Raw genomic sequence first — 54682 nt, forward strand, 5'->3', positions numbered from 1 at the left:
CGGTTTTGGTGAGGACCGAAACACATTCCAAAACCAAAATTTGAAACCATGGATACAACACAAAAGATAAACCAAACCTAATTTCTTGGCATGATTAGCCCTAATAAAAGGTTCATATCTCCGTCCTTTTTACAGAATGAGCTTAAATGAAATTAGTAAAGAGAGGAATGCTAGATTCACAGGCGCCCTTGCAAAAAATGCAAGTAATTGTGCTAAAGGATAAAGCAGAAATGAAAGAAGCCACTCCTCTTGGTTTCTTTGATTTTCTCTAACCCTCAACCTCCAAGATTCCCATTGGATCTAGGAGGAATTTTTGAAAATAAAAGGTTATTTTGGGAAAATAATGGGATTTAAGAGTATTTTTGAAAGATGCTCATCGTTCTTGCAGAAAAATGTAGCAGAAAAAACATCACAACATTCTTTTATTCGTCTCTAGTGAAAAAGGGAAAAAAACACAATCTACTCGAAATATGATCGACTTTTTCCTGATTTCTTGCCATTTCTCACCCTCATCAAGTCGTGACCTCTCAAATCTCTCTCTACTCCCACCCACCCTACTCCTCACTCACCACTTCCCTTCTTCATTCTTTGTGTGAAAAACCTTTGCTTCTGCTATAATTTTTCCTTGGTTGTTAAATTTAAAAGAGGAAAAACCCAACAGAAAAAAGCTCTTCTTAATCAAGCTCTTCCTATATGTTAAAAGTATAAAAGATAAATAACGCCTTTCTCCAACAGCTTAAGCTTTTGGAGAAGTTGGTAAGTTAACATGGTATTAGAGCCAAAGGTCTCAAGTTCAAACCTCCCAGATAGCAAAAATCCACATGCGATGGTCGGCCCAAAGTGGGACCACATGTGCCACGTGTTTGCCAAGTGGGCCACACGTGCGGGGGAGTGTTAAAGTATAAAAGATAAATAACGCCTTTCTCCAACAGCTTAAGCTTTTGGAGAAGTTAGTAAGTTAACACTATCAACTATGTAAAAGAACATACCAAAAGAGACCCAAGCAAAACCCAAAATTGTCAAAAGAAACAACATACAAGGCCACCTTCTTTACCTTCTCAACACCAAAGACCAACTCAGAGAGCAAACTCAAAATCCCCACCCCCCCCACGCCCCCAAAAAAAAAAAAAAAAAAAAAAACAGACTCAAGAGCTGATGTGGATTAAAATAAGTATGGATACAGCAAAAAACTACACAAAATTGAAGATAATGAATTTAACAACATTCCCTGATGTTTAGGAGCCGGTGGTATGTTACAGGTAATGGAACATAGGAGAGGTTGGCCATCCACAATTGTATTCAAGAACCAGAACCAGCAAGAGTCTGAATCACAGTTGTACGCCATGGATTGGAAAGCTATGATATGAGGTTGTCGATATGACCGACGTGAGTCTCATGAACTTGGACAAAGATTCCAAGCATTGCTACCATCATAGATCCCACTCAAATACCATACAAAATATTTCAGTATTTCTATATCATTGTTGAAGACGAGAGATCAACAAGAAGAGATCAAACCAAACCATTCTTAATTTCTGTGTTTCCAGACACGGGCATTGTTGATGTCTTTCGCCAAACTGAGAGGCTTGAGCAACGGTCCGCCGGGGTAGCTATTGATACAGACCTTTAGTTTCCCATAAGAGCAAGTGCTAAACTATCATTTTGCAATTTCGCAAGTGAAGGATATGAATAAGTTTTAAATTAGGATAATTACCCAGGTTCAAGGCCTTCTAATGAAGTGTCCAGCCCTAAGAAGGAACCTTCTTAGGCTTGAGATCCAGGATTAGTGAAATCCATGTACCTTTTTGGTTTTTTCAAAACTGCAAAGTCGCAAGGAAATACAAACAATATATAACAAGTATTGGAAATGCCAAAGGATTAGCAGCTGATACAGCCTTCTATGAGTTAGAACAATGTAAGATTATAGCATATAACCGCTAGGATGAACTAATAAAAGAACTGGGTGGACCACTCAATCTGTTATGTGCACTGTAGCCTGATTGAGTAACCCGAAGGTAGAGTCCAAGTTGACTTGGATGTTATCACGAGCTATATATGATAGCTCGCGATTCACCCCCTAGTTCTTACTCTTACATAAGTACGTGAAACTAATCACTCAGAGCATTCTCTTTACGCTTAGCTCCTTCTGTTGCCTCAAACTGACTTGGGTGTCAAAGGGTTTCCCCGGAGTTCCAACTCTAGGTATTCTTGACCACTGTTTGTGAGTGCAGGCCATCCCAGATCACCCAGCCAACCATCTCTCTGCCGAAGCTAGACCAAGAGGGACCTGCTCGTGCACTCAGCCAGATTTGAGCCGCAACAGGAACAGAATACAATAATGCTTTAATTAGAGAAAAACTCTAGTAAATAAGCATAATCTTTAGCAAGAATCTGATCACACAAACATGCAGTCAATTCCCTAACTACACTCAAAGCTGTTTTCTTCTACAGACCATTCACAACACTGTTCTTCCTGATCATTTCGCTTTGGTTTCACATAAACCTAACAAACATGCATTAATCCATCATAAGTTGCACATAGAAATATTTGTATGATTTTTCTTGTGTAGTAAAACCCTGATACAAAAAAATTACATAACAAAAATTAGTATATAAATCAGTGTGATTCCTCTCCATAATTGGTTTCTCTTATACATCAAAATAGTCAGGGGAATGTATTTCAAAGCATCTTACCTTACAACATAGGCTGTAAAGATCACAATATTGAGGTCAGAAATCTGATCCAATACCCACCAGATGCATCAGATGAACAATAGGACATCAAGAGAAATTCTGGGCATTCAAGTTTTGGACCTCACTTTTGGATTGATTGGTTTATTAGCAATTTAACACAGTGGTCAGTCTGTTGAGTTGTGAAACCATGGATTGAGGCTCTCAAGCACCGGGGCATTGGCTTTTTCTTCACTCGTCCACTCTTTTGCAGGGGAAAACATTCAATTTAAGTATCCATTGTCCTTAGGGGGTTTGAGCGCATTAGCCCGCATGTTCATTAATGTACCATTAAGAGTGATGAGTTGTAAATTTGTTTCTCACTGGTTCCAGTCTGCTCTAACAATGCCATACCAGTCAAGGATGAAAAGAATCTTAAATTACCAACAAGTTTCCCCAGAACACACTTCCCATTACCAGTAGTCTCCACAAGAACAAGAGCCTCCTCTGAAATGGTGAAATCGAATAGGATCTCTGAGAACAATCTCTCTAGTTTCAATTTTTGAAAAGAACTTCATTGTTGTATGACAATCTCCACACACCCTCAAGTTCTTCATCACTCTAATTGGAGCCAATTCTGGCAAACTGATCATCCCAAGAGCCACTGCTAACTTCTCGCTGTGGTAATTCACCGAAATCTCCTTGTGTTCTTGATCACATTCATAAAATAATGAATCCTTAGCATTAACATAACCCATCTCCTTAATCTTCTCAAGCATTTCTTCCAGTTTTGTGTAAATTATCTGACTATTTGGGTGAGACGTATCACCCACGACGAAAGAATGAACAGTCGATCCTATCTCGATCCAACTGAGACCAGGTTCCTTCTTAACACCTCGTTCTTTCATCAGATCTCTAATTTTCATCGCAGACAATTGCTTCCCAGCATCCAAGTATAAGTTGTAGAGAAGAACATATGATGCAGCAGCTCGAGGTTCAAGCTCAATGACTCGCTCTGCAATGGATTTTCCAAGGTTGGTGTCCCCATGGATTCGGCAAGCACCCAATAAGGCTCGCCACATCACAGGGTCATCCTCAAAACCAGAGCTTATAATAAAGCGCTCAGCATCAACCAATTTCCCAGCACGACCAAGGAGGTCAACGACACATGAGCAGTGTTTTACATTTGGATCAATGTCATAGTCTCTTTTCATGCTTGCAAAGTACCTGTACATCAAAAAAGAAAATGAGGTAGTTCATTAGTAGTAGCCATAATCACTTTTAGAGAAAAGGCACATTGGTAGAAGTTAATCCAATCATGGACACTTTTGAATGTCTAAATATCAATTTGGATTTAAGAGCCCATAGTTTTACCTCTGGCCTTCATCTACCAACCCTCCATGGCTACAGGCTGTAAGAATGCCAAGGAATGTGATGTGGTTCGGGGCAACTCCAGAGCCCCCCATCTTCTCAAACAGCCTCAAAGCCTCCATTGCGCAACCATGTTGGGCATGGCTTGAAATCATGACTGACCATGACACGACATCACGGGTTTCCATTACCTTGAATGTCCACTCTGCAGCATTGACATCTCCCGCTTTCGCATACATACAAATTTGTGAGTTTCCAACAACTGTGAAACAAGAAAATCCTGTTTTTGTCGCATATCCTTGAATTTGCTCTCCAGATCTTGCCGCCGCCAAACCTGCACAAGCACTCAACACGCTAGATATTGTGAATTGGTCTGGCCTTTTTGCTGCAACAAGTGATTTGTTGAACAAATCCAACGCCTGTTCAAATTGCTCGTTTCGAACACACCCCGCAATCATGGATGTCCAAGTGACAATGTCTTGTTTAGGCGTTGAATAAAAACATCTCAATCCATCATCGGTAAAACCTGATTTTGAGTACATGTCAATGAGTGCACTTCCAAGGAACTCATCGCGTTGGAGATTGTTCTTGAAGATTTGGGCATGAATTTGCTTCCCGTGTTCGAAAGCTTCAACAGTATTACAAGCTCGGAGTATGCTTGAGAATGTATACTTTGAGGGTTTCATTCCTCTTCTTCGTATTTCGGAGAAGAGACTCATAGCCTCATTGGCAAATTCATCACAAGTTTCAATCTCCGATCGGAAAAATCCAGCAATCATGGCATTATACACAACAATGTTTCGATCAGGCATGTGTTTGAAAATCTTGATTGCTTCATCTAATCTCCCAATCTTTGCATACATGTCAAGCATTGCACTACCAATGAAAAAATCTAAATCCAATCCGACTTTAGTCACACACCCATGAATTATTTTACCAGAGTCTTTTAAGTCATCAAAACTTGAGCAAGCCTTAAGGACACTACCCAGAGCAAAACTATTCATCTTCACTCCAAATTGATGCATTCTAACGAGAATCATCAATGTGTCCTCACTAGAACCAATCCGAACATAGCCTGCGATCATGGAATTCCATGAAACACCATCTAATTCATCTGAATTATCAAATACAACCCGTGCTCGGTCGATCCTACCGCACTTTGAGTACATGTCAATGAGTGAATTAGTCAAGAAAACATGTGAACCAAATCCACAAACAATAACTAATCCATGAATTAGCTCACCCATTTTCAAATCCCCAGTTTTAGCACAAACACTCAATGCACCCGAATAAGTGAACCTATCAAACTCAATTTTGCTTATCCTCCCTTCATTAAACACATCCATAGCTTTATTATAAAAACCCATCTGAGAGTAGCCAGAAATTAAGGAATTCCAAGAAATAACGTCTCGTTTAGAAATTTTATCAAACACTTGGCGTGCATTATCCATGTCCCCGCATTTGCAGTACATATTTAGGAGATTGTTTTGGAGAAAGAGACATGGTTTGAAGGAGACTTTGATCAAGTGGGCATGAATAAGCTTGCCTTGAATCAAAGACTTAGATTTTGTGGAAGATTGAAGGAGATTTTTGTAAGTTACAGAATCTAGTGAAGAACCCAGATAGATTTGTTGAGGGGTTTGGATTGTTTGAAGTGATGTGGTGAAACTTCTGGGGTATTTGAAGAAGAAGAAACTGAGGCGCTCTGAAAGACCAATCAGGTATTTGCAAGAACATTGCATTATCGGGTTTGATTTTGCGGATTTGGTTAATAATTAAGCAAGGAGAAGGAATACAGAACAGGTGAGAAAAATAAATAAATAAATAACGGAATTGAAATTATGGGTGCGTTGCTCCTCGTGATTTTCCTTCCTACATAGTATGATTTTGATCTCATTTCCCTATAAATATATAGAGGTATATCTAAGGCTCTGTTCATTTAAGATTATGCCAGCTGATTGTGATTGGACTAAAAAATAAACATAAATTTGAGTCCAATAATTGGTTTTGGGATCATAATCAGTTGCAATAATCTCAAACGAACAGAGCCTAACAAAAATAAAAAACGGGAATTGCCAGCGTCCATCGCAAAAGGTATTTCGAGGCTGGTCTTTTGCATGTCGGGCACCTCGTGCTCTGCCGTGCGACAGACCAGCCGAGAAATGCCTTCTGCAATGGGCCCTACCAAATCCCATAAAAAACATATTGATCAGATGAATTTTGCAGTATATAAATTTATAGGGATTTGCTAGCATCCATCGCAGAAGGCATTTCGCGGGGAGTCTGTTGCATGTGAGAGTAGCCACACAGTGAATGAAGACAAAATCTGCTGAAAAGTGAGCATGAGTGGCTGCTCTAACATGAGACAGACCATCCGCGAAATGCCTTCTGCGATTGACGCTAGCAAATCCTAAATTTATAATAAATAAAGTTTGGGAATGATAGAATGAAGGGTGCCCTTACAAAAATCAGCTTCAAGGGTGCCCCTATTGTTTGATTTCTGCAAAGTCAACATGGTTTCCACTTCTTAAGGCGCCATCCACTTTTTCCAGCGCCACTACAAATGCACTTTGCAAAAAATCAACCAATAGGGGTGCCCTTGAAGGTGGTTCTTTCGAGGGCGCCCTTTATTCTATCATTGCTCTGTATAAGGATATACATGTAATAATTGTAAGAAAAGTAAGAATAAAAGGTGAAACTATGTGTTGTCCAGCCCTTTTTCTCTAGAGACGGGGGGTAAGAAAATGTATAGATCATGACACAATATTGTAGGATTAGGATTGTCCGGTGAAGGAGATTTTTTGTATGGACGGTTCGGATCAACAAATTGGTCAGCCCTACCGTTGTGGAGACTAGTGGACCTGTTTGTTTTGTTTTGGATTTTGAGAACTGAGTGCGAGACCAATAATCAGTCTCAAAATCGGTTATCAAAATCCAAAACAAACCGGGCATAAACTTAAATATTAGTCCAATAATCAGTTTTAGACTCCAATTGGCTCTAAAAATCCAAAACAAATGAGGCCCTAATTTTGAGACCACTAACAAGTTTTGGACCCACACTCAGATATAAAAATCCAAAACAAACACGGCCTAAACGTAAATTTGAGTTAAATAAAAGTTTTGGACTCACAATTGGTTGTCAAAATCCAAAACAAACAGGGCCTATACAATTTCCTTACAAAAACAAATTACAAACAGCTGATATGAAGAATACAGTTCATCTCTCTAAAAATGATAAAAGAAAAGAAAACAACTCAACTCAACTCAACTAGTAAGCCTTTGTCCCAAACTAGTTGGGTCGGCTAATGAATCCTTTAAAAAAATTTCATGAATAAAAGAAAAGATAACAATCTGACAAATTTAAAAAAGCAACATAAGGACTCCTATATGTAAGCATTGTTGGTGTATATCTCCCCTGACTTAAATAATCCTCACAAGAAACCCATCAAATGACAACTTTCTCAAATCAAAATTACAAAACCCCTTCTCCTTCAGGACAAGTACCAATCTTTTCAGTTTGTTTCTAAAATAACTGGAAGTTTTGGAGATTTTGCTTCATAAATAAGGCAATATAAACCTACAATATGCTTCTCTAATTTAAACAAAACATAAGCTCTTACACATTATTTTCCCATCAAATGTACATCCATCAGCACCGAACGGAGCTTACGAGTCTCCCCAGAAACTGATTCACGGTCAAACAGCGCAGAAACAACTGCAACACCGCTCAAATTTGGAACACCAAGTTCCATAACAGAACCTGCATTTCCAATACCAATACCACCAATTGCAACTACTGGTAACTTGGAAGCCATACAAACAGCCTTCAACCCATCCAAACCAATAGTAAGATTGTTTTCCTTGGTGTTCGTTGGGAAGACGCCACCACTGCCAATGTAATCAGCACTGTCGGCCCAGGCTTGTAGAGCTTGCGATGGTGTCTTGCACGAGACCCCGATTATCTTTTCGGGCCCAAGAAGTGTGCGAGCAACACATACCGGCATGTCAGATTGGCCAACGTGCACGCCGTCAGCGTCACAAGCAAGGGCAATATCTACTCTGTCATTTATTAGTAGTGGCACTTCATGCAATCGGCAAATTTTCATACATGCCATGGCCGCCTCCAAAAATTCCCCTGTTTCAGCATCCTTTTCTCTGCCAAAAACCCAAAAAAAATAACTATGATTAATAAACTATGTGATTTAGCTCCTGACTCACTCGAGTTGACCCAAAATCACCCAGAATTTAGTATATCAAATTCTGAACTATAAATATGATTAACAGTTCAGGAGAATGAGCAACCCCATAGTAGAGGATGAGCAATTGGAAAAGTCACATAATAGCGAGTCGATTTGGGAAAGTCAATAGTTGGATGATTGACTTCACGTAATTTTAAGCCAGAATTATAAATTTAAAAAACAACAATAGGATAGCATGAAAAAATAAATAGCAAACTGGATGCACATGGACATGTGTCATTATGAGATTATATTTTAGGCATTGTAGTCCTAAATTCTTCATAGAATACTTTGCTTTTTACAAATTATGAAGACTTGGCATTTTACAAATTCAGTGGGTTAGAAAAATTGCATTGTGGAGGAGATATGTAGGCATACATATATATAATAACATAACTAATACCTTTAAAAATAATAATAATAACATAACTAACCTCAACTGAATGATGGTGGCACCTCCTTCTATGGCAGCTGTAACAGCATCTGTGATAGAACGTCCCCACTTTTTATTCATCTGAGAGTCAGTAACCGCATATAAGAACAGGTCATTTGGACTGAACTGCCGCCGTCGACATGAGCTGTAGACATGACTCTTTAACTTGAATAGGTGATCAAAGGGACCTTGAGACCCATGCCCAATGACAATGTCTTTGCTGTAGTGAAGAGCATTCTCGACAAAGCGCTTAGCAACCTGCAGAAACTCAGAAGAGAAAAAATAGTTTATTGGTGACTTGGCAAGGCAATCAAAATAACAATTTCAAAGTATTGAAAAATAACAAACACAGAATAGTTAAATGTATGTGAGTCATGATTTTAGAAGTGTTAGAAAGTACCATGTAGGGCTATTTTAGTCATGTTATGCATTCACATATATAAGACAAACACCATTCTCTAAATTAAAATAAAGAATCTCCCCACGTGTGGTTAGGGGTGCAACTTGGGTCGGGTTCAGCCTGAACCTGTTGGGTTGAACCCGAATTTTTCCCGGGTTGGGTTGGAATTTTGCAACCCGAGAAAAATTCGGATTGGTTTCGGGTTGAGGGTCATGCAACCCAACCCGACGTGTAACCCAAAATTCCTTTATTTTTAGAATTTTTTAACACTACAATATTTACTTTAAAATAAAGAGGTCTAGAAGAAAATGCCCAGTTTTCTTTTCTTTGAATATTTCCAATGCAAAGCGTCTCGTCTCTCTCTTCCCCATGTGAGAGCAGCCTACTCTCTCTCCCTCTCTCTCTCTCTCTCTCTCTCTCTCTCTCTCTCTCTCTCTCTCTCTCTCTCTCTCTCTCTCTCAAAGATTCAAAGTTTTTCTACTGGTTAACTTGTTTTGGGTCATTTTGGAAAGGGAGAGATGGAAAAGCTCCATTAATGGAACATGCTGTTCACGGTGAAGCCTAGTATGTTTTCTCTGCCTCAAAATCTCTAGTTGCTATTTTTTCCATTAATGGAGCTTTTCTGTTGCTTTTTTTTTTCTACAACTCGGTTCGTATTGAGGTAATTAAAATCCGGGTTGGGTCAGGTTGACCATCCTCGGTTTGAGAGTCTGATCGGGTTAGCGTTGGAGAATCGGTTCTTCAGGTTGGGTTTGGGTTGGCCTCAATCCGACCCAACCCGACCCGAGTTGCACCCCTACCTGTGGCTGTCTCTCCACATTCTTTTAAATTAAGACATTGTATACATCTTTTTATATATTCCTTTTTAATCATTACAAATCTTAGTTTCTCTTTCTTTCAATCCAACCTTTTCTGAGCACTCCAGCCTCCATCTTCATCACCGTGAATTTCTTTTAAGGGTTTCATCTTTTTCTTCTTCCAATACTTTTTTCTCTTGTAAATGTGCAACTTACTTAAGAGTTAAGACTCGCATAAGCATTGAAAGTGATATTTAACAGAAAAATAGACCCTACCTTACTTTAGTAAATGTTAGCACCGAACTTAAGTTAAAGGTGCATGTTAGCGCTCTCGACATGAAATTGGGCCAAAACCCCCCACAAAAATCAGTCGCATTCCTCTTCTTCCTACATTCAAACTTCAAACACACATCCTCGTCCCTCTCCTCACTTAAATTAGGTGCTTATTCGCACCTAACTTAAGTAAAAGGTGCGTATTAGTCTTATCTCCATGAAAAATTTGCCCAAAACTCCATAAAAGTCAGTCACATTCCTCCTGTTCTTCCATTAAAATTTTAAAAACTCCATGTTAGCACTCTCTCCAATCCTTCTTTAATTTCCAACCCTTCTTTAATTTCCAACCTTCAAAAAAATTCCAAATCCAATATGCTCAGATCTTATTTGATTCACTTCATTTCCTTAAAGTGCATCACCATTGAGAAAAAATATTTAGCTGGAACGTGCTAGATCTAGCTTCTGATTTTAACATCTATTTGTCCCACGCCACTAGATAAAGGCAAATCAATGTCAGGATATTGTATTTTTCTTAATGATCGTCTAATCTCTTTGAGCATCAAAAGGCAAAGGATTATAGCCAAGCCAAGTGCAGAGGTAGAATACATGTTCTTGGCATCCACAACAGCCAAGCTTACATGCTTGAGACACCTTTTAAAGGAGCTACGCTTGATTAGGACTACATGTTATTTATTGCGATCATAGTTTTAAAACTCCCCCGAGCCATCATGGACTCCCCCGAGTGGACTCCCTTTTACCTAGGTCGCGTTCCGTGTTTTGCCACCGAATTCCACATTTTGCCCTACAGAGTCGATAAGAACTCCTTTGTCTCTCCCAAATTATAACCGTGTCAACCTGGTACTCGGCCGCGTTGCACCAAGTCGACTAGGATTTTCTTTGCCCGCATTCCGCGCCCTATCCGCATTTTTAAACACTGAAACGATAATCAGAGTGCCATCAAAATATCTCAAAACTCAGTCTTTCATGCCAAGACAAAATACGTTGAGATATACTACCATTACGAGCATGAAAATGTAGAATAGGATGAGATTTATCCCAGTTATGTTTCTAGTAAAGAATAAGTAACTGACGTATTCACAAAGGACCCCATAGTATATCATCATCACTATCTGATTGACAAGATGAACATGTTATAGAGAACACATCAAACTGAGGGTGTGTGTGTATAATATAGTCAAATTGGATAAGCAGTGAATGAAATCGTAGAGAAATCATAGAGCTGTTTCAGACTCTATATTCCTCCTCTTCACTATATTCTACATGTTATATGTGTTCAACTTAAAGAAAATTTTACAGTTTTGGGCCCTCTTTTGCCTCTATAGGCTATTAAGGGGAAAACAGATTTTCATTGTTTTATTCCATGACCATCTCGGTCATGTTACCATTCAATTAAAGGTCAGCAAAAGAAACATTTACCTGAACAGCTGGCAGTACTGGTAATCCTTTTGCCAACTCAGCTGCTATACATGATGCTAGAGTGCAACCGGTTCCATGTGTATTACGAGTCATTATGCGAGGTGCACGAAGCTCATGGAACTCTTTTCCTAGATAGGCCACCAAAAAATCAAGGTAAGTTTTCCAAACAATCTGATTCCTTAGTGTTGCAGATCAGAACATGTGGAGCATGCAAATACTTGGCATGATGATGCTTGAGGCTTTTGAAGAATATAAATAGCATACCATCAAAGAATATATCAATAGCATCCAATGAATCTGGGAGATCCCCGCCCTTTACTAGCACATTTCTGCAAAACACGTTTCATAGCAGGATAACTATTGTCATTTTCTTTTTTCCAATCCCCCAGTAATAAAAGGAATCAATAAAATCAAAATAAATATCTGATAGGGGGCTTCATAGTAGGATAAATATCATTCATACTTTTCTTTTTTTCCCTTTTCCCAGTAATAAAGGGCATCAATAAAATCAAAATAATATCTTGATGGCGGGAAGCTGAACTCAAAAGTCAGAGATTGCATTGTCAGAATACCATCACTAAGCAAACAATGAAAGACCATTTTTATAAGCACAATCTGGACAAGACAAATAACAAGAATGTTGAAAATTAAATTGGAAAAAACATTATACATCGAGTAAATTTGCTGTAAATCTGATGAGAATACAGATCCCAGTCTCAGTTCACTCTCAAATTTTCAGCATTCTGGTTGTATAACCCATGGTCACGTCTTCTGCTTTAAATATTTTACTAGAGCTTCCAAGTAATATATGTGTTAAAGCATAAAAGATAAATACTGCCTTTCTCCAACGGCTTAAGCTTTTGGAGAAGTTGGTAAGTTAACATGGTATCAGAGCCAAAGGTCTCGAGTTCAAACCTTCCAGATAGCAAAAATCCACATGCGATGGTCAGCCCAAAGTGGGACCAAATGTGCCGCGTGTTTGCCAAGTGGGCCACACGTGGGGGGGAGTGTTAAAGTATAAAAGATAAATACTGCCTTTCTCCAACAGCTTAAGCTTTTGGTGAAGTTGGTAAGTTAACAATATGAAAAATAGAATTCGAGCAAAAAATTTGATGTTTGTGATGCTATTTTGTGTACCAGAGATAAAAGGAACATGGGGAAAGGAATATACAAGGAATCCAGGAAATAGCGAAGGAAGAGCCTGACGAGAATTCACATCCTTTTTGTGTAGAAGGTGAAGTCAATGGGTGTAGGTGCTGGAGCAGCTACAATCGCTTCAACTGACTGATTCATTTTTGTGTTATTTGTGATATGGCGATATAAGTGAAGGAGCTTTTAGATGATTCCACAACAGGATCTAGGCATTTGAACTATTAGCATAGGTTTCTTCATGAGGACCTACTTTTTAGTTTTTATTTTTTTGAAAAAAGAAGAAGAAAGAAACCAGTTGTGAAGAGAGGAGCAAAAAAAAACTGAAGACACAGTTTAAATAAATTAGAAAGGCCATGCACGACAGCCCTCTTCAGTTATATCCAGAACACTTTAGAATCATAATTCCATTTATTGTTAGGTTCATGGTTTTAAATCTCGGTTTCGGACTCAGCCGAAACCGAAATTTGGTAAAACAACGAAATTTCATTTTTTTTTTGTAACGAAATTTAGGACGGAATTTCTGAAATTTTGATCAAAATTTGGTAAATTTCGGAAATTTCAGTTTCGGTTTTGACTGAAATCCGAAATATTTCTGTTGAAATTTAAAACCATGGTTCGGTTATCACCAATAAAAATCAACACTTTAAAAAAAATCACCAATAAAAATCAAAATAAAAGAATCTGAAACGGAGAAAAAGAAAGCTGCCTACATGCTGTTATTAACTAGATAAAATCCTCTGATGGCAAGTTAAACCTCAAAATAATTATTCCCTAAGGAGAATACAGTAATGGAAGAATCAAGATCTTGAAAGGATCTTTCAAACACAGACCTGGGGCCCAAATTGTGTATTGATTTCGCTGCAGAACACATGTCAGCCACGTTTACCAGCGGTGGCCCGCCAAGCAAAGCTGTCGCTTCTTTCAAATTAGGGGTCACTATATCAGCCATTGGAAGAAGGTCTTCCCTGCGGTACAGAACCCACAGAAATAAGAGCTTCATCATTCTGTATACAGTTAACAAGATATGAGCAGAAAGAAATAAATGTAAATTTACATAAAATGCATCATAAAGAAAAAAATTAATCGTTAAATCACTTCAATAAGTACCATGCTTTTTCTTTCGTCAGTGTTCTTTTACTAGTTAGGTCTCAAATGTCACGCAAGCTCCAAGAGTAAAAAAGGATCCAGGTGTCCATGATCACTCCTAATTCACTTCAATGAGAAGCATGCTATTTTCTTTTATCATCGCTTTTTTAATCGTAAAGCTACTACAATCAAGCAAGAATGGGGAAGGATTCAACTGTCCAAGACCACTTGAACTCAAAACCATGGTTTTACATTTCGACCGAGTAAGCAAACAAACTTCAATAATTCCTACCCCATTTTCAGAAGAGCTCATGAATTTTCATGTACTAATGGAGTTTCAACTTTCAACAGATGGTTGTTTGATTTAATTAAGACACTAAAGCCATGTTTGGCCACCATGAAAAAAATATTCCATGGAATATTTGTGGGGCCAGTTGTAAGAGATGGGCGGGATATAGAGAGACTTGAGAGAGTGGCGTGAGAGAAGCATAAACAGCTCCTAAAAACCGGGAAAACAAAAAACCAACTCTAAACTGGTATTTTCCTTTAACTAGTTTTTAGGAATTTTTGATGCTATATCCACTCCCGCCCACTCAATTCTCTCCCTCTCCCTGCTTCTCAGCCCCTCTCACACAGTTGGGCCCACGAATATTCCATGGAATAATTTTCATGGTTGCCAAAGACGGCCTAAGCCTCTTTTTGGTGCATAGGTGTTAGTAAAAAGCAAAGAAAGTATGCAAACCTATAGACAGCAAATTTTGCCTAAGATGTCCTAATATGAGTGTAAAATTCTGAAGGGTATACAAAAGCATATATGATCCTCTGAATAAAGTATTTGTCAATCAGTAACCAAATAGGATTATAATTATCTAGCCATAACTAAAGTTCCATATAAAGAAGTTCATCATACCGAAATGCATCAAGGATAGAAGGTCCAGCAAGCACATCCCCACTTGTAGATACCATGACTGGATCAACCACTAAAGCTGCCTTTATAGGTATAAGTATGTCAATTTCAAAGCCAAAACAATTACAACAATAATTGTAACCCATTGTGCTATCAGTGCACCTCGAACTGGGAACTCCTTGAGACTCTGACATAGAACTTTGACTACATCAATCGAAGGAAGCATGCCTGTCTTTACCTGAGATATTCCCAAAAGAAAACTATTATTTACCATTTCAAAAAAAAACTATTATTTATTGCATTAGCAAGTGGCATATTTCAGCAGAACCTTCGACTAACAAAGTTATGGCAATGCATGGATTAGAAGATAGTGCTTTACATGCGACTTTTAATTTTTTAAGTGAATGCAAGTGCAGAAAAAAGGTAAAATATGCAATAGAAAGAAGAGAAAAATTGCTTTATGAAGTCACCCCACTTGGAGTCCATGTAGAGTGAAAAGGTTGCTTAGGAATCCAAAATTAAAATAAATACATAAGCATCAGTTGAATGAATCAAATAATACATTAGAGAGGTAAAGGAAATGAACCGATCAATCCGTGTCAATAGATGAGAAAATGTCAAAATAAGAGTGAAATTCATCCAAGATAAATAATCAGTCCATAAAGTCCCAAACTACAATTGAAGAGAATGAACTTGACATAACTCTGTCCAAAAATAGCCAATCTTTCTTTTTTTATGATAGAACTCCAAAACCAGCCACAAACACTTCTTATTGTCTAGCTTGTTCCATTCTCTTAGTTACCAAATCTTACTGAAAAAAGAATCTCTCAGAAATCTAGGAACCTTCCTATACAACATGATACCAAATTCTGCCCCAAAAATACTAGACAAATTTTCCATTATAGGACCCTTATAAAATACCTAATCAAAAATCACATAAATTCAACTAACTAAAGAGTGGCTCTCATCGCATTAATTGTCAGCCTCAAACCAACATATGTTGGGAAGCTCTATTCATGCTGACATATATCATGGTGAAGTCACCAGTACAGCTCTTCTAGGGCCCACTTTTTGGTCTTGTTTCAACTTTCATGTTTTCTCCGCTTTAATAGCATGCTGATTTCTAGAGCTACCCATGTACTTTTCTTGCATCATTGCTTTGGAAATATTGAGCATGTTTTTCTTTGCAATATGGAAATAATTAACTAGTACATGAAACTAATAAAATATTCAAATGAAAAAAGCACATGAAACTAATATAACAAATTAAATAAATAAATGCTAAATAGTACATGAAACTAGTATAAATCAGGGTTTAAAACACCAAAGTTGAAGGGCAGATTCTGATCTCATCATTGTTAAAAATAGCCAGTCAAATGATTCTCCATGATTATTTTGACTTGGATGAATTATGAATATTTTCTGAAAGTGATTAAAATTTTCTCAGTACTAGGATCATCTCTTTCATATGAAATTTTTAATTACTTAGAAATTTTTAAGTAACTGATATACAACAGGTTAGTTGTCAAACTACCTTTTCCCTAGTTTTCCGTGTTTTATAATTTTCCCGAACTATTCTTTTTTTTTTATTTAGGGGACCAAATATTCAAAATTGAAGATCTTCCCAAGTTAGTGGATCAATCCAATACACAATGCTAATTTCAGCATCAGAATTTGAACTAAAGAAATAGACACCAATCCCGTCAGGAAGAATCAAACAATAGATCTGAAAATAATATCTGAGCCTCCTTCCAGCTAGCCTATCTAGTGGAAAGAAAGTGAGAAACCAGGTGCAAGTCTTTGTGCTGCCACCAAACTACACTAACAGGAAAATATACTTATTCCTCTCACTAGGGCTAGTCCAAGGTCACTTCTTCAATATTCACATGAAACTCTGTTTCTCAGCCAGCCTGAATTCCCAATCTCTCAACCCCATCCGTGTGACCCCAACTTTGAGAACCCAAAGGTTGCCATCTGTTATTTGTAGCTTACAACTGTTAGCAGTAGCCAAGAAGTAACTCCAACTGTTATTTGGAGCTTACAACATATAGCGGTAGCCAAGACCTTATTTAAAGCATGAATCTCATAAACATTTACAATTACTGAAAGGATGTCAAAATATAGATTTGTTGTCAACATGCAAAGTATGATGATGTCTTTTACTTAATTCAACAGTTTAGAGCATTCTTTAGAATAATTTAGCTGAACTTGAGACTTTAGAGTATTCTTTTGGTAAATTACGTCTCGGGGTGGGGGGGGGGGGGGGGGGGCTATAAACCACTTCTAATATAATTGTTTTTTACTATTTGATGAATGAAAGTAGCCTATATCTTCTTCTTTGAATGTGAAGCAAGAAGCCTGGAGTGATTCTAATTCTACTAGGTCTGTGTGGTCTGATGAACTGGATCGTAAGATGATCCCTTTTACTTAATCTATTCATTAGTTTCTCTATTTTGGAACTCTGAAGTAAGTTAATCTTGAGAGTTTGTTGTAAGAGTGATTCATATAGTTGATTGAAAGATTTTATGGGAGCTTTCGTTTAGTTTCAAGTTTGATTTTACATTATTGTTGCAATTTTTATCCTCACGTGATACCATTGTTGGAATTTTTGTAATCTTCATGTGGATTCTTTGCTGAATCTGTACGTGAGTGTCAAGCAAGGGAAACTGGCAGAAAACGAGAAATTTGATTGAGCGGTGTAGTTATATTGCTGGAAATTTTAGTTTCCTGCATCAATTTTGGTATCAAAGTAGTTGATTTCGGCATTGATTGATACCAAAGCTCATAACTTCAGCATCAATTGGTGTCAATCTTATGTCTGATTCCTAGGTGAAAAGAACTTCATGAGTTTAAGAAGTTTTGTAAGAATCTTTAACAAATTTTTTATAATTTTTGCTGAATAAAAATATATTATCTTCCTTCTTAGGGTGCGATGCTCAAGAAGACCCTGTAAAGTGATTCTATATGTTTTACATTGTGTGGCTCTGCATAACTAGATGGTGTATAACAGACACAAGGATATTATTCTTGAGCTAGGAAATGTTAAGTGAAATAGGAAATAATCAGTATCTGAGGTGGAATTGTGAACAATGGCAGACGGTGGGAAAGACGGGTAACGGTGAGGAAAAAAATGTTTCAACGTGGTATTGAAAACTATCCTCTTTTCTTGTGTCTTCAAAGCCCCTCCTTCCAAACTCAGAGGATAGTCATACTATCATTAGGCCCAATCAATCTTAGAGGTGAGACACTAAGAAAGGATGCCAAGACCACTTTTCCCGAAATGAATTTCCCACTATGGTGTAGCATGTTTACCATAGATGAAAATCAAACCCAACCTTGTTCCCCACCGGTTTGTCATTTCTCATTTCCAGTCATGAAGGAATTAGCATTTCCAATTTTTGTTTCTTGAATTCTTCCTGTTCTATTTCTCAGGAATGCAACTATGCATCTGATCAGTGTTTAAAATCTCACCAAGTCAATAATTAACTCCCCGCAATTGACCTATTATGGTCCTCCTAAGTAAGACAAAAACTCATTCAATCCGTATGAACGTCAAGTCAATCATTGACTCACCCAAGTTGGACACCTTAAGCATTGACATGTGTAAGGAGATGGGTTTCAACCTTTGGATGTGATGCAGTCACTTACTCAGTATCCGTTACTTTTTTTTGAGAAGTCTTCTCAATCTATTCATGTTAATTTATTTTTGAAATTTAAGTTAATCACGAGAGATTAATTTTAAATATTCACACTAATAAACTCTCATGAAACATAATTTTCTTTTTTGGTTGCAAAATTCTCTATAGTTTTAACGAAATACAACTACTTAAATAAAAGTACAAAGGTAGTGCCACATCACTAGCCCACTCACCCACATACATGACACATAATCAGCAACACCCACAACCCTAAAATACAAAACCATATGATAACTATTTCGTAACTACACATACACAACATGTACATATCAAGATATTTTGCAAAGACAATATCCTCCTCCAAGATAAAACCAAGTCATATGATGTCAAATGCATTCAAGATTTCATAGCTTACCACATCAACCTCCATATCAGAAAGCACGGACCTCAATTGGGCTGCAACAAAGTCCTCCGGCACAGGGTGAACGCCCTTATAACAAAACAAATACTTGATTTTAGAAACCCATTTGAATAGAAACTTAGCAAAATTACTAACAACTCTAGATTTTTTAATCCTCAGATGATAATTTATTCCTAGTACCTGAACCCCAACAGTGTTCTGTGCAGTAACCGCAGTAATTACAGACGAACAGTAGACTCCAAGCGCTCCACATGATTTGATATCAGCTTGAATTCCGGCACCGGCACCGGAATCGGAGCCGGCAACGGTCAGCACATGTGGGATTTTATATTTAGAGTTGTAATCAGTACATGTAGGCCCTTCTCCCGGCATTGCCATGAGGATCAGATTTCTGTTGCTAATAGCACTTTTGGATGATGTTATGCTCAAAATAGGTGAACAATGGGTCGACTCTGTTGGAATTATAAACCCTTTTGGAGTGACACGATTCTGATTCCGTTTTCTAAATGAATAACTCTGAGATAGGGATTTCAATGTGTAAGTATGATTTCATGTTGCTCGTTTATGGGGTGAATATCAATGAATACAGAGCAAACAAAAATAGAGGGAAACAGAATCAAATAAAAAAATGAAAGTAAGTAGGTAGAAAAATGGAATTAATCGAAACAAAACTGAAAAACAAATAGATAGATCAACATATATGATGAAAAAAACCCACGGGATTAGTGAAATTTCAAGAGACCCATGTGTGTTTGTGTGTGTGTGTGTGTGTGTGTGAGAGAGAGAGAGAGAGAGAGAGAGAGAGAGCCACCTGAAAGGAGAAGGAATGGGAGAGGATTTCTGTATAACCCATAAAAAAGTAGGTCAGGTTGTAGAGGCAAAAGAGTGCACGCAATCCGAATTTGAGCGTCAATCTCAGTATCTCACGAGTCACGACTCCACTATTCGAGCAGGAAAAGATGATATTTTCACTCCCCTTTAGACCTGGCAAAAAGTGACCCGGACCCGCGAGTCCACAGGCCCATCAAAACTGGGCCGGGCCGGGTGGATCCGCGGGTGCTCGTAGAGGAGAAGTGAAAAAGGTTTTATTTTGGCCTTTTTTTTCTTAATTGTCATACTTTTTTTCATTTTCTCTATAGTTTATTTCGTAACTGTCATATTTTGGTACATTCTTTCAGTTTTTTTTTATAATTTTTCTACTTTGATGTCCTTTTCTCGTAAATTTTCTATAATACTCAATACCTGCATGATTATTATTTATTGCTAGCCACCTTTGCACAAATCGTACGTCTGCCAATCTTTGCAGTTTGCAGCACGTCAAGAATGAGACAAATCTCTCAAAAAGTAAACATAAATGGGCTAACATCACATGTAATTGCAACGATGGGCAAGAAGTAGCTTTGGCGAAGGTGGCCAGCAAATCCCTATAAAAACAAAAAAAATCATGGGTGACCCGCGGGTCGACCCGGCCTGTGCAGTCCGGGTGCGGTCCAAGATTCATGACCTGTAAATTTTTCCTAGTCATTTTGACCCGGCCTGTTTGACCCGGACCCGTATGGGTCAGGTCAAACCCGGCCCGACCCACCGTTTGCCAAGTCTACTCCCCCTGCATTATGCATGCGCCCCCGTTATTATGTGATTTGACGTCAAAAGCGTTAAAGTTGCCCACTGTTCACGTCATATTAGGTAAAGAGGGGGGGGGGCTGCGGCATGCGTATTGCAGGGGGAGTGAAAATATCATCTCCCAAAAATAATTAGCAATAAAGGAAGGGAAATGTTATCAGCACTACTGTATTTTGATGAGGGCACTCCTCACTTTATTAAAAGTATGGTATGGCCCGCACCATAGGATGATCCAAACCGTCAATTAGATGGGCCACAACCTAAATAGGCTACGGGTGAAAAATCATCTCCATCATGTTTTGATGATTGGGGCCCATTATCCCTTGCATTGTATGGGCCAAGAATGCCGGTATCATATAAAATCTGTCTCCAAATAAAACCAAAGAGAACCCAGTTAATTGCTTAGTCCCTATTTTTACATTTTTTTCATTCTGTCTGCGTTAGATTTTGAATGTGGAGAAATTATATGATGCCCGACCGTCAAAATGTAAAGGGCGGAAGGAAACAAAAACTGCTGCCTGGTTTTTATCCAAGGAAAAGTAAAAAACGGTGCTTTCCCTTGGATTAAAAATCAAGGGAGAGAGATTTTGTCTTTCTCTGCCCTTTATTTTGACAGTCGGGCATCATATAATTTCTCTTGAATGTGAGTTTAAAATGGATTATTGGGCTCATAATTAATTAACTAGATTTTGAGTCCAATAATCGGTTTCGGACTCACAATCGGTTGTCAAAATTAAATTAAAACAGAAAACGCCCTAAAAGCCCCTTCTCAATTCCAGAGTCAAAGCGACTAGGGTTTTAAAAAATACTACCGTTCTGAGATTTTTGAGATAAAAAGACAAAGAAGAGGAGCTTTTAGTAGGGAGAGATATGAGGGTGAAGAAGCAAAAGAGGCATCGTAAGAGCGTGAGGTTCTACACCTCATGTTTTGGGTTCAGAGAGCCATTCAAAGTCCTCTGTGATGGTACCTTCATTAGTCACCTTGTTCTCAACAACCCTAATACCCCACATACCCATTATCAATCCCTCCTTGCCAATCTTCTTGGCGCCCCAACCAAGCTCTTCACCACCAGGTTTACTTTCTCTCTCCTTTTCTCCTCTCAATGTCTCTATTTTCTTTCTTCTTCTTTGAATTTGTTTCCTTTCTTTGTATCAGATGCATTCTTGCCGAGCTGAAAAGCCTTGGTGATTCCTATTCTGAATCTTTTCGTGCTGCTCGCAATCTCTTCACTGCCAGGTCTGCCATGTTCCTCTCTCTCTCTCTCTCTCTCTCTCTCTCTCTCTCTCTCTCTCTCTCTCTCTCTCTCTCTCAAGTCAAAAAGAATTACAGTTAAGTCAATTGAAAGGAACTGGTTTTGAAGAAACCCATTAAGGGATTTGCTTGGTTGTGAGAAGCAACATTTGCAATGGAATTTCACAAGTCTCTCTTTTTATTACTATTACTACTACTACTACTACTACTACTACTACTACTTACTTGGTTTTGAAGAAAAACATGACATTGGTTTTCTTGAAAACAACCTATGCAGTGAAATTTCGCAACTTTTCTTTTCCTCTCTTTCTCTCACTTTCATTTATTTTTACTGCTACTCCCACTACTACTAAATTTGTTTCTTTTAAATTTGTTTTGGAATCATGATGGATGGTGTTGTGCTCAGGTGTGACCACGAGCGGAGGAAAAGCGCTGCAGGGTGTATAGAGGATATTATCAAAGAAAACAACTCTGAACACTTCTTTCTAGCTACTCAGGATGTCGATCTTCGGAACAAGTTTCAAGAGGTTTGAATTTTTCCTTCCCCATTATGTCTGCTAATCGTTTTTCATTCATCTCAACCCAGAATATATTTAGTTTTACATAGTAAGAGTTTGTTTTCGTTTCATTTTGGAGTCTCACAAGCATTTCATTTTTTTTAAATTGCCTGGCTATTGAAATTGTTCCATTGATAAGTTGTCACAAGGCCCATTTTGTTTTTCGCTAGATTTTCGTCTATCCCAGTATGATGCCAATTTGAATCTGGTGGTCATGTTCTTCTTCATGTTAGGACTTTAGGATAAAACGTAACACAATATCTGGCCTTTTATGATAGCATTTTTTTATTTTTGAATGACAACAAAATAGCCTTTTATCTAAAAGAATCCAAATGATAATCAGTGTCCGAGTGGTCATGTGGGAATTTATCTCCACCAACCAGCATTTCTTTTAAAACACCATCCTTTGCCAACTAATCCGTCACTTCATTGGCTTATCTCCACAAATGTTGGAACTTAATATCATATATGTAAGCCAAATCAAGAATCTCTTCGATGGGATCTGCCAACCTCCACAAAAACTTGGACTCTTGAATAGCCACCTAATCACCTTTAACCATAATAATGTTTGAAGAAATGTGGAAGAGGGAAGAGACTCCCAATCAACGTTTCAAAACTCGGACGAGGGCTTGCCAAGGTAAAATTGAGTTGACTGGAGGGTGTCAATGGTTGACGTTTCCGAATTTTCATTACCCGGGCAAGTCAAAGGAGTTTTCAATTGACTTGTTAGGCCCAATCATGTAGCAGAAATAGAATAACAACAAGTCAAAAACATGTTTCAAACTCAAATTCAAATCCAATAGAAAACATCAATATTTGTAATCACCATAACATGGGTTCCCACAAGATCACGAATATCTACCTCCACTTCCTCTAAACTAAGGCTTCCATCATCCTCTGATTCTCTCCGGTCCAACAGTCTGCTTGAATTATCCACTGCTTGAAAAGTTACAAAATTGGTTTGATTCAAAACTCTAACTAAAGCATCAGAACCCAACTCAATATCCTAATCATTACATAGGGTGTCACAGTCCTCCAAAATTGTATCCACCATAGAGACTAAAACAGAGGTATTTGGATCAAGGCTATCTGTTGAAGAAGATGGGTAACCTATTCTTTCTACAGAAGTCTTATGTCCAATTTTGCAAACCTGCGACAACACAGAAGCATGAGAATGACTAGCTAAATACGAGCGAGAGTAGCTGTGCATATATTAGATGAATTAAAGGAGGCAGCTCTCTCCATGTTGGAGGTACAGGAAGGGTAACTGCAAATCTCTATTATTAGCAGGCCTCTAGGAAGTGAAAGCCCCGATGTCAGTCTGTGTGTGTGGGGTGGGTGGGTGGGGGAGAGGCGGTGTTCTCTGTCTCCAGCCCTGAACTTCTGAAAGGCCAGGAGGGACGTAGTGCTGCAATGGAGGGGTTAGCGGGAGGAAAAAAATTGGACAATGAACCTTCCTATTGACCTCAGACACGAGATATAGAGGCAACTCCCTCAGCCCGACCCCCTAGCTCAAAAACCAGGAGTAGCATTGAGATGGTTCAAACGTCTTGCCGCATTCACAATCACAGAAAGGCCCCATGGATCCAAAACAGAGAGATGAAAAGGCCCACCAGGTCGAGGACTGCTAAAAGAATATGCCCTTCCATCCCCTCGGGTTGAAGTAGGCCCGAATGGGCTTCGGGGAGCAATCGGCAGGACAATCTTATTTGGTCTATTATGTGTATTCACATAATTACAAATCCTGTTCTTGGGATTCTTTCGGCAAGGAAAATGCTTGAGATTTAAAAGTTTTGGTTTTTCTACAAAATCCCCCAAAAAATAAAACATAGATGCTATATGGAAAATGAATAATATTAGTTCTTATGACATTTTGAAAATCTCATTAATCATCCTAAAATGTCACAATCCTCCTAAAATATCACAATCTCTTGATAATTTCACAAGAAACTATGATTTAGGCAACACTTTGAACTTACTGCTGACACGCTTGTTGACACATGTCGACACTGACACGTGTGTCCAAATGTGTCGATACTGATTTTGACACTTGTATACGTACTGCTAGAAGTGTCAAAATGTGGTATGCCGACACATTTTGGTACCGTGTCAAGTTTGAAATATTTTCTGTGCTGTGTCAAGTGTCAAGTCTGAAATACTGTTTTATTATTTTCTTTTGAAATTGTCTTTAAGAGATATCCTTTTTTTTTATTATATATTGTGTTTACGTATTTTTTTTTTATGACGGTTATTTTATTGTTAACTCTTCTTTAGTTACCTCGCCCTCTCTTCTCAAACCTAAAACCTAAACAAACTTCCCTTCAAATATTACATTCATTGTATCCTATTGGCATCTCTTTCCCGTTGCATATTGGAGATTGAAGAGAACTAGATTAGATTGATGATTGCATTGCAATTTGAGTATTTGCTGATTATTTTGCACTTTTAGTTACTTGATCCAATTGTTCATTATTTTTTTAACTGAATACGCATTTTATCTCATTGCAAATTATGATTGATAATCACTAATTTCATATGTATGTGTGTACGAGCGTGTCCTTGTTTCTAGATTTTTAGTAGTTGCCGTGTCGGACACCTCGTATCTGTCACTGTTTCTAGATTTCTATATGTATGAACTATTTCAAACACCTTGTTGATATTTGTCACTATGTTATTCACCTAGACACACCTGGTTCCATTTTTTTGCACACAAGATTCTTTTTTTTTTTTTACCTTCTTGAGGTTGATAATTTTGTAATGCATGATTTTAGCCTATTATCTCAACTCAACTCAACTCAACTAAGCCTTTGTCCCAAACTAGTTGGGGTCGGCATTTTAGCCTATGATCTACTGTTTCTAATTCAGTTTTTTATCACATCAAAGGTGACTTCCAAGAATTCATCCGTCTTCAAATTTTTCACATTTTCACTAGATTCTTTCCAATCAAACCTTTAAGCCATGAAGCAATTCTCAAAACCTTTTTAATGGTTTAATCCTTGAATGCAGATACCTGGTGTCCCATTGATATATGGCCTCAGGAACTCTTTATTCCTTGCGCCACCATCACATTTTCAACGCCAATTTGTTAAATCAACCGAAGAGGCACGATTGCATATGAGCGAGTTGGAATATAAGATGTTAAGTAAGAGGGAAAAGAAGAATACACCATCAATCCAACTAGCATCAGACTCCCCTGGCGCAGATGAAGTTTTAATGAATGAAGGTGTGAAAGAACATGCTGTAACAAATATCGACAATACAAGAAGGATGCTAGGTGTGGCCGAGAAAAGTAAATTTAAAAGAAAGAAAGCAAAGGTTAGATATTCTGATTATCACTTTGCTTAAGATATTTGTATTGCATTGCTCCTCAGTCAGCCGTCTTTGTTTTAATATGCCTCCTAAGATTGATCCATCCTTCCATTTCCATTTCAAAAAAGAGGGATGCATCCTTAATGCATCTTAATGTATGGTACATGAAGGATGCAGCATGATATATGGTAAACTAACACCGTCCTTGCAGGCTTTTGAACCATGCCCATGCAGATTTCAATTGGCATGTCTTTTGGCTTTTAACCTGAAGTTTGTCACCATTGTGATCTTAAATATGATTGTTCAATTCTCCCTTGCTGCCCTCGACTGATCTTGTTGCATTTCAATGTTTCTGTAATTTTATTTTCACGTATAATTACTTCTTGGAGACATATTCTCTTGAAAGTGACGATCAACCTTTGTTCTTTTTGGATGGGTTATTAGTCATGATCCGAACCGTTCTTTGAGGTTACTGTAATTTCTGCACTAACGTACTTTGGGTGCTTTGCTTAAGATAACCGGTTTCTAGTTTGTCCCTTCTGACAGGGACATAATTGAAGATTATGCAAGCTTCTAATCTAGGTAGTTCAGATTGCAGATTTTTGAAATGTGTGCTGATCTTGCCATTAGAAAGTTTCTGCTTTTATGAAAACTGGCCACTCAGTGTACCTGACATATTGCTTTATTACTTTCTTTCATGAGTTTAAAGTTTGTTGTTTGGATATCTGCTTTCAGGTCTTGCACTACCAGAATTGTTTGCTTGTTGATGTCATTTATCTATGTTAGTTGTAAACAAACTTCCTCTAAATTATGCAGGGCCCAAATCCACTTTCATGCAAGAAGAAGAGTCATACTCCAAATTGGGTGAGTTAATCATTTTTGTTCTTCAGCTCGGTTTTTTTTTTCTCACTTCTTACTACATCATTGTTATTATGGCCAGATCTGGCGGTTTGCTTTTCTGAATGTTTTTTACCAGCTGAAATGAGTTGAGGAACTATCTGGGAAGCTTTACTTTTAAAATCATTTTCAATACCTTCCTAGCTGTAAAATCACCAAATCAAATTCAACTAAATTATCTACAAACAGTAACATAAAATGGATATGAAATAATATTGTAATGATGGTAAAAGATTTACCTTAGCTTACCAAATTACTGAATTATGGAATATGCCTGTTCCAAAGATCCATCAAGCCTAGCTTTCAATACCTTGTTAAAGTCATACAAAAATGCTGCTATACCATGGGTAAATATATCGGACCCTTGGCATAAAATACCAGGTTGCTCCTTCCTATCGATCTCCTAAGCTCGCTGATGAATTGGAAATGGAAATGCCAAACCTCAAAGAAACTCATTTCCTTCACCGTTTTTTCTTTGCTTGGTTCTCGAGAATGAATCTTTTGAGCCTTCAAACCTACATATCCTTCTTTTGGAAGGCATCCCCTAATTCAACTCATTCATTAACCATCAGTATAACAGCTTAGGTCTTTTTTTCCTAAACAGTAGTACTTCAACACATCTGAAAATGTGTGCATCACCCCACGTCTAAGGTGTTGTTTGCTCAAGAGGCTCTTATATAATGCATTCACCACTGGTTGAATCTTATAACATGTTGTAGAAGGCAGATGAGAACTAATTTGATCTTCTGTTTCTTGTAACATTAGCCTCATTCAAACTTTCAAATAAAAAAAAAACATGAGCCTTGTTCAATGATTTAGATCTATTGAATGGTATTATGAATTTTTATTATTTCTATCTCCCTTATTTTTAAACTGACTGTATTATAAGTTATGTTCCCTGCCTAAATACATAAAGCACTTGGGGATTGATATTGTGAGAAGCTCTTAATATCAGAAGCACATTAGATGCTTGACCTGGGTCTACTCACATGATGTCAGCATGATCTGGACCCTCTATCCAAGGCTCCTAAACTTGTGGATGACATAACCTGAAAACCACAATATCCGAAAAATTTCTAACCAATCAATCAAGGAACTTGAATGTGGACAGTAGCTCATTTTTTCTTAACTATCCATTTGAATGCTATTGATCAGACATTTGAGATCATCTGATTAAGCGCGTGTTTTGGTCACTTTGTCTCAATGATAGGCTCAGCCATGTTTTTAGAGGTGGAGGCGTAAGGCGTGGTGTTTTTACTCCTGAGGTGTGCGGCATAAAAGGCGAGGCGCCTTACGTAAGCCTTGCAAATTTACTGAATTTTCAAATAAAAAAATTAAAAAAAGAAACAATTATTAAAATTCCAAAAGATCACTAAAGTTTTTTTTTCCACCATTCAAAAAATAAATTACTATTTTTTTTTTTGAAAAATATACTTTATTTTCAACAAACTATCATCATTCAACCTTCAATACACTAAAAAAAGAAAGTATCTATCATTACCAGCCAAATAATACAGAGTCAAATATCCCTCCACTAAATCAATTTAGTTATCATCTTTTCCCCGTTTTCCATCCCCATCAATTGATTGCAAAATAGACATTTAATCTATGCTCTTTTCTCCTCCCCATCAATTTCCTTTGCGCGTCCCCGTACAAAATCTTTCTTATCCCTCATGTTCATGTCAAGATGATGAAATGCACTCCAATAACTTCAAATATTTGAGAAAATATCTTTGAATGGATTTATAAGACAAAACCCCAAAAAATAGAGATTTTTACTCACCAAGTAAAGGAGGAGTGCACAATCATAAAGTTTTTCAACATCGTAAGTTTTCTGTCGTTAAAAGAAATCCACTGAAAACGACATACTTTCATATTTTGATTTTGTTGAACGGTTTGAGAGAAATCATAAAACAAAGGAAAGGGGAAAACGCTCTGAAAACACCAAAACTCTCCTTAATCTATCAACAACCTTTCTTCCTTCTTAAAAATGGGATTTGTGGGGTTTGGGCCGTGAAAATCACTCTTTTTAGCATGTTGCCTGAAAGGCATACGCCTTTCGTTCGAGCCGTACACCTCAAATAAATCTCATGCGGCTTTTATGCCTCATCATTCTTCACCCAAATGAGGTTTGTGTCATATGGACATGGTGTTTTTGGTGCGGTTCATCCTGAGGCTCGCATTGAGGCTTCCAGCTCAAACACCTCTGAAAACACTGGGCCTGACTAAATGAAAGGTTTGGATCACACTATGTCGCATGTTGGCCTAGATTAAGGCTTTTCATGTTAAGGCTTGTCATAATATCAATTCGCCCAAGCATTTTTGCCATATTATTTGTTAGTGACATTTTTTTTCCTATGAGAGACTAGCTGTAGTCCTTGGCAACATTGATCTATTTCTCAAAATTTTAACCAATTTGTCTCAAGGTTCCAATTTTTTGTATTGGTACTGCTTGGTATGTGGATTAGAAATGTGAGTGATTTTTTATCCCCAAATGCTCACCCCTGGAAATGGGGGCTGGAATAAAGCTCACAAACATTGCGGTAAGTGGTAAAATGGAGCGAGTAGAATCTGCATTCCTCTTGTAGCACCACCAAATGGTGAATGAGTAAGTTTCATTCCCGGACCTGCTATCAGCATGTTTAATCTGGACCTGGAATTTCGAAATTCAACTGGGCTTTGCCTCAAGAGTCCCCTTTTTGCAGCATCATATCTGGGACAACCTATTTATCTGTTCCTTCACTTGGGATGTCTCCTTTACTGTTTTTCTATTTGATACCAAAGCATGTATCGGCCATGGCACAGTTGAGTCATGTGAATTGAAGCATTTGATTGTTCTTCAATGTTATATGATATGTGTAATTGCTTCAATATTATATGATATATGGAATTGCTTCAATATTATATGATATATGGAATTGCAATTGCAGGACGGAAAGGCAGGCGATATCAGCAGGAAAAAGAGGACTAGGAAAAGGAAAAGATCCCACAAGGACAGCAAGGCGAAGGAAGCTGAGGGTTAACTGTACTGTGGCAGGTTGAAGACCTACAAATGCCTTTTTCTGATTGAAAAATAATGGCTTAATGAGTGTAGTGGCCCTTAACTTGGGACGTAGCATGGTTTACAAATTTTGAATTTCTGATGGGCCTGCTATCGAAGGCGGTAAAGTCTGCAAAGTGCATGAGTTCTTGATAGGTTAGTCAGGATAATATGCAGCTTTTATTTTCATCGTATGGTGGTCAGTTTTTGGTGCTCTCAGAACCTTCAAAACAGATTCAAATTGATGGATCTTTACATCAAATGAATGCATGAGCCATCTTCTATGCTCATTGCCTTCTCTGTGGGTGTGCTGTTGTTGCCCATTCTTCAAACTGGTTTAAGTGGGCTTGCAGTCTTCTCTAGCCTTTTGGCTTCTTAGGTCAAGTTTTCCTCCTTGGAGAGGTTCTTAAGGATACTGATTGAATCTCCCTCTTCATCCAAACCTTTCACACACAACCACCTACAATTCCTTTAATCCTTCTTGTTAGCCTTTTCATGTTATTTTACTCTCTAAACAAGAAAACAGCTCAAATTTGATTCATGCAAAAAATATGTACTTTTTTTGCTATATAATGAGGCAGAAATAGAGACGATTAGGATGGAGAGCTTAAGGGTTCCTTTGGATACCACCCAAAACTATTTGCATATAATGTTTATGCTAATGGGTTTAAGGTTAAAGACAATTATTTGCACAGTGTTTTGTTAAAATAAGATTATTTTCAAATGCTATTGTTCCATAACAATTTGGACACCCAATTTAGGGACATTTTTATTAAACTTATTATAGTGGAGAGTGTCGAGGCAATTTCGCTTCCCCTCTTTTTCATGAGTGAAGAGCCAACTCATAGCCGAGATTGTCTTATTCATTTAACTCATATGAAATGGAACAAAAGAGGGGCTGTGAAATTACTTTCGCTAAGTTGCCTAGACACTCCCTAATGAAATTTTTATTCTAAATGCACTAATAATATGGTAAACAAGAAAGTTTTATTCTACTCCGCCATCTACCACCATCTGCTCTTTTCCTTTATCCTTAGCACTTCAGTTTTTAGTCATTCTTACTGGCCGGGTTTCTTGTCTTTAAATAGGCCTATTGGTGATTGAGTGGATTTATAGAATGTGTCTCTAGTTCCTTCTGCCGAGAAAACAACTGAGTCATGGAAAGTTCTTTTTTTTGTTTCTACTTCTAATTTCATTAGTTCAGTCACCGTTCACATATGGTTTCAATGTTGGTTCCATTGATGTGTTAGAATCATTTAACTTAAGAAATGAAGTAAATCTCTTCTCATAGAAGATTACATCCTTAGATTCGATAATTGTATTGATATTAAATAAATTATTAGGTTCTATAACAAGAAGTCTATATGCCTTACAATGATTAGTATATCTTAAAAAAGATGCATTCAATATCCATTTGGCTCAATTTTTTCCATTTAGGTTTAGATCCTTTCATAATCCCTCTACGACCACAAACTTTGAAATACTCAAACTCAAGGGCGCTGATATTCCACCCCCAACCACACCCCCAGTTGACGGCCCACTAACTATAAAACATGTTTCCTACCTACTTTTTACCGCCAAGCAGTCACTCCCTTTTTCTTTCCTATTCTACGATAAAATCACCCCCTCTACTCTACAGCCATACAACACTTCATCAAGCAAGGTAGGCCCTACCATAGGATAATCCAAACTATCCATTTGATAATCCACAACATAAATAGGTTGCACCCCAAAATATCATTTCCAAGGGATGATCCTAGCCCTCCGATCTAAAGAGAAAATGCAAGTTATGGAAACCTCTTTAGATCGAAGGGCTAGGATCAGCCTTTGGAAATGATATTTTGGAGTGCAACCTATTTACATTGTGGGCCATTGAATGGATGGTTTGGATCATCCTATGGTGTGGCCCACCTTGCTCACAGATTAAAACAAATTAATTGGGCCCACCAACCGCTCATGCATTTTGGAGAGAGAGAGACCGGATTAGAGTAGTGTCGTACCGGTAAAAAGTAGATAGGAAACCTGCTTTATGGGTCACATCTGTGGCCTACCTTTATCAGCATGATACTTAGGAATCGACTTTAATTTAAACATATCATATATTTTTCTAATATTCCAACAAATGTAAACATATTTAACTCATTTAATTCAAACAAAATTAAACATATTCTTATTAATAATGTTACTAGTGACAAGATTCTTTCGATATTCTATTACATAATGGAAATTTGGTCAAAAGGGTCCAAAAAATAGCGGAAATAGTGAAATGGTACCCCCACATTTCAAATTTGTGAAATGGGTCCATTTTACTTTTCCTGACATGTTTTTTTTACCTGAATACCCCCCAGGCGGTTTTGTTTATTTAAAAAATATTCGGCTCTTATTTGTTGGGCCTGGAAGGGGTTACCAAGTCAGGAAAATGGGGGTATCGCATATGAAAATGAGGTAACTAAGAGATGAAATGGGGTTATCACACCTGGAAAATTTTCGGTTCATGTCTGTTGGGCCTGGAAGGGGTTACCAGGTCAAGGAAAATGAGGGTATCACACCTGAAAAATTTTCGGTTCATGTCTGTTGGGCCTAGAAGGGGTTACCAGGTCAAGGAAAATGGGGGTATTACATATGAAAAATGGGATTCTCACATATGATACTGGGGTTATCACACTTGGAAAATTTTTGGTTCTTATCTGTTAGGCCTAGAAGGGTTACCAGGTCAAGGAAAATGGGGGTATCACATATGAAAATGGGGTGACCAAGAGATGAAATGGGATTATCACACCTGGAGAATTTTTGGTTCATGTCTGTTGGGCCTGGAAGGGGTTACCATGTCAAGGAAAATGGGGTTCTCACATATGAAACTGGGGTTATCACACTTGGAAATTTTTTGGTTCTTATCTATTGGGCCTGGAAGGGGTTACCAGGTCAAGGAAAATGGAGGTATTACATATGAAAATGGGGTGACCAAGAGATGAATTGGGGTTATCACACCTGGAAAATTTTCAGTTCATGTCTGTTGGGCCTGGAAGCGGTTACAAGGTCAAGGAAAATGGGAGTATCACATATGACAATGGGGTGACCAAGAGATGAAATGGGAGTGTCACATATAAAAATTTAGAAATTACCAGGGATGGAGGGGGCCTCTATTATCACTTTACCATATCAGGCAGAGTTATGCCAAACTGTGGGACCCACTATAATAACTTAGCAATTGATCCATTACCGTTTCAAAAATAGGGTGACTTCTACTCCAAAAAATTAATAAGTGTATATGAATACAGCCACTGTTTACAAAATAACAAAAAAATTCGTAAGAGTATATGACTACATAAAAAAAAATCATATACAACTTCTTCTCAAAAAAACCCACACCCTTACGCAAAGAAGGAAGCTTGACAAGGTACGCCTGACATCGTGAGTATTGGTGCAGAAGGTCCAATAACAGTTTTGTCGAGGTTCGGTCCGACAACGGGAGGTTCTTTGCAACTTCTTCTATTGTGACCAAGTTGTCGGCATCGGGTACACTTGTAATGTAATTCACCTTTTAATGTATCAACTTCTATCTCTTGGGCTCCAACAAACATGCCATCTACTTTCATTGGCCCACTACTGTCACTCAGAATTGATTGAATACCACGTCTGATAGGAAAGCCTCCGTTGATAGGCTGAGCAGTTGGACTAAAAACGATGTTTTCATGATGATCATCTTCATCCTCGTCCTTCTCCTCGTAATCATAATCATCATCATTATCATTTCTTTCTTCTTCATAATCTAAATTCCTTACACAGAAATTATTTTCAAAAACATTATTGACGTCCACTTCATAATCTCCAACATTTTGTAACTCATCTATACATCCGGTAACATGGTTAGCATGCAAACCACTTGCCAATGTTTCATTTAAGTCAAATCGAGACCTGTATAGTTCGAAAATATATAATTAGCCTCAATCCATATGATTAATTCATAATTTGAACTATAGAAGTCTTGAAAGATTACCAAAGAACAAAAATACCTTATGCTGCGTTGATCTCCAACATTTTGTAACTCATCTATACCTCCGGTAACATGGTTAGCATGCAAACCACTTGTCAATGTTTCATTTAAGTCAAATCGAGACCTGTATAGTTCGAAAATATATAATCAGCCTCAATCCATATGATTAATTCATAATTTGAACTATGTAAGTCTTGAAAGATTACCAAAGAACAAAGGTACCTTATGCTGCGTTCTCCTGGACCACCTCCTATACTGGTATCAAGGATCTCTTCACTTACAAATTCACTTTCGTAGTCGTTTTGCAAATCAATTTCAAAACGCGGGCAAAGTTTGACATTTTCCCGTTTGCGTACACGTTCTTGGAGCGGAATTGAAGTAGATGGAATGTTAGGATTAATAGAGGTTCTACTAATACAAACATTGTTTGGGGGAAGCATTGACGAATTCAATGAATTAATACCGTTCTCACTTATGGTTTTTGTTGTATATTGTCACAGAATTGAACATGTCTATGTCAAACATCCTTAATATTGTTTGAAAGACATCATCATCATCAACGTCGATTAAAGTGATTATGTATGGATCAACAACGTATCGACATTTGATCGATAGTAAAATATTCCTTTATGTTATACCAATTCTTCTTTGGATTGCACTTTGAAATTCATCAGAATTAATTCGGCGGAGAACCGATAACAATGTCTTCCCCCCCCCCGACATAGTCCCAAGAAACCTCATCCTTCAAATGTTCATCATAGTGTAAAAGAAGAGAAACCATTGATTCGGGCATTTTTCTATAATTTTACACAGGGGTTCTAAACTCTCTAACATAAACTTCAAGACTTTAAAAGGGGCTATAAAGTTGTGGCTTAATGGAGCTTATCTATGGAGTTTTCAATTGGACAGATTGGAATAAAATAGGGTGATGGACTAACAGGTGGTTTCCAGTACCTATATGGGGGTTTTCTATGAGATTATCAAAGCCAAAAAATAAGGGATTATTTTTTGGATAATCCCTTAGACAACCCTAATCACGGCAGTTATGAAATACCTAGCAAGGGTTCAACTCAATGGTAGGGCCATCAAACATTAATAACACTTATCAACCCTTATAAACCCTTAGACAACCCTAATCACGACAGTTATAAAATATAAAGCAAGGGTTCAACTCAATGGTAGGGCCATCAAACATTAATAACACTTATGAACCCTTATAAACCCTTAATACACCCTTAATACACCATCATAAAAAGACAGAGTTATCTAACACATTAAATGAGATATTAGGGGCTACAAGCACAAACCCTAAGAGGACAAAAATAAAACTCACATTTTTCTCCTTTTTTTTGTTCTAGGCGTTATTGGGGATTGGGGAAGGTAAAGGGTTGGTAGAAAAAGAAGGGAACACCTTTTTATCCATTTTTTATGGCTTAACATGTATTTTGAGGGTGCAAGGGTATTTCGGTCAAAAACCTTGTCAGGAAAAGCAAAATGGAACCCTTTGACAAGTTTGAAATTCAAGGGGTCCATCTCACTATTTCAGATATTTTGAGGTACCGTTTGACCAAATTCCCTTACATGATAAACATCGGTAGGAGTGGACTATTTTCCTGATGTGAACTCAAGTTCAGTACTTTTTCCTGACTATAGCAGCATAAGAGTTGTCCATGTAGAGAATGCTTCAATCCACAAATAATTCATAGGTTGAAAATAAACTACCGTCCTTATAGACATCTCTCGTGGTGGCTGAATAGATCTACCAAGTGCCTTCATCTTCGAGAACATTCAGCTCAGATGTCATGGCTACAATTTTTTTTTCTTGTGATTATAACTTTATCTTGAGAAGTCAGCATTTACTTTTGTATTGGTAGGTTTGTCACAATGGAAACAAGTGCTTTTCTTTTTCTTATTCTTGTTAGAAATCTAAAATGAATGTTAGTTCCTATTCCAATTATTTCTGTTGGATTGATAGGATTGTTTAAAACCTTTAATATTTCCATCATATGTATATTGGAGGAAAGAGAAAAGAGTAAGTCTAAACTGAAGGGAGCCCCTGCAAAAAAGAGGTGAAAGGGCTCCCCCATTGGCTGCACATCACCGTCATGTTTGACTTTTCAACCGTTATTAATGCATGTTTGCAAGGGCTCCCTTCAGCCTAGAATTCCTCAAGAGAGAAATGCTCACCATCTTATGCACTAACTAAATAGACCTTGATACTTCAGATTTTACAAATCCATCAAGACACCATGTTTATATGAGGGGGCACGAGTATTTAAAAAGTTATATTTGATTTATATGTGTCATGCTGTAGGCAGTAAATGAATATCACTGGTTATTTTAGGAGTCCATCACAATGGGGATGTAGCTCACATGGTAGAGCGCTCGCTTTGCATGCGAGAGGTACGGGGTTCGATACCCCGCATCTCCACAAATTCTACCTTTTACCATTTTTCCCCTCACATTTTCAACCGAATGTTTTCCTTTTCAAGGAGTCGATTTCGGCCGAAATACCGGAAACCGCTGCTTCATCACGTTTTCTATGTTTTGTCCGAATTGAATTTTTGTTATGCTCCTTCCCCCACTTTTTTAGGTAGCTTGTGCCACGTGTATATCTAACATCCGTTGATTTTTTGTAGTCGTTTTTTCCCCCTCACGCATGAGATGTCCTACTACAAGCTACCAAGATCAAGTGGGTGGGGATCCAAAGTAGGGCCAATCAGATGATCGGTTGAGATCAAACAAAAGGTGGGCCCACTACGTAACAGTTTTATGTCTTATTGTATTTCATAATTTTCATTCCACTCACACCTAGTCCTGATTGAATTACACTATTAATACACAAGAGGTATTGTAATACAATGGAGTGCCTACAATATGACACAGTGGACCCATCTTAGATTGATCTGAACCAAGGCCTTTAAAATGGACGGTTCAGATCAACCTAAGGTGAACTGAGTTTTTTGCTTTAGATTTCCTTCTAGGAGACTTAGCTGTGAACTGCTGGAGATCATGAAGCATTCCTCTCAATAGATAACATTTATTCAAATCCCAAGCAAGAATTAGCAACTCCTGCATCTCTAAGGCTGCTTTTAGATTGGTGGAATCAGAAATCCGAATTGGAATCCTATTCTGATTCCTATTTTGATTCCCTTTTAAACAGAATAAAAAACCCAAATTTATTTAAAAAAATTTCTAATAAAAAATTCAATCCAACTGGGGTAGGATTAGAATTAGAATTAGAATTCAGCTCTTGGGTCCAAAGCCGGATATCATTAAACTGGGTGATAAATGAGCTAATAACAGGGTCTCCTTGCCTTAGCTCTCAACAACACTACTAGGTTTTTGGATTGCTGGAATTAGGGGTTGGAATCACGATCTGATTCCAATTCAACATCTGATTAAAAAATAGAACGGAATCAAGATGCGGGAATCTGTTTCCCACCCCAAAATAAGGCGTTTGAATCAGCATCATATTCCTACTGTGGGTTTGGTTTTGAAAAGATGCTTAAAACAAATTTTATGCCCATTTCCACTTGATAATTGGTGCAAAATTTGTTTTATGCCCATTTTACGTCAAAGAAACAGGCCCCTACTGAAAACACAATGGTGTCAATTTATCAAATAACGATGTGTAAGGAATTTATTTAACTGAGTCTTGCTATCGTTGTTGAAACTGGCTTTGCATTCATCCTTGAACACAAGCCAATTCAAATTACTCTTCAAATAGCCGTTAAAGAAGAATTCCTACCAAATATGGGTAGGATCCAAATCTCTTTTAGCTGTGAAGATAATTAAAGGAAATTTCTGCTCTTTATGAATTACACAGTGATACTTTTTATAAAATCTTCACTTCAGTGATACTTTCTATAAAATCTTCACTTGTATTAAAATTTATGTAAGATTATGGCTTCCTATGTGTACTCACAAATGGGTTAACACTGGTAAGTTTTGAAGGACGATTAAGGTAACTCAGAGTGTATCCTATACAATTTTGTAGACTAAACAGTTTGGTACTTCCATATAGAAATGCACAAATTGTTATCATGACAGAAAATTAATAACAAAATTTGGTTCACAGAATGGTGACAAAACTACTGCTCTGAAAATTGGACATGGTGGGTGTTTTTTCTAGTCTTAAAGCTCGATAATCTTGACGACTGAAGACTCCCCGACCTTCTGGAAGACTACCACTTGATCGCTAGGCTTCACTAAACCCACCATCTTAGCGTGATTCAGAGCAAGTTTGAGTCCAGACTCTTCATTGGAACCAACCACAGTAGCCTGCCAAATAAAGCTAGTAATTGAATGAATGCTGTTGACTATTGCAGAAATATAATACACTATGCTATGTAGGCCTTGGAGTTTTCTTACCAATATATCCTATTACATTCAATTCTTCATAGATAAAACCATTTTCTGGACAAAAAATAAAAGGTGAACAACATTGGCCATCTCGTGTCCCTTTTTTCCCTCATTCAATACTACATAGATCCGCCAGGATTTATTCCTCAGAGGAGAAAGGGAAGGATGGCAGGCTAAAGAGGACTATTTATGGACTCAAACAATCACCTAGAGCTTGGTTCCAAACGTTCAGTGATGCCATTCTAGAGATTGGAAAGAACAGGAGCTTTGTAAATCATACATTATTTGTGAAGAAAATGAAGACATGTATGATAGATCTTACAGTCCATGTTGATTATAATGTTCTAATGAGTGATGACTAGAGGGAATAAAGAAATTGAAACAGTACTTGCAGAATGTGTTCGACAAAAAAACATGGCCATTTAAGATACTTCTTTGGAATTGAAGTAGACTGATCTTCTTATGATGTTCCCTTGTCATAGAGGAAATGTGTTAGATCTCCTTGCAAAGTCAGGCAATTTTGGAGTGAAACCAATTGATATACCTATGGCATTTAATCATCATCTGTAAGCAGACGATGATAAACTTCTTGCAAATCTAAGAAAATATCAAGAAATTGTTGGTAAGTTGATATATCTTACCATCACTAGATCTGACCTAACTTACGCTATGTGTCTGGTCAGCAAGTTCTTCCATTCCTGAAGGACTTCTCACATAGAAGTTGTTCATCGCATCTTGAGGCATCTCAAATCTAATCCCGGACGTGGTATTGCATATAAGAATAATGTACACATTGAAATCTCAAATCTAGATCTTCAGATGACAGGAGATCAACATCTGGTTATCGTTTCCTTTTCAAAGGTAATTTGGTGAGTTGTAAAAGCAAGAAGCAAAGGATGGCGGCAAGATCTAGTGTAGCAGTAGAATACAGAGCCATGATATTAATTATTAGTTAGCTTTTACTGTGAGTTGGTCTTGTTAAAGGCGCTATTTTTATGACTTGGGTATTCATGTACAGTAATCTATTCTATGGCAATCAAGCTACTATTCATTTAGCCACTAACCCAGTATTTCATGAGTAAACCAAGCATATAGAGGTAGACTCTCACTATGTGTGGGAGAAGGATGAATTTGGTATTATCTTTACTACATATATTCGGTCAATAAATCAATTAGTAGACATATTTACCAAACATTGCTGAGAAATCAACATCAGAATACCATTCAAAAAAGAAAAAGAAAAAAAAGAAATCAACATCAGAATTTAATTCCAAGCTAGGAAAGATTGACATCCATTTCCCAGCTTGAGAGGGAGCCTCGGAGAATAATCATTTTATGTAGTTTTAATTAAGCACTTAATGCGTACCACATTAGGATTTGCTAGAATAGGATAGATCCCTCTTACTGCAAGACATTGCCTAGCCTGCATCATCATTGCAATGTTACTTTCTTTGTCAGAAATTAAAAAGCGATGAAAAGTTTCCAAAATTTTAAAGGCTACATAGAAAATTCCAATAAATATATCTGTCCTAAACCCAGCTTAGAAACCTTCGTACCTGTGATGTACCAGAGAAAGTCCATTTCAATGAATTTGTCTTAAGACGTGGGATCACGACAGCCAATACAGGCACTGTAGGTCTATATTTTGCAATCAACCTACAAATACATATGAAGTTCAGTAGATCATCCAGTATTTATATTCATGCCAATTCATGGAAAATAGTAATTTGGAGATAAATAGTTTCTAAACGAGTACCTCGCGGCTCTCCCAGATGAGGTGAAGACAACAATCACGGCAGCTTTGACCTTAATTGCAGCACGCACCTTTAGGAAACAAAAAAATTAGAATGCATATCACAATTCATCTCATTAGAGTTTAGACTCCAGAGGACGGAATGGCATTGGACATAGCAGATTAGATATTTATATACCGCTGATGAAGCAACAGATTCCGCATGTGACATTGGTTCTCCAACATGATTGACAATTCTCTTGAAATGAAGAGAATGGTTGTACACATTTTCAGCCTACAGAATGGTTATTTAGAGTTAGCCAGATTAGTTATATTATACACACATTGATTCAGAATTTGAAGCAAATGCAGCATATATAATGGTTATTTAGAGTCAACCAGAATAGTGAATCATGCAAACATCGATTCAGATTTTGAGGCAAATGCCTGTGAAATTTGAAATTTAGGTTCCGGTGTCAGTTTCGGCAAAAATTCGGTAAAAAAACAAATTTCGGTTGTGGCAGATTTTTTTTCCGAAATTGCCGAAATTTGAGAATTTTGGGCTGAAATTTCCGTAAAAAGTGGAATTTTTGAAAAAAAAATTAAAAAAAAAAAATTTGGCCAAAATTTCGGCTGAAATCTGGGCTGACACCGAATTAAAGTACTTTCGTCTTTAGGTGTCAGCCCCAGCCGAAATCCGAAATTTTGGTATTACCAATACATCATTCAACATCAAGTTCTATATTGGAAAAATACTTACTTCAGCACATATTCTACCGACGGTTTTTATTGTTTCAACAGGATAGAGACCTCGAAGTGTCTCTGCACCTAATAAAATGCCATCAGTCCCTGCACAGAGAGAAGGAAATGAAGCTCTTAGTTATAAGGAATTTGAAACATTAGGAAAAGAAAAACAGATTCGAGCAAGGCAAGAATTTATTGACCATCAAGTACAGCATTTGCTACATCAGTTGCTTCTGCACGAGTTGGGCGTAGATTATCGGTCATGCTATCAACCACTCGAGTAATTATGGCAGGTTTTCCAGCCATGTTGCACTTATGAATGGCAGACTTCTGAAATAAGAATACCTGGGATAGAGGGATCAAGGACATTAGTAGGGAACACCATTTCAGATATAAGGCTAAAATCAGAGCAAACAAAAAACTTTCATGTTGCATTTCATGTTTGTATGAAAGAAGGCAAGATAAAAGCTAGCGAAATGAAGTCTTTCAGAGATACTTCTTAAGATGCTTTAAATTCATTCACAGAATATGCTCCGTTGAGTCGCCAAGATTGGTGGTGGTAGCTTCTATGTGGAAGGAGGTAGGTGATGGTGGGATTAGAGTACATAAACCATTGGATAGTGCTTGATGGTTTCCTCATTCCCTACCTGTAACGACTACCCTCGTTAAATCTATAAAGTTATTTTTAAAACTGTAAATTCTAGACCATTGAATCAAAATTTAGGGTCGAGATTATCGATTTGTTTCGTCTTTCCTTGATTATCTTGGATCAAACGAGTTGAAAATCAAGGGCCCTAATTTAATTCAATAAATATATAAAATGGCTACTAATTATAGGATTTTTCTTGGAAATTCTTGTATATGGAAAAACAAGTTAAAAGTGACGAATAAATAGCAAGTAAGAGAGTTCCACGTTTTCCCTCTTGTGGGAAAAACGTGTGAACTTTCCTTTTAAAAAAAATAAATCCATTGTTATAGTAGGTCTTGCTATTAAATTGATCTAACGTTCATAAAGCCATTCAATATGCATAATTAGGGTAAGTAATTAGGGTCATTTGATGGTTAAATTAAGAAGGCTAGTAACGTTAAAAAGGAAAAACGGTTGGAAATTTTAAAGAGGGAAATCACGATCCCTAATATTGAAAGAAGAATGGGCAAAACGGAAGATTTATATATGGAAAGTATATTTTGGGGAACCATGATCCTTACTTTGAAACCTAAAAATCTCACTAAATCAATTACACCACCGTATTGTTAAGATCAAAATCAAAGCAAAAAGAAAAGGGGAAAGAATGTCATGATGGGTTTGCAAAGACCCATTATTTTTCTAAGAAGATGGAACTCAAAGGTATCCAAAAGTGATAAGTTCTTAGTTATGCTTGATCGATATAACATTGAGAGATTCACAACATTGTTACTTAAAGACTCTCTCTCTCTCTCTCTCTATATATATATATATATGTGTGTGTGTGTGTATTAGAACCTTGTTTCTAAAAAAATTGTCAAAATACTGACAATCTATGATTGTTTCGAATATTGTCATGGAAAATACCATTTCAAAAAAAATTGTCATGGAAAATATCTTACAAAATCAAAACTACGAGAACTTCAAAATCATGTGAATTTCTGATTTGCTTTTGTCATAAATGCAATATAGTCCAATGAAATATCAACTGGTACTAAATGAAATGCACATTTAACTTCTACATTAGTAGAAAGGATATCAATTGAAATTTCCTCAGCTAACTACACATTTATGATGTACGGTGGAATGATAAAGAGCAATGTTTCTGTGTATACAATCAACCGGTAAAGTAAGAATGTAAATACTGATAATCAGTGATTCCTGCATGTAAAAAACCTAAACCATGAAAAAAGAAATAAAAATTAAGTGGAAATCCCTGGAGTCCATAGAGGCATCTCTGCTTACCTTTTCAGGGGGAAGGTCAATTCCCAAATTTCCACGAGAGAGGATAATGCCATCTGCTTCTTGGAGGATCTCGTCAAAATGCTTCAGACCCTGACAATTTCAACTCATAAAGTAAGATCCGGAGATACTAGAATCTAGAAGGTACAACGAATAAAGAAAAATTCTTAGATAGAAATACTAAAAAATATTTCCATGTAAAATCTTTTCTTCACCTCCACGTTTTCAACTTTGGCAAATATTTGGGTATCATGAAGATTCTGCTTTTTGAGGAAAGCTCTAAGCTGCATAACAATAACATAAGAAATAACATTAAAGAATCCAGTCAAAACACTGCAAAGAAGTCCAATTCTATTTATGAAAGTGTGATAGCTGGTAGGGTTCATATGCATGATAATCGACCACCATAAATTTATCATGTTTAAAGTTATCTTACTGTATGCTGGAATAAGCGACATAACATATGCATGAGAGACAATTACGTGTGTGTCTACTTTTCAGGAACATATAAAACTAAGAATTTAATAAAGGCTACTGATATTCCCACTACCATGTTTTGATGATGAGACAACTTCACCTTGTCTATTATTATTTAACCAGCTGTTAACAGTTATTACAATTCCCAAAAAGCTCTTAGCAGCCAATTAAAAAGAAACGACAAGGTGAGTTCGTCACATCATCAAAATATGGTAAGAGCAACCTTAACAAGGTGAGTTTGTCACATCATCAAACCAGTAAGAGTCCTTCTGTACACACCATTTCATTTGTGTTTTCAATTTGTGACTTTGTGTCCTTCTGTAATTGGTTGAAAATGAAGCACAAGTTTTTCTAGATTTTGTAGTATTCTTTGGTATTTTTCATAATCTAAAAAATTATTTAAAAATAAGAAAATTCATGAGGCTTTCATCTCTCTATAAATACGGGGTAAACAAGGAGGAGAAAAGATAACATCAAATAATGAAAATTCCACCCCTAATCTCTTAGCATCGACTTTCAGCCTTGAAAGATCATTTCAATTACAAGAGGGTTTCGATCTAACCATTGGGAATGCCAATTCCCAACTATGGACTTTGGACTTGAATGGATGGAGAAATAGCAATGACCTCTCTATATTAAACATTTGACTGCCAACCTAAGGGCTTGATCCCAATACATGCATATATCACTTCAAGATGAATTTTGTTTCCTAGATGAGCCACGAACAAGACACTGTTGCAGAGTCAAACCTGGATAACATGTATGGATGTAATGTGCAGTGAAATTACTTTTCCGTATTTATTTTAATGAAATGGATATATCTTAATTTTGAATTCCTTTATTTTTCTTGCAATAATAGCATATCACAAGTAATACAAATATAGCGGTTGAACAAACCCTCATTTGCAGAGTGTACTTCCAGTGTTTCTTTTCATCTATTGAGTAATTCCTAAACATTATGAAAGAATCTCACGTAACAATGAAAAGCTAGTTAGATTAATGTGGACAGAGTAATGCAACTAAGATATACTGTCCTCTGTCTATGTCTTTGTCTATGTCTCTGTGTGTGTGTGTGTGTGTGTGTGTTCCACGTTTAAAAGTGCAAATTACATTGCTCGAGTTCTATAACATTTTGCACGCACTTTAATTTTCATTAATTATTGTTGGGCATTACATGAACTGATTTCTTCGACATAAGGTTTAACATTTAGGAATTTTGGTTAACTGAATGTTCTAACTCAGAATACCTAATACATTCCAAGAGGTGTTATAGCCATGCATAGAATGTTTACTTATTCAGCATTGAAAATACTATATTCATATTATAAACGACAAGTCACCCATACTACAAGATAAGACTATGATTTTAGTTTAGTAGAACAAACTGCATTAAGCCTAAAAAAGAATTGGTTATGAAGATTATTACAACTAAAGCTACTCATACACGACAAAAAAAGAAGGTCAAACATAAAACTCACCTCTCTTACATCCTCTACATGGCGAGTATATGAAAGGGAGATAAAGTCGATATTGTTACGAGACCCCCAGGTTGAAATGACCTGTTCAAGTTACAAAACCAAGAACAAGTAAAATGAAGTGCTCAAGTAATATCAACTAACAACCCAATAAAACTACTGAAATAGACTGCTACATTTTAGAAGAATTAGATCACTATTTACAGAAAAAAAGATAAGTACAGCAAAGTTCAGCCCAAACTTTGGAAGTAGAGAAACGATTAGAAGTTCTTTCATGTAAGCTTTCATTTTTGGTGAATTGATAATTTGATCTTTTTATCTTATTGAAAAATAATTAGATTTATGTATAACATCAAGAAACTGACATTTTTAGCCTTAAAGATATTTTCTTCTTCTTCTTTTTTCCTGTTTTTTAGATGATGAACATGTGAATGTATTTAAGCACAAGGGTTGTTCACAAAAAGAAGCTTTTCAAGTAGCACAAGATTTTATCAAACCACTTAAACATTTATGAATTGGATTTTAAATAAATTAGTAGCATAAAAGTCAAAAAATATTTGGACCTCGATTCTAATAGTCAACAATTCAAAAAGAAAACCATCATTTAAATTTTACATCATTATTCATGTTGTCAAATAAGAAAGGCCCATACTGTTGCGCAAACAGTTTTTTAGAATTTTCTAGGAAACTATTTGGAAATTTAAGGAATCATTCGATTTGGGCATCTTTGTGGAAAATATGTCTCAATAAATATTGTAGATAAGTGAAGGCTGTTTCTGTTTTATCACATTTTTGCTCCTGTTAAATATTCCTTAAAGCCTACCCATCTGTTTTTTACGTGGATTTGTTGATCAGAGAGATCACTAGGGTTTGTAGATTGAGGTTGAGAGCATGTGCATGCAAATTAAATATTCCAGAAGATTCTAGAGCAGAAAGCATTGAAGCTAGCAAGTATCAAAGAGAGGCAAATTATCCACAGATCCAAGTATATGCAAAATTATCTAAGCAGCAGTATGACACTGAAGGAAATAAACGTTATTTCATGTATAAATGGGAATTAGATTGTATTTGGAAGGTATTTATGCTTTTCCATGTCATGTAAAGTTTTATCATTTATACAGAGCAAGGTTTCAAATTTCGCTTTCGGTATTAGTTTTGGTCACCACTGAAAACAAAATATTGTGATTTCGGAGGAAAATCTGGCCGAAATCATGTTAAATTGGTTAAAAATTCATTTTTAAAAAATTTCCAATTTCCAGTGGAAGTCTTTAAAATTTCGGGGAAATCTTGTAAATAAGCATGAAAACAAAATCTCTGCGGAAATTTCACTGATTTTTTGGCAGATTCTTTTAAAATTTCAATTCTACGTAAATTTCTGGGCTTCAACCGAAACCGACACATTTTAGCCGAAACGGCCGAAATTTTAAACCATGATACAGAGTAATAGCCTACAGTGGGAACTATTCCATTCAATCGGGGCAAGGAATGCAGGTTGGCGGCTACTTCCGGGCCATTATCACTTGCGGACGCGAGGTACCTCTATGTACTACCTTTCAAAATGCTGAATCGTACAAGCAGCGAATGAATATAATCAGAGTCGTCAATTAAATCAGGAAAGTTTTCCTTTCTAACATCACTCCTTTTTAATATCTGACAACACATTGGTGTTCTGAAGTACGACAAATGCCGGTCTACTGATCTTTTTCAATGATAAATTGTAAAAAATAACACTAGCGTTGCTTAGCTACCAAAAGGGGTAAGAAAAATTTTCAGGTTTTGGATTGAGTTCAATAAAGGAAGCCATGACATAGAGGATGATAGAGAGATAATGAGTTTGGAAGTTATAATACAAATGCAGAAGGGAAAGGATGAGCACAGATGGTATCAGAAAAATTCTATATTTAATTAATAGTGTATATATATATATATATAGAGAGAGAGAGAGAATAGTGTGAGAGATTTGATAGTTGGACTTAATCCATTTTTATGGAATAGGGAGTGGCCAAAGAAGGAGAAAATTTATCAGCTCCCAACATTAAATTGTATGTAACTATTAGCAAGTACATAGTGGTTTCAATAGAATAATGGTATCAAACAATTTCCCTGCTCAAGCAAAATCATTCATCACACTTACAAAATTATCACACCATTGAAAATTATAGATGAATCAAGTTAAATCGATACTCTCCTCTAGCTAACAAGCAAAATAGAGGTACGAAATAATGGCTCAAAAGGAATTTTATCGACAAATGTTGGCTGAACTCACAATGAATAATAGTGAAAAGGGATGGGCACAATATTATGATGTAATTCAACTAAACCATGATAGATATTCAACTTTAATAGAGAAGAACAATATGGTACTTGAAAATGCAACATGACTGACAAAGTATGCTACTATAATAAGATTTAACATTTGCATCATTTATGATAGCAACAAAAGAAGTAAAAAATTACCTTCTTATCAACCTCAGTCAGAGTAGGTAAATTGATACGGACTTGGGAGGCATGCATAGTGAAAATAAAGCCAGCAAGTGTAGCACTGTTCTTCACGAGACAAATGACGTCTCGACCATTTTTCTCCAATACCTTCATAAAGAAATTTACAATATTTATAGAAAAACATCTAGAACTTGTATATTGATCAACAACATATTCCACTCAAAGAAAAGTAGTAACCACAAATAAAAGCTTCACCTCGAGCCATACTGATGTTGTCTCGCTTCCAGTAAAAAGATATTGCCCGAGAAAGATGGTGTCACCTTTTTTAACGGCCTATAATACAATATTGAAAAAGTAAAAAAAAACATTAAAGAAGAAAAAAGAACAGGAATAGAGATGTAGGTAACTAATTATGAATCGTATATGAAAATGAAAATTGCATATTTATGTTTCTATAATGATTGAAGTAATGGGTTTACTGTTATAAGGCCATGGGTTTTAAAAAGAAATAGGAGTGACACTTTATAACCAAGACAGAAGTGGCAAATGCCTTAAGGATTATAAGTTATTGTACACAGTGTCAAGGTTTGGCTTATTGAAATGTCGAAAGAATAAATATAACTGCTATTAATAATAGGAAAAATAAGTAAATAACATTGTGAAATTACTGAAAGAGAAAGCTTCTACAAGAATCTTATGCCGTCCAATATTATCCCTAATTACTATGGGTGTGAAGATTGGTTTCTTGACATCGTAGGATCAGAAGCCCATGGAAAACTCCAAGTTCTTCCTGAAATTATTCTTATCATCTGTTTCAGATTCTGAAGGTAAAAAAACACAGAAAGACACCCGACCCCACACCTTACTAAAGGAATGCTACTGCATGAGTCTGGTGTGGACTCCACACTCCAAAGAAAAGCTACAGATGTCATCCTTGGTTCTGTTCAATTAAAAATTATCAGGCAATCAACCCCCCCGCCCCACACCAAAAGTCTCCACACTTGCTTCCCCTGAGGAAAATCATCACATCTGCCACCATAACAACACACATGGCATGGAGATTGACGACTTCGCCGAAAATACCCAGAGGGCAAGATGGGACAATTTCCCAATCAAATTCAAACCCAATTGGAAGGCAAATCACCCAGATGTAAAGGGTTTTGGACAGAAACACCCAAATCCGACGACGTTCAGAGTTAAAGAGATTGGCTAAGATGTTGGCAATGAAGATTAGATAACTCACATAGAACTCACATTGTTGAAGACGAGCATGGCATTGATGGTGAACTTTCCAGTCGGGTCGCAGACGATGATATACAGATCACCGAAGGAGGTGACTTTGGAGAATTAGTCCTTATCGAGCTTCCATATGGTGAATACAAGGAGCATCATGCAGCAGTATGTGAGGACTCCGACAAATGTGATGATGAGAAGTCCAAAGATCCATCCAGTTTTCTTGAATGTGTATGGAAGTCTGAGAACGCCTGTGCCTACAATGGGTATAAACACGTTGGCGAAAGTTTTTAGTTGAGATGAGAGTTTGGGGGATTCGATGAGAAGAAGGGTGCCTTCTCTTGGGAGATTGTGAGTTTCGGAAGAAGAACTAGCTTCTTTTTCAAAACCCATGGTTTGTATTCTCTATTCTTGTTTCTTTGTTGCAGAGAGAGAGAGAGAGAGAGAGAGAGAGAGAGAGAGAGAGAGAGAGAGATCTGGGTTTGATTTCCTCGTAGTCAAATAGCGATATAAACTCAGAAGCAAAAGAGAGAGAACATTTGGTCAATAATTCTAGCATTTATTTATTGGATGTTTGATGTATTTCATCATGAACAAGCTTGGATAAACCATTTTGCTACAGGCAGTTGTTTTTTAAGGACTGTTTATTTCCAAAAGTATCAAATTACTTTCTTTTCTTCGTGACAGACTGACAGGACATAGCTGGTTTAAGAGCTCTCTCCGCATGTGTGGGATAGAAGAAAAAAAAATAAAATTTGCTTTTTATCCAGAAAATATTTACATCATTTCTGACACCACTTCTCCCAAAGGATTCATATGATTTGAATGGAAGATTATGAATACTTCACAATTCAGAGACCTACTTATTGTTTAGAAAACGAAGAAGAGAACTACTTCAATAACAAAGAGAAAGCAGAATGAAAAATCAACATCAGCGCTGCCCCCTCTTCCAAAACTAAGATCTCAAGCATACCTCTGCAAGTTCAGCATAATTAATAGGTAAGACCTCAGCTGAGGGTTCTTGAGAAAGGTCTGGAGTAAGCGTAACTTGGGCATCGGCCTTCAGCTCAATGGGGTCCCCAGATGTATTGCAAACTTGAATCTCAGGACCCACAGTATCCAGCATAACCTGAAAAAAAAAATGATGAATTAGACACTAAAGCTATGCAAATAAAAAAACCATGACAGATTGACAGCATACAGTAAAATAGATAAGTCACTATATCACATTGAGAGGACCCAACATGGTCTATATTATATCATACTGGGAGGAACCAACATGGTCTCTTGCCAGTGAATTATTAAAAGCATTTTAAGTATGATCTAGTTTTGAATGGAGCTGATTTCTTCGAAGGCAAAGATCTAGATTCCAACTTCTGTTGTGGGTCTGTTTGCCTTAGATTTCTTCAAAGGCAACAATCTATTTGCTTTTACAAAAAGAAGAAGAAGAAGAAGCAAATAGAACTTTTTTTCCCCTCGGGTTATACAGTCCCTAATGCTGAAATAAAAAAACAGCAGAAGAATGTGCTAATTGTGCGGGAAAGAGAGTCGATCTCTTCTTTTTTATTCTGTTTTTTATATTAGCAAACATTAGAAACAGAAACCAATCATAAAATCTGAATGGCCATGGGAAATAATTCCCAACTTACATGAAATTATCAGAGAAAGAAAGAAAAACAGATTAATTTATCTGATTTCTGAACAGAAAAAATTCCTTCAATATCTATATTCCAGCACATCCCTATAATTTCTGGAATTTATTACCCTTACCATAGCCTGTCCTACATCATAAGAAAAAGGATGATTCATCATAATACTTGACAGTTAAGTGGTTTCAAACGAAACATTGAACAAATTGAAATAGCAGTAAAAGAATCATCCATAACATACAATACCTCAGTAGGTTAAGACTTCCATTATTATTAATTTTTTTTATCTCTAGTTTGATCTTTAATTCAGTCTTCATCCATGTTTATTCCTGTAAATTTTCTTTCTATAAGCCTACAACAGTTTTATCCTCTGGGTTTAGTTTTATACCTTCTAGAAAAACCATGCAACTTCTGCAATTTCCTGCAATTTTCAGAACTCTTAGTCTATGATTTAGATTATCCGATTTCTAAAAAAATCCTTCAATATCTATATTCCAGCACATCCCTATAATTTCTGGGGATTTATTACCCTTCCTATAACCTGCCTTACATCATAAGAAAAAAAAGAGAGGAAAAAGGACGAATCATCCTAATACTTATGCTCTGTTCGTTTGAGATTGTGACAACCGATTCTAAGCCTCCTACCGATTATTGGAGTCAAAATTACATTAATTTTGAGTCCAATAATTTGTTTGGCACATACAATCGGTTGTCATAATCTTAAACGAACAGGGCCTTAACAGTTAAGGGGTGGCAAATGAAACACTGAAGAAATCAAAATAGCAGTAAAAGAATCATCCACAACATATAATATCTATATACCTGAACATGAAGCTGCTAAATTACATGCTATACTTTCTATCACTTAATGAAAACTAAGACCAACTTTATTAACGTAGTTTTGGAAGAAGCAAGCCTATAAAATATGTGAATCTTATGTCAACGAAAGGGTATTTAGCACCTTGCAACATCCATGAAATTTCACTAAAATAGACTAAATAGGACATAAATTGCAACTTACAGCACATAGTTTTTTAACATTTTTCACAGCTATCCTCAGTTTGTCAAGAGTTTCCTGGTGGTAGTCATCATTTGACCAAGAGAAATCAAAGCGTGCAACTGTCAATTACAAAATAAAATCACATTAGTCATTGAAATGGAAATAAGTTCCAACTCTGCAATGCATTCTGAGAATCATCCATAAAATCACCTGACATTCCTGCTTTTAGGCATTCTTCAATCACTTCAACAGAGCGTGATTTTGGTCCAAGGGTCCCAACAATTTTGGTCAATGATGGGACAAAAGACTGTAGATTTTAAAGGTCATTAGCACAATTCGGGTTAAAATACTAAAGAATTTGCATGTGTTTTTATGCCATAAACTTTATATAAAGAAAATTTCCAATTATTGGGAAAAAGAGGACCTTGGACACAACATTAAATAAAAAAAACAGAGAAAAATTCAATGTAAAACATAAAATGATGCTCTAACTGAGACCTCTGCTGTAAATGAGAGAGAGAGAGAGAGAGAGAGAGAGAGAGAGAGAGAGAGAGAGAGAGAGAGAGAGAGAGAGAGAGAGAGAGAGAGAGATTACTGGCATGGTGGGTGTGAGAACGGAAACGAGACGCACGGGCTCTTCAACCACCATTTGTCCTCCTTGCATTGTATCGTATCGTATCGGAAGAGAGAAACGAGAAAGGAGTTTGGTTTGGTTTGGTATGATTTTTTTTTGGCGCGGAATTTGGAGAGACAAAGGCCTCTACTTATCGAGGAACTGTTAGAGGTGGGTCCCACCGGGGATTTTTGGCGTTGGAAGGACAGGTAGAGTGTGCTATCTACCAACCTGAATTGCTAAAATGCCCTTCAAACCATTTGTATTGTTAGAGGTTTGATCCCAACCTACCTACCAAAAAAATATGTAAGATAAGTTAAGGGGGATATTTGACTCCTAGTATTCCGATTATGCAGGGTAAACAAAGGACTTAAATTTAATCACCCTATATATGTTCCACATGCACAACTGGCAATGGACTGGATCACTTAATGCATGGCATCATGAAGTATGCATCAAGCACATTTTAGTGGACCCATGTGGAATATTTGGGCATGATTACCTATGGCATGTCACACGAATGATACATTAAAGCACACTTTAGTGGACCCATGTGGGTTGTTAATCACAAATGAAAGTTTGGCCGAGTGTGATTAAGGCGCCGGATTTAGAGGGGGCTTGGGTTCAAATCCCGAGCCCGAACACCCCAAAGCTCAGCTCGGCTCGGTTCATTTGCAGCCCTAAAGGCATGTCACATGAATGATGCATTAAAGCACACTTTAGTGGACCCATGTGGAATATGGAGCTGTGTCAATTAGATAAATGTTTTTCATCACACTTGATCACACGGCTATGATAATTTGATTAGAATTTTTATACCATAATAGATAAACAATAGCATATATAGAAATAGATTCTAAGACCCCAAGTCCCTCGATATGATTGCTGATTAATGTCTGACCTAAGTTCGAAATATATCTTACAACAATCCTTCAAGTTCGATTGGGAGCTTCAACATTCAACATTTGAAAATTCTCAAGTTCTTCAGACAAAACCAATTGAATCCTCATGTTTCGGTTAGCCTTTGTTTGTGTAAGTTCGAGATTAATCATCAATCTATTTGATACTCTCACATATTGAGAATTGTGTGAACAATGTACTTAAGATCTACATTCGTTCTTTCAGAAGTCTCAGCAAGACGCAAGGTCTTTAGAGCTTAGTTCTTAGTCACAATTACTGAAAAATTCTGCGGCATGCTCAAATCTTGGTTGGTTTTAGTTCTTTAGTTTTAGATTCACTTTCTCATCCAAACTCAAATTATTCCCATCTCTAAACATTCTTTAGACTTTAACAAAATATCTTTTTCAAGAATTCTTAGAAGATCTTCACTGCTAGATCAATGAAAAGTTAGGCATTGCAATTTATTTCAACAGAGCTGATTCCTGGCTTTGATTGGAATTGGGTCAGTGAACTGATCAAAGGTTATCAGGTTCCAGTGAAAAGGCAAGTGCCATTGGTGGTTGGAAGGTTTAGAGGTCGAGTAGCGGATTGGTGGAAAGCTTTGACGCGATGATGAGATGTTGATGATCCACCAATTCAGACAAGGATGAATTGGAAAGAGAGATTCGGCAAGAGTTTCTATGCTTTGGTTATCAACTTAAGCTGAATCACGGCCAAAGAGTGTCAGGACTTTTGTACCACCTCACAACAATTTAGGCTATTTTATAGCCCTTGTATTGATGCTATAACCTTCATTAGATGCCCTCGAGTTTTACCGAAAATTTTGTAACTAAAACTACGAAATTGCCCTCTCCCTGGTAATAATTTTGGGATTTAAAAAGGGACATGAGTGAACATGTATATGAAATCAAGACTATTGATCTTGTAAAACATCATCGGGTGACTCACATGGTCTTAGTACCATCCTAAATGGATACCCAACAAGGTGTAATACAAGTGATTACAAAAGTAAGAGTTAACTTTTTAGTGGAACAGCCTTGTTGGTTTTCGGATTTTGAAAATTGATTTTGAATCTAACTTATTAGTGTAGCATAAATACACTAGAGGCGACTTCGCCTCATGTTTTGATGGGGGCGGGGCCTATGCTTTTATGGGCTACAAATGCGTAGTTACTCAAATCTTATGACTTGTGAGAGCTTCAAAATTAATTTGGAAGACAACGAAGTGAGTAAATTTTTTGTGGGCAGAAAAAATAAATATAAATAATTTTTAAATTGAAAGTAATTTGAATTAAAATTTGTGTAATTTTTTTTTTTTTACTTTAAGATAATTTATTAATTATTATATAACAACTATTTTTTGCCCCCCCGTGGGTCAAATTTCTGGCTCCGCCCCTGCATCTATGCAAATTAATTCAACTGTGATTGAACCATTGCCCAGGCATTTGGAAAAACACACGTCGGAACTCCAAATTTTCTGTGTGTTTACATCTCCTAATTTGAATTTAAACTTTTGGTGGTTACGAAGCTCGAATGTCAATTATATTTACAGTTCTATACTGATGATCTGAACCTCAATACCTTTGGCTTTTATATATTCACAGTTTATTTGACAACTCTGCATTTTATAATGGGAGGTGATTCCCTCCCTCACTCCATTCGTCAAACAATGAAAAGGAGGTAGTTCGTCGGTCAGCAAACTTTCATCCTGATATTTGGGGTGATCAATTTCTTGCATTCTCTTCACATGAAAAGGTAGGTACAACACCATCTATCTTGACGGAAAGAACATCTTGGGAAATCCGACTGAGAAAATCTCAACCCTTGAATTTCAATTAGTATATGAGTAATGGTAAAGAAACCTCGGAGGAGGAAACCAATCAAACCGATTAGTTGTAGCCCCCACACCACAAGTACAAATCCTCATTTGTTTTAGGAAACTCACCAAAAAGGTGATTTTTTTTAGGGAAAATTACATTTACACTCCCTCTAGTTTCTGACACATTCAACTCTAACCCGACTTTCAAAACGTGACATCAAGGTGGCATAAGATGGAAGGGCAGTGAGGGAACTCCCTGCCAATATGCGTCTTCCTAGCAGCTATCTTCCTTGTTGGTTGGACACGAGAAAATTCAACTTCATAACGAGCAGTTGCACGCACCCACCTAATTCTTCAAAGTTCCAAATTTAGCCTTTCATTTCTAGAATATGACAAGCATATCCTTTAAAAGTGCTGACAGGCAAACTGATAAATTTAGAGAGATTTCTATTATTCTTGAATTTCTTAGATGCTTTACAAAGAGCCCTAATGTGTGTTTATGTAAAACATCCATAGGGATAAACATAGAAAGAGATCATGATAAGAAGGGAAAGAGATAAACCTTATCTAATTCACTTGCCTAATCTAACCCAACTACTCAATATAGTCCAATCAAATCAAATTTGAGGAGATTTCATCTTAATCTGATTTGATTCTCTAATACAAAACCCTGCTTAAAACGTTAGCCTCAAAAAGTGGACTTGAGCTTGATGTTTTATCAACCATTCATTTGTAGACATTTATTTGTTTGAATTTTCTTAGATCGATTGATTGAGAACGAAGCTATGTTGTGATCAACGTAGTTTGGAATT

General features: G+C 36.9%; 3 protein-coding genes, 1 non-coding gene and 1 pseudogene across 5 annotated transcripts; 2 read left to right on the forward strand and 3 right to left on the reverse strand.

Moving 5' to 3' along the window:
• Positions 1-1839: 1839 nt before the first annotated feature.
• Positions 1840-5911, reverse strand: LOC143848749 (pentatricopeptide repeat-containing protein At3g13880-like; annotated as a pseudogene). Its single transcript, XR_013235462.1, has 2 exons — positions 4045-5911; positions 1840-3897 (listed from the first exon to the last, which is right to left on the reverse strand). The product of XR_013235462.1 is annotated as a pentatricopeptide repeat-containing protein At3g13880-like (transcript).
• Positions 5912-7297: 1386 nt separating this feature from the next.
• Positions 7298-19759, reverse strand: TH1 (thiamine biosynthesis protein). Its single transcript, XM_077357930.1, has 10 exons — positions 19635-19759; positions 19004-19339; positions 18818-18892; positions 14927-15002; positions 14768-14843; positions 13602-13736; positions 11884-11948; positions 11620-11747; positions 8714-8970; positions 7298-8196 (listed from the first exon to the last, which is right to left on the reverse strand). The coding sequence occupies exons 1-10, from the start codon at positions 19674-19676 to the stop codon at positions 7665-7667; spliced, it is 1722 nt and encodes a 573-aa protein (XP_077214045.1). The 5' UTR covers positions 19677-19759; the 3' UTR covers positions 7298-7664.
• Positions 19760-21197: 1438 nt separating this feature from the next.
• MEE21 (PIN domain-like family protein) lies at positions 21198-29798 on the forward strand. Its single transcript, XM_077358115.1, has 4 exons — positions 21198-21519; positions 21603-21683; positions 22105-22225; positions 25262-29798. Exons 1-4 carry the CDS (start codon positions 21317-21319, stop codon positions 25598-25600), a joined length of 744 nt encoding a protein of 247 aa, XP_077214230.1. The 5' UTR covers positions 21198-21316; the 3' UTR covers positions 25601-29798.
• A 6055-nt stretch (positions 29799-35853) lies between these two features.
• TRNAA-UGC (transfer RNA alanine (anticodon UGC)) lies at positions 35854-35926 on the forward strand. The gene has a single exon. It is a non-coding gene; the product is annotated as a tRNA-Ala (tRNA).
• Positions 35927-37348: 1422 nt separating this feature from the next.
• Positions 37349-51293, reverse strand: LOC143848610 (pyruvate kinase 2, cytosolic-like). Its single transcript, XM_077357584.1, has 16 exons — positions 51135-51293; positions 50750-50846; positions 50561-50658; positions 48864-49019; positions 46913-46990; positions 46673-46804; positions 44219-44299; positions 42479-42547; positions 42267-42356; positions 40537-40681; positions 40353-40441; positions 39792-39887; positions 39617-39684; positions 39417-39516; positions 39227-39283; positions 37349-37779 (listed from the first exon to the last, which is right to left on the reverse strand). The coding sequence occupies exons 1-16, from the start codon at positions 51201-51203 to the stop codon at positions 37633-37635; spliced, it is 1572 nt and encodes a 523-aa protein (XP_077213699.1). The 5' UTR covers positions 51204-51293; the 3' UTR covers positions 37349-37632.
• Positions 51294-54682: the final 3389 nt, after the last annotated feature.

Source organism: Tasmannia lanceolata, unplaced genomic scaffold, assembly GCF_043159265.1.
Source record: "Tasmannia lanceolata isolate RefF3 unplaced genomic scaffold, GAP_Taslan_0.1 ptg000016l, whole genome shotgun sequence".
In the NCBI taxonomy this organism is placed as follows: domain Eukaryota; kingdom Viridiplantae; phylum Streptophyta; class Magnoliopsida; order Canellales; family Winteraceae; genus Tasmannia; species Tasmannia lanceolata.

What these genes read in the sequence shown, in the direction of transcription:
- TH1 (XM_077357930.1), bottom strand. Translation starts at nt 19,676, where the DNA reads ATGGGTTATACAGAAATCCTCTCCCATTCCTTCTCCTTTCAG. An exon ending in CCCATTCCTTCTCCTTTCAG is followed by an intron (nt 19,340 to 19,634) that starts GTGGCTCTCTCT and finishes TCCCTATCTCAG; the next exon opens with AGTTATTCATTTAGAAAACG. An exon ending in TCTATCCTTGATGCATTTCG is followed by an intron (nt 13,737 to 14,767) that starts GTATGATGAACT and finishes TCTGTACCGCAG; the next exon opens with GGAAGACCTTCTTCCAATGG.
- MEE21 (XM_077358115.1), top strand. Translation starts at nt 21,317, where the DNA reads ATGAGGGTGAAGAAGCAAAAGAGGCATCGTAAGAGCGTGAGGTTCTAC. An exon ending in ACCAAGCTCTTCACCACCAG is followed by an intron (nt 21,520 to 21,602) that starts GTTTACTTTCTC and finishes TCTTTGTATCAG; the next exon opens with ATGCATTCTTGCCGAGCTGA. An exon ending in TTCGGAACAAGTTTCAAGAG is followed by an intron (nt 22,226 to 25,261) that starts GTTTGAATTTTT and finishes CCTTGAATGCAG; the next exon opens with ATACCTGGTGTCCCATTGAT.
- LOC143848610 (XM_077357584.1), bottom strand. Translation starts at nt 51,203, where the DNA reads ATGCAAGGAGGACAAATGGTGGTTGAAGAGCCCGTGCGTCTCGTTTCC. An exon ending in TTCTCACACCCACCATGCCA is followed by an intron (nt 50,847 to 51,134) that starts GTAATCTCTCTC and finishes TAAAATCTACAG; the next exon opens with TCTTTTGTCCCATCATTGAC. An exon ending in AGCAAATGCTGTACTTGATG is followed by an intron (nt 40,442 to 40,536) that starts GTCAATAAATTC and finishes CTCTCTGTGCAG; the next exon opens with GGACTGATGGCATTTTATTA.